The sequence below is a fragment of the Amblyomma maculatum genome, chromosome 9, assembly GCF_055883805.1.
Source record: "Amblyomma maculatum isolate TAMU_Amacu chromosome 9, ASM5588380v1, whole genome shotgun sequence".
Lineage (NCBI taxonomy): Eukaryota > Metazoa > Arthropoda > Arachnida > Ixodida > Ixodidae > Amblyomma > Amblyomma maculatum.
This window is the reverse complement of record NC_139352.1, coordinates 110,238,040-110,306,789: the sequence shown is the minus strand read 5'-3', so window position 1 is coordinate 110,306,789 and position 68,750 is coordinate 110,238,040. Positions and strand designations below refer to the sequence as shown.

Here is a 68,750-nt window from a genome sequence, read left to right as displayed (position 1 = left end):
ACGTGACGCCAGGTATACTTCTCATTAGACCTCAAAAGCGGAGCCCCGTTTCGCTTCGTCGTCTTCTCCGAGTCACCCGTTCAAATCTTCGTCGTCTATGAAAGACATGTGTCATTATATTCCCCAAGTAGGGTAACTTTAATCTATAATAAGCTGTTTACTTTTAGCACAACTGTTATTAATCGTACTGCTGGGTCCCTGAGTAATTTGGCGATCCTTTCAAACCACTTTTGCGTATATGACACTGTTCAAAGAATTATCTACACCAAACACTGGTGTCCTTTTACAAATTCACTGAAATGAAATGTATAATTAGTTTCTGTGGATTCACTGACGCTGATTTATAATTATTTCTGCACACATTGTTACACAATTCCGCTAAAGCATGCGACGAAGGAAATAACCTGGCATCGTTATCCCAAAATTGCGTCAGGGAGCTCTTTCAGTGCGAATTATTTTTATCTTTTAGTTTATTTTCATTAACAGCGTTATATGGAAAAATTCTACCGTACCATCTTCCAGGGCTAGACCTTGCACTAAAGGAACTACACCCCTAGGTGCTTAAATTAGTCGCTATGCAAAATCAAGTAAATGTGGCAGAATCGAAGCACACGTTTTTTAGTTTCAGTGACGTTAACAATCAAACACTGTCTGTCCAGTTCTTGACTTCTTATACTAACGTGGACGGCTTGCAAGGTGGAGCCTCCGTCTCCAAGAATGCGAGATAACGGTTGTATACAAGTGCGGCCGTAAGCACAACGACTCCGTTTCCTTGTCGCGTGCACTAGTTTATGCTGCCCCTTCCGACAGCGAAAACGACGAATTCCCTTTCTTGATGTAGTCGCGACCGCCGCCATGGCCCAGCGTCAACGAGCTGACCCCGGTTTACTCCCGCTTATTGAGGGCATACTGGCAGAGACTGCGTTTACTGTGATGCCTGCCTGGTGCTACTCAAGAGTATACCTCTCGCGGGGGGGGGGGGGGGGGGTGCGGAGAGGCTGACAGACAGCAGGGCCACATCGATAATGCCATATACGTCGAGGACCAAAGAGCAAGTGCAGGAATCATGCTCGTCATTGTGGTGTCTTAGCCGCCGCCACTTGCTTTCCTGCTAATGAGGGATATAATTCATGCACACTGCTAAAATCGGGGGAAAAAAAGGGAGATAAAGATGAAGGAAACAAAGGCTACGGCCATTTAAAAGTCTACTGAGAAGGAATCAAGAAAAAAGTAATACAGAGTAAGAGACAAAAATGTAGGAAGCAGTAATTTAATCATCTCACTGACGATTTGAAAAAGAAAAGTTGAAAGAAAGCACGAAAGGTACTCACGTAGAGATGGGTCTGCAAGCGTTGAAATGATTATTCTTTTTCTCTGTACTACAGAGGGTGTCCCCGCGGAAGGTATCCTTTCTACACCTGGATGAGATATGAAATGCGATTTAATTTTTGCATTTCCACTGTACGCGCATCTCCCCACAGGAGAATTAAGAGGGGTTCCAATAAGTTAAAAAAGCAAAGTAGGTACAAATAAAGGGAATCGCATGACAAAGACTCCATTCCTTGAAATTTGTTTTGGCACCAAACAGAGAATTGCGCTTTAATCGCGAAAGGCTTAATGAGGACGAAATGTTCTCGCACTATGTGCAGGAGAAATCTGGTGTTCAGTTTGTCCGCTCGTTGAGCACACCTATAAATCAACGCTGGGCTGGTTTTACCCCTTAATTACAGGGAAAATATTTACGCCATTGCCCATGGCGGCCGTTGTAATCTAGAGGAGCTAGCATTGTGCTTGATCATATTTAAACAGAGAAAGCTTTTGTGCTAATCTCTGAACGAAGAAACGGTAATCCCGAAATATTTATGCATTGCCGCGTGCAGAGGCGTTTGAAACATGGCGATATATAGTTTTAACCACTTTGAATCGGACGCTCTATCGAACAACGTGCAGCACTGAAACTCTGTTGAAATGTTTTATATTTACAGAGTTATAGCCTCCGCTACCAGCCAATTTCGCCCAATTACTTATCCCTGTTTACTGTTTGTTCTCTCTGCTGTCTGGTCGAATGACCTCCAAAAGTGAAATTCGCCCTCTTGCCGCGCTCTAAAAATCAGGGGCGGACAGACTGCCTCATCGCTGTCAGCCGTTTTTTTCAAAAAAAAAAAAAAAAGCCTTTGATATTCAGGCTGTTAAACATTGCAAGCAAAACAAATAAATGAAAACTCGCCAGTGCATTGCTAGAGGTGTTACCTAAAGTAAATGGATAAATTTGATATCGGTAAAATCACGAAAAAGCAACAAAAAAAAAAAAAAAACTGAGCAGCAATATAAGGTGAAACGAAATTCACTTTTGAACATCTATGTACCTCTTTTCTTCGCCGTACATGTAAAAATAAGAGATCACTCTTTTGCACGCGAGATTAACATCAAATAAGCAACAACTTATTTACTGCAAAATTTACGATAAAAGACAGGAAGCACGCGTTTTATGCAAGCAAAAAAAAAAAACGGTTGATTTGGTTGAGTGTCTTACCAATGGATAACCAAGGATTAAAAAACGACGGTTTATGCAAAGTATTGAATTCTTTTTTTATTGCTCCGTTTGCGAAGCTTATTACCCGATAATGGCCAACTTTCAAATATGCTGTAAATGCTCAGGTGTGAACAGGAGCGTTTTCTAGTGTCGAAACGTTGGTCATACCCGGCTTCTTCTAAGGGAAAAGGCTGAGCGAAACCATTTTTTTTTTTGGCAAAGCTAAGAGCCAGCAGATTTTATAAAATGCCACGCGTACGGGCTGCGTACTTTCAAATGTACAACGATTACAGTCCTCTAAGTCGCAATTTGGTAAAAGCTGCCAATTCACGACAGAATATGTCTTTCCTGCTTGTTTCGCCATAAGCAACAGCAGCTGCTGACGGCATGTTTTCTGCCGCGTCCGCGGCAGGCATTGCTGCATTTCAAGATATCATGTATGTGACATTAGTTTTGAATAAATGGAAGAGAAGCGGGAACGATTTAGACTAAATGCTTTTGCTTTTTATTAATACATCCGTTTCGATATCCGCGCATAACGGCACTAAGGCGCAATTTAAACCTGAGCTGCTTTCACTGGCGCTTAGCATAAAGGAACACCTGACTGCCGAAACTTCATTTCGTTAATAGGGGTTGAATGCTTGTTTCATTTTTGTGCACGCAGGCCACACTGTGCTCTTTATGAACACATGAGCCTACGAGGGGTATTTATTCTAGATATTTTTGTTATTTTTGTTTTCGTTTCCGGCTAGCTCAGCAAATTTTAATCCAAGCCCAACTTTAAAAAATGCCGGTGTAATCCTCCTAACTCTGTGGCAAAAAATAATTGATCTTCTAAAAGCTTTTTTTTGTCTGTGCATTCTCGATTACATGAGATTATCCAGACAAGTGAATCAGAAAATTTTATTAACGCGAAGCCACACTCTGCCTTAGGGGACCAAGCAGAATTTGATAGGAATACGTTATACTCTGCAAGTGTCATCCTTCTCGCGGCACCTTTTAATATGAGCTGGCGTTTGACGCGTTTAGAGACATTTCTCGTGGTGGAGAAGGAGGGGGCCTGCGTAGTTCAGGCAGGAATTGAACCCGTGTGCTCGGGCTTAGCAGTGTAGTGTCCCAGACGGTGAGCACCTGTGCTCAAGGGAATTGCCGAGCAATGAGCGACTGCCCAGTTCACTCGCCATATACTATATGCCAGGGGAATGGCTTCGATTGTTTGAAGCTGCAAGCTTTCAAACGGGGTCGAAAAGGTCCCAGCGTTTTATTGCGAAAGCAATACTACGCCAGGTTTCCTCCCGTCGCGTAGTCCGTGGCCACAGTCACGAATGACCTTGAACAGCCGCGAAGAAGACAAAGACGAATAACAAGAAGACGAAGAAGATGACGAAAAAGAAGAGGACGAAGAATGCTTGGTCACCCGCAGCTAATGCTTTCGCTCAATATTCGGTTCAGCAGCGTTGAACACTTCTCATTTTTTCGCTTGCCAACTACCACCGGCTACAGGCATGCTCGTGTTTTCTCACATGATGGTACTAACGACCAAGAGTTAGTACCAATATCTTTAGTAATACTCTACTAGCCCGGAAATGGTATCATTGATAAAATCGCGGATATGATCGTTCAAACGGTCGGCCCTGGGATCGCAGACCCTAATGGCGCTAGACAGCTTTTTCCTGAAATTGGGTTATTAGCATAGTCGCATTATGAAATGTATTATTCCTTGCGCAATCCATTCAGAAGAAAGCATTTCGCGAACTTTAGCTTCTCTACTTGCTTTTTTAAACGCGAAAATAATGTAAATATTTAGATTTTACAGTACTCTGCACTGGAACCATTCCTAATATTCACTTCAGCGGAGGCGGTTTTCAGCGCACGCTGAAAACCGCCTCCAGACGTGCACATAAGGAACGTTGCGCAGTGTACCAGGTGGATGCTCCTGATGCTTGAGAGGAGATTTGGCTCACGGCTACAGTGTATTTTAGGACACTGCGAGGGGTGTGCTGATCTGAAGTTTTTTTTACAATTCACTCACTGCGGTCGCAGAATACAATATTGGTCGAGCACGTACAATTAAACTAGATGTGTTTAGACACCCGCCCTTTTTAAAGCCGTCCTGTACGTTTACAATATTTTCATTTCTATTACACCCTTGTTTTGCCTAGCCGTTCGCATTTCACCTCTCAAATGGCCCTGAACACTGGCTGCTGCTGCTGCCCAGCACCTTTTTCCCCAGACGATGGGAAAAATGCTCCGCCCGATGGCCTGTAGTCAGTCCTGCTACGCCCCATCACTCAAAACCCCACTTCAGTCTCTTTGGTTTTGGTCAAACGCATATATGCATAAATATAAGGCTGCCAAAGCATGACAATAACTTTATTTATTTATTCAATAATGCCGACCGTCTTTTGGTAGCCAAGGCAGGAGTTGGTACATCACGTTGGTTAAAAAATTATGGTCTACCAAAGTGAACAACAAAGCAAGGAAAAAGAAAACACACACACATTGCCACACAATTAGGTTACTGCGGAATCAATGTCGGCAACACAGCAGTCTGTGGGAATATGGCCAAACACTGCAGAAAAAAAATGAATTCTTGCACTCCCATATTAGGTGAATGTTCAATAACTGTTAAAGTACGAGAGCGTACGCCTATGGAGATAATCGAGGCCATTCATAACCTACTTGCCAAGGACCATGACATTAGTACACCGTCAATCCTTCTATCGAATAAATAAGTGAAATTCTTAAGAGCAGCTTGGCATGCGTTCTGAATGGTTCAGTAGTCTCTTCTTTGCGTTTTATCGTTCATTGCTTTAAACCCTTTATTGGTTTTAACTTTTTTTTCCCCGCTGGCCCTCCACACTTCATAACTTTACGTTTTTTGTAAGTATTTTATACCCTCTTTTGGGCACATTCATTTTAATCAGCCATTCAAATTTAATGTGTTTTATGCTCATCAATACACTCTAAATCACACTTTATTGGCTTTATAAATTGTATCCTTTTGGGCTTACATCTCCACTTTCCATATTTTTTATCTGCTGTTCGCTCGGTCGCCATTTACACCTCTTTGCAGCGCATCTTCTTTCATATACGCATCTTTTAAACACGGACGTGACTATCTTCTGACTACCGGTGACTGAGCATTACAGCTATCGCTGTATCACCCCTTGTTTCCATCGCTATATAATATCTTTTTTTCTCGACATAAATTTCAATTGATAGCCCCTATGTGTGTCCTCATCGTTCCTCTTTATTGTGTCCCGTCAATTGCGCTTTTAATGCGCAATGCAGAACCAACTAACCCACCAACTCGCTTTCACAAACTCCAGTTTCTATTCCGGCATTGCCAGACCAAGCGGAAGACAGCTGAGTGCAGTTCACGTGGTGGAAGGCAGCTTAGTCCTGACACGGTCCGAGCAAAAAGCTCCAACTTCATTCCACACTCCAGCGGCGGTTTAAGGATCGTGAATTATGTGGTCATCGATCCGTGTGTCATCATTACATCAAGCAGCATATTTATGCTCTGAACAGGCGCCCACAACCTCATTTTTTTCTTTTATAATTATGTGGATCAGCAGAAAACTCGATTCTCGTAGCTTCCAGAACACAGATCCAGCGCACCATAAAATTCGGGGAGTGCAAACGCTGCTTATGGTGCATCTACAGCTGGGGGCAATCACAGGACAATGCTGTGGTAAACCGTGGGTGGTTTGCTTGCAAAGCATTGCGCTTTAGAAGGGAAGCTGACACTGTTTTCAAATTCCTAATATTCGGTAGTTGGAAAGAACGGGCTTTATTATTCATGTGTGTCAATTTTTTTTTTTAAATCTGTTGATACGAAAATACGAAATCGCTTGTTAAAACTGCGCCGCGGGCACGCTTTCTTCGCTGCTGGGAGCAACGGGGGCGGGCGTCAAAACTGGGGAACAGGCAGATGGGACGTCGCTCGCAGAATGCAGGCCGACCGGCTAGGCCGGCCGCTCGTTTTGCACGCTTACTTCGCTCCATTCCGCGCTTTAATTATCGACGGATAAGCGTAATCTGCTGATGGTGCCGCTTCATTTCTCCTGTTCGATAATTCTTTGCTGAAGGTTCCGCATGTTAAAAGACTGCACGAGGTCAACCAGCAGATACAGAGCTGTTGCGGATTGACGCACCGTGCCCTCTGACGTCCTCCGACTGTAAGATTTTGCTCAGTTGAAAATAAAGGTCGTTCGATGCTCGAAAAATATTTTACTGGTGTCATTAAAAACAAACGGTCTTGTGAGTGCGTGAAGCAACTAGTGGCTATCAGCATGGATTTTCCTTGTGCGAACATTAGTGGTCAACGCGACATGGTGCTTTATAGTTTCCTAGAAGGTAAGAAACTTTCAGCTGAGTGGGTCTCTGTCGTGAAAACGAATCAGTTGGTGCTTTGGAATCAGCTGTGTTTTGCCGTGATAATTTTCGAACCAATGACGATAATCGAATCTTGGCAGCGATTGCGGCCTCTTAGGATCCCAATTAAATCAGCGCACCTGAAGCACGGTGCGTTCTCTCATCGTTCCCGCACCTAATTAGGTTAATACAGTTGTTGCACGGCTGGCTTCACCGTCTTTACGCTTTACCGAGGATAGTGGGTCACATATTACACAATTCGAAGCTCTCGACTACGTCAACAATTACAAATTAGGTATAGGAAACAAAATGCAAGATCTGTAAAATGAAACTGCATTTTCAATAGTCATTTATAACACAATGTCTGCAGTGTCGTGCTTCTCACGCGTCAACAGCGCCTTGAAGCATCGTCCGAAGGCAGCACTGCCTCCATATGCCGCGCTGGCCACGCCGTCCGCAAGCTTTACGTGGATCCCTTGCGCTAGCGCCAAGACAGTGTGCTCAAATTCATTGTTATCTTAAATAATGAGTCCAGTGATAATGGAATGTCCAAAATTAACCTCTATTGATGACCCCTGACCGGTTCCGAAATGTTGGCAGGTGTGATAACTGTGATACAATTGAGTTTCTCATCACAGCTGTGTAGCGGCAGTCGCCGAGGTGCGTTGCGTTTTATCCAATCTTGTATAGATTAGTTCTTCTGCTAAGGCAGTGCCGTAAATAATGATATTATGGAATAAAGTGATATACTGTAGGCAATACTATGAGTAGCCCGTTTACTACAACGCTCCTAAATCCTCAAGCGTCGTGTTCTGTTGCGCCGATGCGAAATAATATAGGTCTATAGCGACGACCAGAGAGCGCGCGCGGTCAGAGCGCCCGTCCGCCGCGCTTTCTGCCCGGAACCGTTCCGATAAGCTCGCTTCATCTGGTGGTGCAGGTGCTCCGAACCAGACTGATATCCCAATGCGGCTGAAGGCGGATGATTTTCGACGTTGCGTTAAACAGAATACCACACATAATAACCTCCAAAAATGGCACGGGCAGCAGCTGCAGTACGCGTGCGTTTGTCGTTGCGCCGTTTGTCGTTGCGCGCTGTGGCCTAAGACTGCGTCATATACAATGCCTATTCCTTTTGTTGCTACTGAAATGAGCTCTAGTCTGTAAAGGGCAGTTGTTAAAGCTGGCCAGCTTTTGCGCTTTTCGACTCGCGCAAATGTGCTGACTTTGATTTCACTGTCAACGTTCACGATAGCGTCTTTCGTAGTACAGTTTTTTTTTTCTTTTTTGAAAGGGAGGGGGAGAGGGGGCTGCTGTTTGCTTGAACACGTACAGTAAGTGACCAAGGAGTTCTGCATTGTTCGAATAATCAATAACATTTTAAATCGCGCTGTCAAGTCACCTGAAGCAACGCGCACGCAGCAACGCCGCCGGCGCTGGCCTGGCATATCGCGAATGACGTCATGATGGACCCGGCCCAGTCGCCTTTGCTTGGAGGGCGGATTCGCTGGTGGTCGTTCACGTGTAAAACAAATGTTTTTTACGTTCATTTTTGTAATTCGTAAATATGATCGTCTTGTTCAGTGGACAAAAACTATAAAATGCCGCACAGAAATCGTTTTTTTTTTGCGAAAAACGTTTCACTTCTCTTTAAGGGCCTCGTGTCCTAACAATGTCGGCGCAGTTTATAATACGCAAAAATTTCATATTGGTCAGTATTGTCATGACGTCTGCTAAACTTGACCTCACAAGGGAATTTCGATTACCCCAGACGATTACTTTGACCGTTAAGTCAGCGTTTAACAAAAGTGAATAAAAGATGACTTAGGAACCTCTAATATTGATCCAATATAGCCGCATGTCTCAAATCTACATTTTCAAAGCATTTGATATCATTTGAAGAGAATTCACACATTTACGGTGCGATTCAAAAACTTTATTTCTTATTTGCAAGTCTGACTAGCTCATACAAGGTACGCGCGTAGGCTCGTGAATTAGAAGGGTCTCATATGTATGCCATATGTATGCCGAGGTGCCCTTCTAGTAATGTGGAGTGCTATGAGTGTAAGCCACTGAAAGTAGAGACGGCTACTGGCTGATATTATGTCACGTCCTGAAGGTGAAGTTTATTGGTGCACTAGTTTGTTCTCGAATAGGACATAACATGTAGCGAATATACCTCCAAAACTACACGTGATTGAACTGTAGTGTTCAGTGTAACACTTCTAATATACTTAACATAAAACACGAAACTATTTTTTTCCACAATGAATCGGGCTATGAGGAACGCCGTATTAAGAACTACGGTAACTTTCACTATTGAGGGCTATTATATCTGTACTGGCAGCGCTCTATACATGGCTTCCTCGCGTTCCTTCACTACTGCAATGGCACTGTCGTGGCCGGAAGTGAACCCTCCTTCTCGAGTTCAGAAGCCGCAACCTCTAAGCGTTAAGCCGTCGCGGCAGGGCTTACTATGCGTCACAGCTGGCTGTGCTCAAAGAGCAGCTTTTCACGGTAACAAATGAGCGCAAAATCCCTCCGCTTCTCTGGGATCGTATCATTTTGCGCGAACTTGTTACCGATGATTATGCGCCAAATAGCCAAGCACTTAGTTCCGCTTATGAGATACGATTTTTTCCTTCAAATTTGAAATTTATTTTGTACTTGGCAGGTATTTGATGAAACATTCTTTTCCGCTTTTTTGGTTCGTAGAAAAAGATTCAAAGATAGGTGCGCCCAGCACTGCCGGAGAATAAATGTTTGAACAAAATCCATATCTTCGCAGTTTTGTACCCCTCCGTATTTTTGATGTGAAGAAGGGCTACCAAGATATATTTGATATTGTTCTGCAAAAACACTCAATGTTCTCTACTTGCCCTAAATGATATACGTGTCAAGTAACGCTAACGTCGTATGGGATCGTCCACGGTTCTGAACGGACCGCCAAGGCATCGGTCAGCGCGTTGGACCTAACGATGAGATTTTTCATCTACACACTTACCGTGTTAATGTATCGCTCTTCAGTGTTTCGCATGTACGTTCGAGGCCGGTTTTACAATTTGCGAGATGCGTACGTTCTTTTAAAACGACGTCCCGTCTTTGGGCGCAAGGATCTGATGGTTTCTGCTTCGCTGGTGGTAGCCAGTCGCTTGTTGGATGAGGAGCGTCATAGAAAAATAGTCGTCGATATAATCATTTACTTTTTGCATATGACTTGTTAGATTACATTTTTCAATCACTCGATAACTTAGGATGACTCCCACAGCATGGAAAATTTGAGTCATAACAAGCAAGCTGCCATAATATTTATAATACTGAGATAATGACTATTACTTTTAAAAGAAATCTCAGATTATCAAGCGTGTAGTCTGGGTCAGTTGGGTTGGCATGACGCATATAGTGTTTGATAAAAACATAGTTTATTTGCATCAATCATCGTTTCTGCTACGTGGCAGGCATCGAACATTTACTGACTATATACAATCCATTCGTAACGCCAGCTCTGCATATTCAGTCCCTGAGTTCCTAGAATGTCTCGGCTAAGCAGCACATTTCTAACAACACTCTGCGTGCTCACAATTCCTCCGTACACTTCCCCTCTCAGTGAATTCGCATCGTCAGAGAACAATTTGTTCAGTGCCTCTTCTAACGATACGGACAGAGCTCTGCGAAAGCAATTAGCGTCCTCGAAGCGTTTGAAGGAATTGGTCGTTAGTTGTAAGAATCGATACCGCTCGCTTTCGTTCCCAGCTGCAGCTTCAGCTCAAAATGCAAATAGTGCTGTACGCGGCGGCTGCTAACAGTTTCAGGACAAACGAAGCGAAGAGAGGGTGTGTGTGTGTGTGGTTGGGAGGGGGGAGGGCGTGGCAAATTTAGGCGAAATAGTTTCCATATTTTGAAAAACGAAAATTTAGCATATCATGCATAGGGGTAGTCTATGAGGCTCTTCTTACTGATTACGGTTTATCTTGGCTGAGCGACATATTCGTTATGCGAAGAACATTTAGTTAGCTATTAAAATGCTCAGTGGCGAAAGCGCTGTTGATCAACGCGTTTAGAACAGGTTTTAAAAACAGCCCGTGGTCTGTCAGAGGAACATGAGAAGTTGTCATTTGGTAATGGACTCGGCTGGAGCTCCGAAGAAAACGTGGATTCCTGCACTGTGTCATAGCTGCTACGCAATGCCCTCTACTACTTTCGGAACAAGTTGATTTAATAAGCCAGTATTGAATTCGCCATGAGTTCAACAGAAATTAATGTTAATGCATCATTTGCACGCAAATCAACAACTCCTTAATTTTAAGTTCAGTTTTAGAAAAGTCGCAATCTCATTATCCCATCCATGTTTTGAGCAAATACATGCGAGAAGAAAGAGTGGGAATTTCCTGGCGTTTCCTCGCAGAATTGAGGTCCCAGCATTTGCTTCTCCTCTTCGATTAGCTTATTGCGAACCCTGCTGCCTATAGTTTGGTACCTTGAGCTGACTGAGTCTATGACTGCTCTGTCGTGCCTGTCAGCGGATATTTTCTAGAGTGTCATGCAACGCGTCTATATGTGAAGAAGTGGACCTTATTTCGTTCCGAAGATTCGTATATTACACCGTCTCGCGTTGCTACAAATCTACCTGGGCGAATCCCATGACCTCTTCACCCATTTTCGAACGCTTTACAGCTAGTTTGATATATTTTCTTTGCTTTGACAGTAGGCTATTGCTTAACCTTTTGATGTTTCAGCTCCATTACGGCTGGCTAGATTCCGGCCTCAACATCTCCAACTTGTTATTGCTTTCATGGCTATATAACTGCCCCTGTTGCAGCACCTGGCCCTACAGCTGAAGGGCCACGTATATCCACGTAAAATCAGGCACGAAAAACTGAACGCAATGTCGGCACTTTTCGTCCATTTTCGGCTAATATGACAGTGTTAAAGGCCTGATCCTCAAGCAAAGTGAAAGCCGCTAGTCTGTAAGTAGTGCTCTTATGGTGTTCTTGAATACGAAGGTATATTTCAAGTATGTATTGTCGAAAACATCTTTAATATTTTGTCTCCCCTATTTCAGCGGCAAAAGATGGTGCCCGAAGGGAATTTTGATTCTTTCGTCATACCTATCTTTTTTTACTTTTCTTGCATTATATTGCGCTGCCAGGGTAGCGCCGTAATCAAGGCGCTAGGCTACAGCGTCTAACAATAAGGGGATCGAGTACCGGCCGCGGCGGCCACTTTTCTATGGAGGTTAAAAACAAGGCGCACGTGTGTTGTGCGGTGTAATTTGCACGTTAAAAAGCCCAGGTGCATGAAATTTCAAGACCTCTGCGCTACGGAACCTCTCATAGCCTGAGTGCTTTGGAATTTTAAACGCAATAAACGAATATAAACAAACCAAACTTTTCTCCGTAGGCGTGAAGGAAGGGGTGACTAATTGGGTAGAAAAATGAAAAGAGTAGATTAGGATTGCGTGCAAAATAGCACCTAAGCGTAGTTTGGCTCTGCATTGCAGCTGCAAAAATGACAACTTTTACGACAAGAAAATATGTGAGTAACATGCGAGCATCCGCCGCCTCGAGGCTGTGGTCTTTTGCTGGCTGACATTGGTGGGTTCTCGACATTCGGTGCGTTTTATACCTCTTGTTTGCTTCGATTTCGTTTACAAAACGAAGCGTCTACCAGACACAAATACCTTGCATGCTGCGCCTGCCAGCTCTGTATACTTCTCCGTTATATCTGGTTTGCAAATCCAATAATTGCTCAGTCTGTATCCCTCTAGTCTTCGTACCAAAGCGCAGGCAAAGGTGCAGCAATTTCTTTTCATATTGTACTGGGCAGGCACAAATATCAGACATTGGTTCGGAGTGAGGCCAGTCAAGACGCATTAAAATAAACTCGCCTCCAGGAAAAAAGTCTTATGATAATTACATGTTGGAAAAATGCACGCCAGTCAGGTCTGATGGGCGGGTGTACTGTGGAATGGTGAGAAAGCAAAATATCGCTACCTGCTGAGAGTACAGAAGCGAATTTATCAGAACGTCTCATTTTGGTGCGCCTTATTTTTTCTTTTCGGTTTCCCTTATACATGCAATTCCCCATAGAATCCATCCTTTCGTACAACCTGCTGATGGCGTCTGCACCAAACCGTAACGCGCTGCCATGGAGAGACAAAATGTTTTCGCTGAAACACATCCATACAAATGTGAGCATAAAATTCTCCGGAGTATAGCTCAAGGCATGAGGCAAATTATTTTTTAGGCGCCCGACTAGGACAATCAGAAAATGTGCGAGGCTAAGAGTTTGTTCTTTTACAGCTTGCCAGCGCCTAGGAAGCGCAACATGGCTGACACTATTTGTCGCAGTACCTAAAATTTCAGTGAGTTTTTAGCCATCAGGCCTATTGCATTCTTCAGATGGCAGGTGACTTGTAATAAAAGAAAAATTGGCCAAGTTAGAAAACGTTACAATAAACCGTTGGAGTGTGTCGGTGGGTTGCCTGTGCGTGGTGCTTTTCGCTGACATTTCCTACGCTTCCTTTGTGCTTTCTCTTCGTACTTATGCAGAGGCCGCAGTTAACAAAATTAAGCATACCCCTTCTATGCGTTGTAGACAGCACTGATTTCGTCACTAGCTGCAATTAAGTCTCCGCTTGACTACTTTTCGCGATCCATCTTGTTTGTGGAGCACAGAATATCCTTGTAAAGGGTACTCACCTCCCTATCGGTATTCTCACATGAGGCCAGCTGCACAACCATAATTCCGTCAAGTGTGATGACTCACTCACTCTTTCAGTGACGATGAGTTGGGTTGGTGTCACTGCCGACGCCGAGGCTTCTGATCATGAAGCGTTAGTTTCCTCTACCTAAGGCGTAGCACTGTGGGAAGGCAATTCATACTCGCTTGATTTTGGGATTTTCCCTTAGTCAGCATGGGTGCCTACAAACAGACCCTTGAAAGGGTCCGATCTCAACCGAGCACTTTTGCATCAGATATCAGCAGCCCGTCTCAGTGAAGACGAAATTAGGAGACGCCTAGCAGCCTCATACCGCAGCCACAGGGAGATAAACGTTTGCGGTGCTTGTGTCAGCGCAAGGTTCCGATAGGTATGGCCAAGAGTGATAAAAGCCAAACCCAATGCGACCTTGTTGTTGAAGCGAAAGCTTCAATACCCCATTACGGGCTGAGGCCGGCGGCTAGCTGCTCCAGTTTGACCTTTAAAGAGCCGGAGGACAAAGCGTGTGTTTACAAGCAAAGACAATGCACCCCACGTATGATGTTGCACCACACTGGATTTTTAACTGGAAGTGTGGCTTTAAGCAAATACCGTACTGAAACTTGGAAAAGGTTCAAAGAAATGAATATGTTATCTTTGGCTCGAGCGAAAAATAGGGATTTGTATCTGCACATACATACATACATACATACATACATACATACATACATACATACATACATACATACATACATACATACATACATACATACATACATACATACATACATACATACATACATACATACATACATACATACATACATACATACATACATACATACATACATACATACATACATACATACACACACACACACATACATACATACATACATACATACATACATACATACATACATACATACATACATACATACATACATACATACATACATACATACATACATACATACATACATACATACATACATACATACGGACAAAAATAAACGGAGCACGCGATTTGCTTCTAAAAATGTTCACGCCTTGCATGATTGAAACTAGCAGTTATCTTATGTGCGAACCGGTTGCAGGCGCCTTTTTACTTGGGCAAATATTGTATTCTTATCTCCAGTGCAGAGAGCGCGATTTTAATTTGAACCGAAAAGCGTACTCCGTTTACTCATGTCCGCATCTCTACATACTTACTGCCGCGAACCTTTCAAATCTTTACTTTTTGTTCTTTCTCATGAGCCGCTGGCATGCGGCCTTATCACTGTAGTTGTAGTGCACGGATCTATTCTTTACTCTTTGTTCATGCTCGCTATCGCGAGACGCAGCTTTATCATTTACTTCATCGTGCAAGATGCGCCGAGATGTACCTCGAAGGATTCCAGCCAGTGGCGTGTGTTTCTAGTATGTTCCAGGTTATTTTAGTCAGCGTTTGTGGCTTTATATGTTTATGGCCTTCGGCGGAGTAGTCTTGCAAGCTCCATGGAGTAACCTTGGCTTGGCGTTAGCTCTCCTTCTCTGTTCAGAATAACGTTGCTCCGAAAAGAGCAGAAAACAGTGCTCTGTAAGTGCTCCTGCTCTGCGTTGGGCACTCACCATTAGAGAGTATTCACTATGACGACCTAAAAGAAGTACCGAGATTTTTGAGAAAGGACAAGCAGCGTTGAGTTCTTTGATAGTGGTCCGTTTTGCTTGACCTGGCAAAATGTTCTGTTAGCTCATCGTGGCCACTAGTGTGGCTATTTGTTATAACGTGCTCATTGCCTCCGGACTCACAACATCAATTTTGTATGCAGTGCAGGCAAGTTTCCTCCACTCAATTGTCAGGCTCCGAGTGCACTTCCAAAGCCATGTTTTTGTGAATTTATATTTTACGAAACAAACGCAGAGTCTGATGCAGAAATATAAAGTAGAACAGGCGGGAAACGGTCATTAGAAGAAGCCCGCTGTTATGTCTAGTTGCTAACGAGTGCAGAAGAAAATTGATCTTTACAAAGCAGGGCTTGAAATGAAACGTGACCTGCAAAAAATTGCAGCTAGCACTGAGAAGAAACAAAGGAATGAAGGCAAAGCACTTTGGAAGAGCTTCTTTTTTATCGAGAAAACGCAAACTTCCACTGCCGCCGCGCAATGTTTCCTAGAAGACCCATTTGTCTTGTCGTTTTTCCTGTGTATGAAACGTTTCTTTGAGTTAGTGTGCCTCCCAATAATAGCTTGGCGTTTGTGCAAAAGTAAGAAAAAAGAGTCGGCTGCTTATGTCTGTGCTGCAGATGGAAGCTTCCAGTGTTCGAGTTTGCTGACCGCCCTGAGGAAACGACGTAGTGTGGTCTGCGCAGCAAATTTCAACAGCGACTGCCTGGCAACACTGGATTCCCCATCTGTGTGGCGCAATGCGGTGGGCGTTCTCCTCTTGGGATTGGCTGTCTGTGTACGGTGAGTTATTGTCGTATTGTCTGTGCAAAGCGTGTGCGAGTTAAATGCAAATAGATTGTATGTAAGCCACATGTTATCTTTATGCGTAACCCTTCACTTTATTTTTCTTCACCCAAGATGCTTTCAGGTTTTACACAGAAATATCCTAATTACGCTTTTAAACTGCCGCAATTTTGTTATTTGTGCGCACATAAGATGAAAGATGCTACCAAGAAAGAAATTTCTTATCAAAGTGATATTTATTGACCTATAGGAGAACATTTAAGGCTGTTGACCACTGTGCGACGGACAGAATTGCTAGTTCTAAACATAGGGATTAGAGCATCAGTCTCCGCGAGATTATTAGCTTCTTGCCGTCGAAATTTGTGGAGTGGAAGTATGCTATAGAACTTCCCCGTGAGCGCACATGGCAGGCTTTGCTCTCTATTCTTCGTTCTTTCCACAGCAACAACGTAGAAGGGTGAGAAAAGTGTTTAGCGCCTGCGATGCGCAGGCTGCCGGAGCTTTTGAGGCCACGCGTTTTGATTTTGACTTGCTTGTGAAAGTGCCTGCGTGGTGTTGCTTTGGGACTGACTCATGCTCACAAAAGTAGTTGCAGATGAAGGCGACGCAGACCCTCAGAACTAGTGTCTGTTAACACGTCCGTTTTCAGAGTGTGGCTTTAGGTTAGTAGTTGCCTAATGCAGCGATCAGAGAAGGAAACATGAGCTCATCGCAATATGCTGCAATCGTATTCGCAAGCCCACGTTATACTAAGGCTTCTCTTTACAGCGGGGCATTAATCTAGAGCTTATAAAGCTCGTTCTTTCGAAAAGCTATCAGCAACATAGACACAGCGTGTCGGAAATAATGAGGGCTGCTTATAATAAACCGTTTCATGATAAGTTGTTTCTTGTGATTGATGATTTAAAGGTGTGTGATAGGCTATGGCGTATTCATGAAATTATTGTAATTAACTGGATATTGATGATAGAAATAAATGACAAAAATGGAAAACTGAGGTTCAAGGGTATCAGTGATGGAAAAAAAAAAGAGCAATGATTGATGAAGCTAAGAAACTTTAAAGCGTTTAAATTAAGGTTGGTTGGTTGGTTTGTGGGGTTTAACGTCCCAAAGCAACTCAGGCTATGAGAGACGCCGTAGTGGAGGACTCCGGAAATTTCGACCACCTGGGGTTCTTTAACGTGTACACAATAAATATTATAAGTAATTCAAAAATAAAAAAAAATGTGTTCAAATGTGTCAAACTGCTCACAGGGAAAAGCGATTATTTGGTGATGCTAAGTACCGGTGTTTAGAAAACAGAAATTAAAATAAAGAAAATAAAGAACCAAACACGAAATAAAAACAAAGAAGGGAAAAAATGTTCCTTTCGTGGGAAGAGCTGCCACTTCTTACCATAACGGCGGAGCTTAAGAGTACCCCTAATTTTTTTTATTTTATATGTTTCTTTGTTGCGCACCACCACGTGCTGCTAGAAGTCTCACTGTGGCGATTGCAGAGTGGCCTCAGTACTTCGGAGGTTCAGTGCCTCCGACTATGTAGACGAAGAGCGACCTTATCTTCGGCGCATGCAAGAAATCATGAGATGTTGGTTCTCAGCGCGCTAGGACACACTAACAGATGAAAAGAAAAAAAAAACGCGAAAACACACAGGAAAGGCGATTGTATCCTAGCGCGCTAGAAACCAACATGCAGAACCAACTGCTTGAAATTATGAGACGATGCGATCGGGTGAGAGCACAACAAAACCTGCCGTTTCCGTTTCCCCGCTTCAGGTGTAATTCGGTGATTCTGCGAGTTGCTCTTATGGACGAGCCTCGAGGAAAAAACCCTAAGGTGATGCAGTCTGCTGTCGCGCATGCATGGAAGAGATTCTTTTCTAGGGGCTGCATTGCTTGCCGTAGTGTTTCACTGATATTGCAAGATACGTCCCCTTGTACCTTAAGAGGTGCAGATTAGGCTGTAATGAAATGTCTGTTCGAAAGCCATTATGTGTATCACGGAAAGTTATTGCAAAAAAATAAAAATAAAAAGGAATGCCGGCGTTTAGAAAGATGAGAAATTGAATTTCACCTCCGTTGTTGCTTTTGATATCGGGCACCATGAAGTACATCGCATCCTTATTTAAGAGCTTGAGTTGAATAAAGGGTTAATAACACCAACAGCGTCCACGGGGCCAGTATCACCGTACGTTGTCTAGTGAGATTGGAATTGGGGGATCCGGAGCTTAGCAAAACCTTCAAGACTAGGGTCCAGTAGTATGGGTAGAGGGCTATAAAAAATGCTATTACGATGCGGCTGACTGCATGCGGCCTTTGTAATGATCCCTTTCACCAGGCTAAATAAACGTTTCTGCAAAACAATGTGTGTATGCGTGCGTGCGTGTGTGTGTGTGTGTGTGTGCGCGTGTGTGTGTGTGTGTGTGTGTGTGTGTGTGTGTGTGTGTGTGTGTGTGTGTGTGTGTGTGTGTGTGTGTGTGTGTGTGTGTGTGTGTGTGTGTGTGTGTGTGTGTGTGTGTGTGTGTGTGTGTGTGTGTGTGTGTGTGTGTGTGTGTGTGTGTGTGTGTGTGTGTGTGTGCGTGCGTGTGAGCGCACGAGATCGAGACTGTACTGACCGCAGTGCTATTATTATTTATGGAGTACCAACTGCTGAGCTGGCTCTGTTGCACTCTGCCTAAACATTATTCATAATGCGAAAAGGTCACAGGTGCTTCAGTACTAGACCGCAAGAACTAAAAATGCGAATTTGGATTGAATGTGTTTTGCATTTATAACTAGTTTAGAACTTGAGCGAAAAATATACAATAGTGTTTCAGCTTTAGTGGGCACACGAACACTCTCTAGCGTTGTGTGCCGGTGTTTAATTTACTGACTTGAATTTTTTTGACAGGAGCTGCTGCTGTAACCTGACGTTGCAAGATATCCTACCGGATGACCCCGCCCAGTACGACAAATCTTCTCCGCCCAAAAAAGAAGGTATGTGTTAAGGCAACGGAAGCTATATATTCGTAATTAAGGTACTCAGAAGATATACCGGAAGTGCTGGCGTACTTTTGGTCCTACTGAAAGCTAAAAGAGTCTGTTACTTTTTCGAAAAAATGTTACTTGCTGATTGTGAAACGCTTCCAGACAATGATAGGTTTTACTCTCAGTGGACTTCATATGTATGGAATGAAAAACACATTCAGTGCAGAAAATGTTTCAACATTCCGATTCATTTGAGTCCGAATGTAGAGACACATAAGCAGTCTCACAACTGCTTCTAGGAAACCTTTGTCAGAGGTGAAATTCACTGTGATGGTGGTAAAGGGTTCAGTTTAATTGCTAGCCTTATACAAAAGATCTATATATTTGCTTCATTTATGCGTATTCTAAAAAGTGATTTCTGTCCCTCATTGGGATTTATCCAACTGGCGGCATAAAACATGCCATGCATATACAAGCCTGAATCGAACACCATCCAATGGGATTTAACTGCCACCTCGCAGATTCCAGTTATGGCACTTTCTCATCAATGGTAGAGAATACTTTTCGAATATACAACTTTTTGACGCTACGATGAGATTGTTCTGCATACGTGCAAGGCCTACTGAAATGTGGATGGCAAGTATAACCGGTTTTCCCAATAAGAACACTGTTGCCATCAGCTCAAATTTACAGACACGTTTGATATTCAAATATGTTGGTTTGGCGCTGTTTTGCGCTTGCATGCTACATCTTCTGGGTGCCAGATTGTTCGACTGTGATGAGCGTGCTGATGCGCTCGCCTGCGAATAATAGAACTTGGTTGCTTCTGCGGAAGTAAGATCCGGCTGGAAATCTAGCATGCACGGCAAATTCCAAACGCGCACTTCTGATCACCCCCTCCCCCCCCCCCCCCCCCCGATGTAGACTACTATCGAGCGGGGTATGCTGTAAACTACCAAAACCTCTTGGACATGCAGCTTTTGTACAGCCTCACAGACGCGATAACCCGTGGTGGGAAGTATTTGTGCATTTTCAGACGGAGCCATCCTTAAAGGCAAGCTGAAGCGGTTTTCGAATTGCATTAAATTTAGTGGTTGGAAGGGGTGTTGTCAATCATGTGTGTCAATTGTTTTTCAATTCTGGTGATAAGAAAAACAGAAATTGCTTGCTTGTTAAAAACGTGCGGCAGTCACGCCCTCGTCGCTGCCAGCGGTGGAGGCGGGGCGTCGAAACTGGGGAACAGGCGGCTGTTACGTCAATTTGGGAATGCAGGCCAGCCGACTAGGCCGGCCAGGCGTTTTACACGGTTGCTCCGCTCCATCCCGCGCTTTAGGGATCTACCGATCAGCGCAGTCTGCTGCTGGTGCCGTTTAGTTTCTCCAGTTCTATTATTCTGTGCTGAAGGTTCCGCGTGTTCAAAGATCCCATGAAGTCAACCAGTAGATACGCAGTTGTTGCGGAGTGACGCTCCGCGCTGTTCGACGCTCTCCGACTAGTGAGCCTCTTTTGCTCAGTTTTACAATAAATGTCATTCAATGTTCGAAAATTGTTTTCTTGTGTCATTAGAAAATAACCATTCCTGTGAGTGCGTGAAGCAACTAGGTGGCTATCAGGCCGGGCTTTTCGTTGTGCGAACTTTGATTGTCCAGGCCAAATGGTGCATTATAGTCTCCCAGAGGATAAAACTTTTCGGTGCTTTGGGTCTCTCTCATGAAAAGGAAAAACAAACCTTGCCTTAAGAATCAGCTGTGTTTTGCACTGATGATTTGCATGCAGATGACTATAATCGAATCTTGGCAGCGATTGCGGTCATTTGGGATTTCAGTTCAATCAGCACAACTGAAGTCCACGGTCGTTCTCTCATTGTTCCCGCACCAAATTAGATTAATACTACTGCTGCACGGCCGGCTTCATCGTCGTTAAACATAACCGAGAATACCGAATTAAAACGCGATTCGCGGGTTACTGTTGTTACACAGATCGTCACCCTTCTCGGCTACGGCAACAATTACCAATTAGGAACCGCATACGAAATGAATATGATCGGTACAATGGAGCTGCATTTGCATTGCTCATTTATAACGCAAGTCTGGATTGCCGTGCTGCTCGAGCGGTAACAGCGCGCTCAAGCATCGTCCGAATGGAGTACTGCCTCCACATGCCGCGCCGGCTGCGCCTTTAGCAATCTGCCCCTGGATCCCTTGCGCTGGCGTCAAGAAAACGTGCTCAAATTTATTGCTGTCTTAAATAATAAGCGCAGGGATAACGGAATGTCAAAAATTAACCATTATTGAGGCTCGCTGACCAAGCAAGATACAAGCAAGTTTCTCTTCACAGCTGTGTAGCGGCAGTCGCCGGTGCTGTCCCTGCTCATCCGATCTTCTTGTATATATACATTACCTCATCTTCTGAGGTGGCGTCGTGGTAGAGGATATCTTCGTTTCATTGTGAGACGGTGATTTGCAGTAGGCAGTTCCTCGAGTAGCCTGTTGACTACAGCGCTGCTCAATTCCCATGCGTCGTCTACTGTGGCGACGATACAAACAGAAAATAAAACAGACCCACGGAATGAGAAAAGAGTGACCGGTGAGCGTTCTAGCAATGTTGACTCAGTAAAGCGAGCATGTGATGGACTTCCAACAGCTTCCTCGATCCAGTACGGCTTGCTTCAAACGTCGCCTAAGGTAAACATTAATTCGGGTAAACTAGAAAGAGGACGACAAGGATAGCTTTAAAGCCATGGCGTCCACGACATACAAAAAAATCTGTCAAGTATACGGTTTTGGATTACAAATTATACATTCAGGGCTTTCGGTTAAATTGAAGTAACCAGATGGAGCGCGCAGCAGAAGCTGTCTTGTACTTAATTTCTCCTTTTATGCGCAGGTCGCCCGACAGTGGTACTTTTCCATGTCACAGTCATGAGCCTGGATTCCATCGACGAAGAATCAATGGTGAGTAAGTAATTGCGTCTAAGATGAGGCACAGGCTTGCACTGGCATTGTTTAATGTTTAACTTTATTTTTTGCTAACTTAAAAAAACACCAAAGCAGAACCATAGAAACGATGAAATTGAACAACCATTGTGTCAGTAAATATCAGACATTAGAAAACGGGCTTTTTATAGTGCGCATGTTATAATTAAATTGTGAAATTGTTGTAAATTATTCATTATCTGGACATTTCGGTGTACCATATTAACTTGCCTCAGTGCGCTATGGAATCTCTATTATATTTGGCATCTCAGATCATTTTTCATTTAATATCGTCAGACGTGAGGTTGGCGGCAGCATCAGATGGAAGAACACAACGACAGAAAATTAACGTCGACTTTCGGCTCACAAGGATTGTTGAAAGGAGCCCCTCCGTCGCAAAAAAGGGAAGGCTAAGGCGACTGAAGAAAAATTTTCAAAATAAAAAAAATAGATTTTTGTGGAATACTCTACGACATTTGCAATGTGTTTATTGTACGGAAAGCGATTGCGCGTTGATTCCTTCGTTAATGCCTTCATATCCTTAACCTTAGCTAACCACAAACTATAAAAATGTCGCATACTTACCTGTGAAGCGAACATGTCACCAGAGTTTCTTCAGTTAGTTGCTGATGGGACTCTAGATGAGGACATTTAGAACATGGAAGACGATTAATCGTAGAGTGACCCATTTCAAACATTTTTCGCTGGCGCGCTCAATATAGAAACAGAATTTGAACCACAAAGGCTATAAACTTTCATGAATGACATCACACACAAAACAAATCTCTGAGAGGCGTAACCAGACTCAGCTTGCTATCACACCTGGACTAAGCATGTCTTGCAGAGGTCGACTGCGCAATTCCCCTTTGAAGCGTAGAGAGTGTTCGCCCAGTGCGCATCCAGGGAGCTCTAGATAATCGATTTCCCGCGGAAAGCGTGGGAGCGAAGAGCAGGAGAGAGTAAGAGCCTAAAACATTGCCTCTCTTTCTTTCTTTCTCTCTTTTGCTGCAAATATCAGGAGAATTTTCGTGAGCTCCAAGATACGATGAAGGCTCCACCTGTATTGCCGTTTTTACTTTTTTACGAGACCCACCGACATAAAACACTGGCGAATGAGAACTGAGGATGTCAGCTACCTTCTCCTTCTTCATTGTTTCACATTGCCATTCCTGTGAAACAATGAAGAATGAGAAGAAGAAGTGTACTCCAATGTTTGACCAGTTTAGGATTTTGTATCTCAACAAAGAAAAGTTTAAATTCAATACCCTGCGTTTTAAGACTTTCTTTGAGCCAGTGCGTTGTATAGGTTGAGCAAGAAGCGTGCAATGTGCCGACAGATGCAGTCGCAAATGGAGCTGCGCTGGGCTGACATCTCAGGGTCACGGGGCCACGCGCCCGATGAAAAAAGCGCACTGTGTGGCTTTACCGCGTACAAGGTATGGCTGATTTGTTCGGAAATGCTACGCGATTTTGCTCAACGTTGGCGTGTCAGAGTGAACACTCGGCAGATATACGTTTTTTTTTTCTCACACAGTCTGCGTAATCAACACAGCCTAGATCCAACCTAGCTTTAAAAGCCAGCAATGACATGTATCCCAGAGAACGCAAGCAGGGAATGGATTTTGAATGTCCAGACAGAAGCCAGTGTTTTGAGGCCACCCGCTCACGTTACCAGCATGCGATTCTTTGGCAGCGTCTCTACCCTACATCAGTCGTGACTATGAGTAAAAAGCTTAACCTGTAGCATGCCCCGAATATTCTCAATATAGGTCAGACAGGTCTCCGATATTCCGTACGCTATGCACTGCTCGGAAAGCTTTAAAACAATAGGCATTTGTGCACGCAACCAATTTTGCCAAAGCAAACATCGGTTCATGGTAGATACATGCAGTCTTCAGCACTACACTATGCTCTACGCATTTTTGAAGAAACGCGCTGATTTCAATCTTCCGCATCTTCTGAAGACCCGTTTCCATGGCGAATGTGCTTCGCATGCAGTTGTACTTAATTTCTTGACCCTGTCTTCAGAACAGGACTGCAAAAATATAGCATTCTACATAAAGCGACATGAAACTGCAAGAGTGGCAGTGACCAGGAATAAATCTTGATATTTGGAAGAATATATAGAACCTCTAATCTGCGTGTAAATTTTTCTGACACTAAATAATTTCGGTAACCAGACCCAACTCCCCTGGAAGCGACAAGCGCGTGGTTGAACAACGTTAAGACTGAAAGCGCAAGGTAGGCTAAAATTATGAACAGAAACATTTTTATTTCTACGGACCTCCAACACAAAAACCTTTCCATACATTATCCAGAGACTCTTTAGACATTTGCTTTCAAATCCATCTAAAAAATGGCTGCTCGCAATTTCTTTCACGACTATACTTATTCGCAATCCAGGAATAAAAATGGTCTAGAAAGCAAGGCCCGAAGTTTTTCTAAGCTCTACTGATTCATCAGCGCAGCGGTGGCGTAGCGGTAGAACATCCGCCTCGCATTCAAGAGGACCGGGGTTCAAACCCCGGTGCCGCGCAATTCTCCACCGAATGAAAAAAAAACATCCCCGTGTCGATGTAATTGCATAAACAGGTTTGGGGTGCGACCTGATGCCGGTGAACACCTCCTGCAATGCACTCCCTCACCAGAACAGGAGTTGGCCACCCTGGTGCAGTAATTGGCCGCAACCTCCTATGATAAGCTCCATAAAACCCCGGCCCTCAGTCACCAGCGGCTGCGGAACACCCCTGCACCCCCTGCTGCGGCTGTGACGCAGCAGGGGGTGCTAAGAAAGCCTGGCTCCGCTGGACAGGCCGCCATTGGAAACTGACCCTGGCAACGTTTAATGCTAGAACCCTAGCTAGTAAAGCTAGCTTAGCAGTGCTGTTAGAGAAACTAGAGGGTATAAAATGGGATGTCATAGGGCTTAGTGAGGTTAGGAGGCCGAATGAGGCATATACTGTACTGAAGGATGGGCATGTACTGTGTTATCGAGGCTTACCAGAGAGGCGAGAACTAGGAGTAGGTTGCCTTGTCAATAAGTATATAGCGGGCAGTATAGATGAATTCTCTAGTATTAATGAGAGGGCTGCAGGCGTCGTAATTAGGCTTAATAAGCGGTATAAACTGAAGGTTTTACAGGCCTATGCACCTATATATAGTTATGATGACCAGGCAGTTGTAAGCTTCTATGAAGATGTAGAATCGGCAATGCGAAAAGTAAAGACGCAGTATACTGTACTAATGGGCGATTTCAATGCCAAGGTAGGGAAAAAACAGGCAGGAGACAAGGCAGTAGGTGACTATGGCATTGGTTCTAGGAATAGAAGGGGGGAGTTACTAGTTGAGTTTGCAGAGCGCAATAACTTACGAATCATGAATACCTTCTTCAGCAAACGGAAGAACCGGAAATGGACATGGAAACGTCCTAACGGAAAGACTAAAAATGAAATCGACTTCATAATGTGTTCAACCCCCCGCAATTATGCAACATGTAGAGGTAATCGGGAAAGTGCGATGCAGTGACCACAGGATGGTGAGGTCCCGAATTAGCCTAAATCTGAAGAAGGAACGCAACAGATTAGTAAGAAAGAAACCCATCAACGAATTAGTTTTGAGGAGGAGGGCAGAAGAGTCCAGGATTTCGCTACAGAATAGGTATTCAGCTCTAACTGAGGATGGCGACATTACCCCAGAGGCAAGGAACAATAATTTCAGAGATATCATTACTGAATGCGCCGTAGAAATAGGCGGTAGGATAGTTAGAGAGGATACCGGCAAGCGGTCTAAGGAGACGAAAGATGTGATTAAGAAACGGCAGAATATGAAAGCTTCCAATCCAACAGACCAGGTCGAATTATCTGAGATACCAAAGCTAATCAATAAGCTCAAGGTGGCCGATATAAGGAAGAAAATTGAGCATGCTGTAAAGAACGGGGGAAGCCTTAAAGCGGTAAAGAAGAAATTGGGCATAGGCAAAAACCAGATGTATGCGATAAGGGACAAGGCGGGTAACATCATCACTAATATGGAAAAGATAGTCAAAGTAGCCGAGGAGCTCTATACAGATCTCTACAGTAGCCAAAGTACTCAGGACCGTAATGAGATTGGCGGTAGGGAAAAACAGTCAGACGTTCCACCAGTGACGAAGGACGAGGTCAAGAAAGCACTAGAAACTATGAAAAGGGGGAAATCAGCTGGAGAGGATCAGATAACTACAGATTTGCTGAAGGACGGGGGGGATATCGTGCTGGAAAAATTGACCACACTGTATACGCAGTGCCTGGTGTCATCGACGGTACAGGAACCATGGAAGAATGCAAACATTATCCTCATTCACAAGAAAGGGGACTCTAAGGACCTTAAAAGTTAGAGATCGATCAGCTTACTGTCTGTTACGTATAAGCTATTTACTAAGGTAATCGCTAATAGAATCAGGACAACCTTAGACTGCAATCAAGCAAAGGATCAAGCAGGGTTTCGGAAACGGTACACTGCTATCGATCATATTCATACCATCAATGAGGTGATAGAAAAATGCTCGGAATTTAACCAGCCCTTATACATAGGATTCATTGATTACGAAAAAGCATTTCACTGAGTTGAAACCTCGGCGGTGATGCAGGCATTGCGAAATCAGGTGGTAGACGAGCCGTACGTGAAAGTGCTGGAAGATATATATGAGGCTGCACAGCAACCATAGTTCTGCATAAAGAAAGTAACCAAATTCCCATAAAGAAAGGTGTTAGACAAGGAGACACAATCTCCCCAGGACGATTCACAGCTTGTTTAGAGGGAGTATTCAGAGACTTGCAATGGGAGCAATTAGGGATAAGGGTAAATGGAGAATACCTCAGTAATCTGCGATTTGCTGATGACATTGCCTTGCTAAGCAACTCGGGGGATGAACTGCAAATAATGATTGATGACCTCGACAGGAAAAGTAGAAAGGTAGGCTTGAAAATGAATATGCATAAGTCTAAGGTAATGTTCAACAGCCTCGGGAAGGAACAGCAGTTTACATTAGGTAGCGACATACTGGAAGTAGTAGGCGAATATGTCTACTTAGGACAGGTAGTAACCGCAGATCCGGACCACGAAAAGGAAATAACAAGAAGAATACGATTGGGATGGAGCGCATTTGGCAAGCACTCGCTGATTATGACTAGCAGCTTACCGGTATCGCTCAAGAGGAAAGTATACAACGGTTGCATCTTACCTGTACTCACCTATGGGGCTGAAACGTGGAGGCTAACCAAGAAAGTTCTACTTAAGTTGAGGACAGCCCAGAGGGCTATGGAACGCAAAATGGAAGGGGTAACATTAAGAGATAGGAAGCGTGCAGATTGGGTCAGGGAAATAACTCGTTACCGACATTCTAGTGGAAATTAAGAATAAGAAATGGGCGGGACATGTAGTGCGAAGAGAGGATAACCGATGGTCGCTGAGGGTAACAAACTGGATTCCAAGGGAAGGAAAGCGTAGCAGGGGGCGGCAGAAAGTTAGGTGGGTGGATGAGATTAAGAAGTTCGCATGGGTCAAGTGGATGCAGCAAGCTCAGAACCGGGTTAAGTGGAGAAATATGGGAGAGGCCTTCGCCCTGCAGTGGGTATAATAAGACTGATGATGATGATGATTAAAGAAAAGTTGACGAGAGAGATAGTTGAAGCATACTTTATTTCAATGGACAATAAATGTGTCAGCAAGACTTCTCTTGCTCTTTCAAGCAGAGATTTCTTTTTTGAGTGACTTTTTGTGTAGCTAGAAAACCCAGGGGTTGTTTCACGTGATTGCTACGTTTTCGTCATATTTTTTTTATTTGGGCCTTGGAGTGAAGGCTTAGACTGAGTTGTGAGTCAGCGCTTGCACTGCGGCTTCCTTTTGTCTTGTCCTGTGTCTTTCTGTTCGCGCTGTTTCAATTAACATTGTATGTTTACCAACTCGCCCAACAGAATATCTTGGTATTGCTTGGGACCTTCTAAAACTAATTCCCCTAACGTTTCTTAGACAAGAACAGTGGCCTTGCTTTTGCGTATTACTCAAAAAGCTTGGTGGCTGTAAAGTACCCTGGCGTGTTGCTAGATATTATGTCAGAGCGTAGTCTCTGCAAGTAAGCATTGCATTGCATTGCTAGGGCTTTGGCAGAGATCGCCATGTGGGTTTCCTTGTGCGTCACTATGTTATTTCGTGACATTTCCACCCGTTGCAGTAGCAGTCGCCGTGCTTCGGTAGCGGTGTCCCATTCGTTCGTTTTAAGCATTGTTGAAAAACGTCCGCCGCAAGGTCATGTTTAGTGCACTACAGATGGCGACGTAACGAACTAATCTGCGTACACGTCGGTATCTTCTCCGCGGAATACAATATAATTCTCGCTTCCTCTTCCCTGCGATACTCTTGTTTTCAGCGAGGGTGCTGAAGCGCCTTGCAGTGTTGCTGGGTTATATGTGGAGAATGCTGTCAGAGATGCACATTCATGAGAAGGAACAACATCAGCGAAACTAGAGGTGGGATCAACTCACGGGGATACTGTTTGGGGAGGGCAATATGTTGGGAAAGCAATTCGGCTGGTAAGAGAAGGGCAATTTTTGTAATAGAAAATGGTGTCTACTCTACGTTTGAAACATTATAAGTTGAAGTAGAAAAATACCGCTAAGGGTACATCAATTTTAGTGCCCACGGCCAATATCGGATTGAAAATGAGTTGCTTAACGGTGGTAGTGAGGCACCGTCCTCGTGCAATACGGCTGGGATAATATACAAACTTTGACTAGAATGAAAGGCACCGCAATTCAGCGTATTGAATACGGTACTCTTCTCTGGTGCCTTATTGTCTCTCCCGTCCGATGGCGAACGGTCAGCAAAAATAATATTACGTCGCCCTGCTCCTTCCATGCTAGCCAATGACGCGCGTGTTACTTCAGAAGCGTATGCCATAGTCGTGCCTTGTCCCGTAATTGCTCGTTGTTTTTGCTGCCCGCGGGACTTCGAATAGAATTCTTGGCAGCGCTTCCGCCTTCTGGAAGCTTTATTTGCTTTGTAGCTCAAAATAGTCGAAGTAAAAGGGGTTCGTCCTTCGTATTGGGAGTTTGTGATCCTTTTCGCATTGAAATTGACGCTCAGCTGTCGTCTAGACTGGAAAAACCGTCTTTCCAATAGAAGGGACGTGAGAGACATTGGACGTATCCCATTACGTTTCAACCCTCTTCGATATCCGCAGTGTAGGGAGGATGACATCGAGCGAGGACTGCGGTTTCGAAAACAGTATATATATATATATATATATATATATATATATATATATATATATATATATATATATGATTTCGCTCTCAGCGTGAGCTTTTTAATCATGACTAAAAATTTCGTAATCATAAAAGAATGAATATATGGGTGTAAAATTCATATCGAACGCACTCTGGGATACATCGACGCGGAGTCATAACTGAAAATTGTGGTCTTGTGTGTGAGTGAGTATGTGCGTGGAAAAACGCAACGCATAGGGAAAGTGAACAATCAAGGAGCAGGCAACACGATGAAATAGCAAATATTTTTTGCTTTGTGCTAGCCAGCAGGTCATCAAGGCGCTGGCCCGGCAGGGAACCAGCGAGCCGGCAACGGCAAGCGGGGACCCAGGCCTCGCAGTTGGTGCCCAGAGGAGGGCGCGCGCGTTTTACTGCAGGCCCCAAATAAACATTTTAGCAATCCAATTGCTCTGTGCATCGCTAAAACGTAGGAAGCGCCCATCTTTAGGCCTTAAATCCTAAATAGGCTGCAATGCAATGCCATCTATCGAGATGTCACGGTGAACATGCGAATGTAGTCATATAAGGATACGGAGTTTAGAGCTGTACAAATTAAGCGCAACGTGACTTTGATTTCTTTCTTCCGTTTTCGGAAAGGACATTGATCTATTTTTCTACAGATGCTACAATGAATTCTCTGCCTCTGGATTTGCGGTGGTCTGTTTCAAATGCCGAAACGTAGTCAGAAACCAGTTATATATTTAGGCCATAGATAATTGCGGTCTGTACCATATGTAGTTTTTTAATTATTTTGGTCGTTGTCTGATAATGCGCGTACGCTTTTTCTATATTTGCTCCATGCAGTATCGCATGTGTAGCTATCTGTCGCCTCTCCCCGTAGCATTCAATTCCAACTGCTTTTAAAACACGTGTTCGCAAATTGAACAAAACATTCTATAAATGATAATATATCTGCAAGCAACAAAAAGGAAAATAACACAGAAACATAAACCCAGGTATATTTTCGTGTGCATATAGGAGAAATATGTTTGATAAAGTTTTAGAGTAATCGGTTAAAGGTAAGATGATATGAAAGATATGATAATTCACAAGATGTTCGAAAACTCTTCTTGATGTCTTTTCCAATTGTCTTCCTTGCTGTGATAAACATAAGTTTTCTTAGTTGCCGTTTCTGCGATGAAACAAGGGGCTTTTTGTGCCACAATATGAAAGTGTAAAACTACTTCAACTTTCAGTTTTTTATTTACCCTTTCAAAGTGATAGGATGATGCATCAGGTTTCTCGCATGATTCATAAACCTCCAGACATTTGCAAATACGAGTAATAATAATCCTCTAGCCGCGCCACACAGCACGACGAAGCAATTCAGATGGAGCGAAACACGTCTGTTCAAGCCAAGCCGTCCTCATCCGGTTCCCTGTCTAATTTTGCACTCGGTCAAAGCTACAATTTGAGTAGAGTGTAGGGCGGGAAGGAGGTTTTGGATGATGAGGGGCGTACTGAGATACGGCTCTGTGATAAGACAGACATCCGTATAACACGCAACGTGTGTCTTCGTTTAAAACTCCGAAATGTCTGTACGTCTTTCTGTGCTTATTCTTTTAATCCCTCCTTAATAAGACCTTCAATATCTATATAAGTCGTACAACGCGAACTGTGGTACCTATTTTGCCTTTATTGTTCTGCGCAAAACCAACGATACACTTGTGTGGTAAGCTCTCCAGTGGGTTTTGTTTCGTTTTTGTTTATTTGAGTGTCTACTGTTCAGGGCTCCAATTACGCCCCTTCTGTGTTCTCTTTCCTTTCTGCAGACGTATGCCGCTGACATCTTCTTTTCTCAGTCATGGAAGGACCACCTCCTTCGTCTGCCGGAAAACATGACGGCAGATTACAGAGTGCTACAGACAGACTGGCTTGAACGTGTGTGGCGCCCTGACTGCGTCTTCAAGAACGCCAAACAGGTTACCTTCCAGACCATGACGGTGCCCAACCACTACATATGGCTGTACCGGGACAAAACCATCCTTTACATGGTCAAGTGAGAAAGTGACTTCCTTTATTTCGCCACGCTTGCGTAGAACGTCAGCAACTGAAAATATTACAGGCACACACTTGCGCCATTTTACGGGTTCTGAAAAAAACTCGATATTGATTTCAGAGTCCCTATCTATGCGCATTTCAAATGACATGTAATATTTATGTGAATATATCTTTACCGAATATCTAGACATTAGGAAAATGTGCTAAGATATATGTAAAGGGACGGGGAAGTGTTTATGTAATGCAGCTTCGGTCGAGAAGAAATATTAAAAAAAAAAGGTGTTTTATGGAAAATAGATGCAGTACTCGACATGCGCGCACTGTATATTCTGGAATATTTTCGAATAGACGGTTGTTAAAAGAACAAAAATCATTTTTAACGATTCGCATCTCTGTAACTTTTTTTAGTTGTGTGCGTTCGCTTAATCTTATTTTTTAGGCAAAGGAAAATAATAACAGTTTTTGTATCTTCAAGCAAAACCTACTGTAAAGACATGTTATACAAAATCATTAAAGGGACATCAAAATTGTTTGCCTTGGGGTTGTAAAGTTCGAGGCACGCAACAATGACGCTAATAAATCAGACTACATCCGGGACATCTCCACACCAATGGATTTCTAGATTCCACTTCAGCAATAATTAGAGAACACGCAGTTTCTTTTTTTTCGAATGAGACCATTTCAGCCGTAACGAACTGAGTGTAGTACTTCTAGGCTCGGCTCGAGCGTGATTTTTCACCTTAGGTGGTATAGTCGGACTGCACGAGAAAACGTTGGCAATATTTCAAAGCACTATCTCAAGCTATATGCAGTCAAAAGCGTAGACCTTCGAACCTGTAGCTTGAATATGGATATGGCACATTTCTGAATACAATGTTTGTGGAAGTAATCAAAACAAAAATAGCTAGAAATATTAAAACATCAAATATGCTCTTCACTTTACCCTATAGCGCGGTCTAGTTTCTTGTAAAGGCCGCGAGAAAATTTACTCAGATTAGGTGAAATAATACACAGCATTTACTTGCTGTCACAAAACGGCAAACTGCTTCTACCTCCTTTTGTGGGCACCCATTCGGAATAATCGGGTCTTACCTTTACCGCAGGCTGACCTTGACACTGTCGTGTGCAATGAACTTCGCATCGTATCCACACGACACCCAGACCTGTTCTATGCAGATGGAAAGCTGTAAGTAACAGTTTATCTCCGATGCAAAATACTTTTTCCACTTCTAAGCAGTTTACTTGTGTTTCCGAAAATAGCGAAGCTCTCCTAGAAGGCTTTGCCTCGTTGCGGTGAATCAGTGGAACATCTTGAAAAGAAAAACAGCGCACTTCAAAACACAGACACAGAAAGGAAACGACAACACAGCGCAGTAAGATGGGTCTGAAGAGAAACACATAAAAGGGTCCGAGGAACTGAAATGCAACTTCCAAGGGTGAAGGAACCGGCTAGTTGGAAAAACATCTTGGAAAGCAAAACAGCGCACTTCTCTGTGTTTTGAAGTGCGCTGTTTTGCTTTCCAAGATGTTTTTCCAACTAGCCCGTTCCTTCACCCTTTCAAGTGAATCAGCTGTTTGGCCGCTCTACTGCTGAACCCATGGACGAGGGTTGGCTGTGGCTGCCACTTTCCAATGACATTCAAAAGCAGGAGAAAAAAATTCAAGAATACATTTGCACGGGCAGGAAACCTTGTGCAAAGAGTATGGGGCAACAAATAAGCATGAAGTTAACAAATTGAATTACCAAATAACGAAATCGTAGTAAGAGACAGCCGAACGTTAGGGAGGTGGATGATGATCGGAAGTTTTCAGGGGTCAAACAGACGCAGATAGCACATGACTGGATTGATAAAAGAAATAAGGGAGAGGTCCTTCCCCTGCAGTGGGTATAGTCCTTCGGACGATGATGATAAAAAGCACGCGCCCGCGTTATGTTCAGTGTCAGAAAACACCCGAGATCTTTATGTGGTCAAGATTTCGGAAGCCCTCTACTAGGACCTCTCTTCCTTACAAATCCCAAAACTTGTAAGCAGTTAAATTTTGTACTTTCGGGAAGTTTCGTCAAATTAAGATGAAGCGTCAGACCTTGATGTACCTTTTAACTAATGGCCGCTTTCGGTGTTCGGTTAGTCCAACATTTGCTGGCTCTAATAACAGCAAACATGGGCCCAAATTATTTATCAGAATGACTTTTTTTTTTCTAAAAACGTGCTAAACACATTTCTCAATAAAACAGCAGTCATCATTGTGCCGATTGTTCACTGTTTTTATGGGCCACATGGTGGGTATATCCCAAACAACGGACATGCACCCCACGTTATTCGCAGCAATATCCCCCACACGCATTGAACACGCATAAACAAGCCATACTACATTACGTTTGCCTGTATCAATTAAAGCGTTGCACATTTGCTTCGTTTGTGCATTACTTTCAATAGTATGGCCATTGTAGGCATTAGAAAAAGAAACTGACGCTTTACATCTGTTTGCCGGTTACAGCGTATTGCGTTCCTTATCTTTTCCCATTAGCCCTTTTCTTCTTGATAAGAATAATGGCCACAAGATCACATTATATCATTATAGCCGCAGTATGCATGGTACGTTCTCTTTTCTCTACAACATGTTGTGTATGATACTTAGTATTCACTGTCTATCATATTTCCCGCAAAAGCATCCTCGACATATTGTTTTGTCTGGAAAGAAATGAGTACGCAGGTTAAGAGATTCTTTTATTTCACTTTATCAGAACCAAGAGAAAAACACTAAAATTCAAAATCCACCGAGAGTTAAAAAAAAAAAAAACAAAAAAAACTTTAGACTACTTGGTAAGTGGTGTAATTAATATTATGCTAGGTCCAGCACCTACTTCCTAGGCTGCTTGGAGAAACAAGCCAAAATTTTCTCAAGTATCCTTACCATCGTAAAAGGTAAGGAAAAATGTAAAAGTATGTTGCAGACGCAAAAATATTTCAGTTGTTACGCGTACACCACTCTCCTTCAGTGGGTACTGTGCAATATGCCACGCATGTGCCATTTTTCTAAAATTACCTAGTTGACAGGCGGGGCAACGATCGCCGGCGATGGCCGCTGCTCTTCGACTTTAAACTCTCGTGGTTTCGAGACAGGGATAGCTGGCGGTCGTAAGCATGCTGCTTGGTTTTATTTCAAGTAATGAGAAATTGTAAGCAAGTCCACCCTATTCGGCAATCGATGTGGCGCGCTGTGCTACTCGGGCAGGGCGTTGCGCATTGCATGTACCACTGAGAGCTCCTTTTTGCTGGCACTGTGAAGCTGCGTTCTTCCTTAGTATGTAGAGCAGTGCATAGCTCTCTTATCTGCAGCTACGCGTGAACACTTTTTCTTCAGTTCGTTTGTAATGTCGGGAAAGTAAGATGAAGAAGAACTCAATGCTCTTTTTCCCGCAGTTCCTACCCTTCTGCTGGGACCAATACGGGCTTTGTTTGTAACACTTTGTTGACCTTAAGGTGATAGAAACTGAGAAAAGATTTATAATTGCTTCCATTGCGCCTCCCGCTACATACCTTATCTGCCTTATCTGGCGCGCCGTTGGTATCCTACATAGTTATTCAGTACTTTTCGAGTTGGTAATTATCTTTTTACCATGCCTTGCGGGCAATCAGCTCGTTTATTGTGCACTCTTTCTGAAACAACATCATAGAAACGTCGCAAACATGCGTCCCTCATCTTGACGTCAAGGCCGGCCGGTTCTTTACGAGAACAGCACGATCTGATCTTAATAGCAATATGTTCTTGAAATAAGCACACAAATGGATGCGCGGCATTAGTAGTAAGCACTATTTTTGCGTCAGTCGGTGTTGCCTAATCATTTTAGTGGCAGTTGAATATCGGCTGGACGAATGGGGAAATCAGTAGTAAGTAGTTAAATAAACTACTCAATGCAACGTTCAAAGCGGATGGCAAGACCAAGCTCAGAACACGAGACTTTCCCACCGTTGCTAACTTTTACAGCCCGTAACAATTAAGGTCAGGGTTCAGCGCTAGATTCAGTGCAACGGGAACTATTCGAAATAAGCAGATAGCTTTGGGGGATCATATGTTAGGGAACGCCATCAGCATGCATTTGAAATATTCTTACGCAGTTGTAATTACTCAAATTTTGCGCACTGTGTGGTAAAACAACGAAAGCAGTTAGCACTTCTGCGTTACCAACCGACTGCAAATGTAATCTTGGTAAATGCGCTTCTATTTACATGCAGAAAAAGCTGCAGTTGAAGGTGGGCAAATGTTTCCCCGCTCTCTTCCCTTTACCCCAGCTGAGTGAAGCATCAGAACTCACGACTCAGAATTGGGAAAGAAATCGCATACTGGGTTCGATATCCATATCATTACGTACACCTCGTTTACCGTTTAGTCAATCTTTGCATCTACGAGAGCGGTGTAATAACTTTAAAAGCGCAAGGTATTCCGAGAAAGAGCCAAGCCTCAAGCTGCTCCCCCCCCCATTAGGGGCCTAGTAGCACATCACTTTGAAGGCAAGAAATCGAATGCCGCGCCAGCTACCCGTCTTCGTTAGTTTTCCTCCAGATGAGGGAGTAGCCTCACGTCAGCAGCAATTATACTCTCGCAGCCGGAGAACATGCGACCACCGATAGCCAGCGGTGGGGCTGCACGGCTACTTCAGCAAATATTACACGTACAGTGCGAGTGGCGAGAAATAATTTCCATCACGCTCGTCATGTCACCGGTGGTAATTCGCTGCCTCGTCTACACTCTGAGCTCACACGGTGTTGATGACAAAATGCCTGGAGGGTAAGGGGTCTCTTAAATACATACATTGCTCAGACTATGTAGCCGCACCTCATTTTTGTGATCTTTAATCTATGTAATTTGATATTAGATCGCATCGAACAGGAGGAGCACACATGGTGCAGCGGTGGCGTAGCGGTAGAACATCCGCCTCGAAAGCAAAAAGACCGGGGCTCAAATCGCGGTGCCGCGTAATTCTCCACCAGATAAAAAAAAAAAAAAAATCCGCGTGTCGATGTAATGCGTAAACAGGTTTGGGGTGCGACCTGATGCCTGTGAACACCTCCGACAACGCACTCCCTCATTAGAACAGGAGTTGGCCACCCTGGTGCAGTATTGGTCGCAACCTCTCATGATTAGCTCCATAAAACTCCGGCCCTCAGTCAGCAGCAGCCGCGGAACAACTGACCACGGCGGCGGTCAGACCTGTGACGCCGCAGGGGGTGCTAAGAATTCGTGGCTCCGCTGGACAGGGCGCTGAAACTGAACCAGGCAACGCTTAACGCCAGAACTCTAGCTTAGTGAAGCTAGTTTAGCAGTGCTGTTAGAGGGTATGAAATCGGATGTCATAGGGCTTAGTGAGGTTAGGAGGCCAAATGAGGAATATAATGTACTGAAGGATGGGCATGTACTGTATTGTCGAGGTTTACCGGAGAGGTGAGAACCAGGAGTAGGCTTCCTTGTCAATAAGTATATAGCGGGTAATATAGATGAATTCTATAGTATTAATGAGAGGGTGGCAGGCATCGCAATTAGGCTTAATAAGCGGTATAAGAAGCCACATTTCTGGGTATTATGCAGCACCAACTAGCCCCTCAAGCCGTTGTTTTAATAAGCGGTATGAACTGAAGGTTGTAAAGTCCTATGCACCTACATATAGGTATGATGACCAGGCAGTTGAAAACTTTTACGAAGATGTAGATTTGGCAATGCGAAAAGTAAAGTCGCAGTATACTTTACTAATGGGCGACTTCAAGGCCAAGGTAGGGAAAAAGCAGGTAGGAGACAGGCAGTACGTGACTATGGCATTGGTTCTAAGAATAACAGGGGGGAGTTACTAGTTGAGTTTGCAGAGCGCAATAACTTACGAATCATGAATACCTTCTTCAGCAAACGGAAGAACCGGAAATGGACATGGAAAAGTCCTAACGGGAAGACTAAAAATGAAATTGACTTCATAATGGATTCAACTCCTCCCATTATGTAAGATGTTGAGGCAATCGGGAAAGGGCGATGCAGTGACCAAAGAATGGTGAGGTCCCGAAATAACCTAAATCTGAAGAAGGAACGCAACAGATTAGTGAGATGGAAACCCATCAACGAATTATTGGTGAAGAGGAGGGCAGAAGAGTTCAGGATCTCGCTACGGAATAGATATTCAGCTCTAACCAAGGATGGCAACATTACCCTAGAAGAAATGAACAATAATTTCAGATATATCATTACTGAGTGAGCTGTAGAAGTAGGCGGCAGGATGGTTAGAGACGATACGGATAAGCTGTCTAAAGAGAAGAAAGATTTGATTAAGAAACGCCAGAGTATGAAAGCTTCCTATCCAACAGACAAGATAGAATTGGCCGAGATATCAAAGCTAATCAATAAGCACAAAGTGGCCGATATAAAGAAGTATAAAATAGAGAAAAATGATCATGCTGTAAAGTACGGGGGAAGCCTAAAGCGGTAAAGAAGAAATTGGGCATAGGCAAAAACCAGATGTATCGAATAAGGGACAAGGCGGGCAACGTCATCACTTATATGGACAAGATAGTCAAAGTAGCCGAGTAGTTCTATACGGATCTCTCCAGCAGCCAAAGTAGTCTGGACCGTAATGAGATTGGCGGTAGGGAAAAAGTCAGACGTTCCACGAGTGACGAAAAACGAGGTCAAGAAAGCATTAGAAGCTATGAAACGGGGGAAATCAGCTGGAGAGGATCAGATAAGTACAGATTTGTTGAAGGACGGGAGGGATGTCGTGCTAGAAAAATTGGCCACCCTGTATACGCAGTGCCTGGTGTCATCAACGGTGCCGGAAAAATGGAAGAATGCAGACATTATCCTCATTCATAAGAAAGGGGACTCTAAGGTCCTTAAAAATTACAGACCAATCAGCTTACTGTCTGTTACGTATAATATATTTACTAAGGTAATCGCTAATAGAATCAGGACAACCATACACTGAAATCAAGCAAAGGATCGAGCAGATTTTCGGAAACGGTACACTACTCTCTATCATATCCATACCATCAACCAAGTGATAGAAAAATAATAGGAATATAATCAGCCCTTTTACATAGCATTCATTGATTACGAAAAGCCATTTGACTCAGTAGAAACCTAGGCGATGACACAGGCATTGTGAAATCAAGGGGTAGACGAGCCGTACATGAAAGTCCTGGAATATATATATACCCAGGTAGCACAAAGTGGGCTATGGAGGGTGGGCCCCGGTGGGCCCGATGTAGGCAATGCAGGACAGCCCCGGTGGGCTCAATGTGGGTGCTGCAAGAGGGGCCGACGTAGGACCGAAGGGGGCTGTCGACAAAGCCCCAATGGCCCCACTAGGGGCCGATGCAGGCAGCCTTGCGGGGCTGCCCACATTTTTCCGGAATTGTTAAAAGGGCACATCCCGCCAACTCCCCCCGATGGTCCTACTTTGGACCGATTTGGGCAGCCGCTTTGGAGGAACATTTTTTTGTAATTTCAGTTAGCCCCTCAGATAATGACATAGGACCAATGCGGGTTCTATAGCGCTAGCCGCACTTGAACTTGCCCACATTATTCTCATAGGGGTCCGACGCAGGAATTTGATCGAAAGCCTAGTCCAAGTTTTCCCAATCAATATTTATGCACATAATTAAGTAATTATTTTATACATGTCGGCACTTTCTAATGAGCCACAATATTAAATTTTACAAAAATTCATAACATTCATCTAGCCGAAATGACTTCATGTACATCTTGTTCAGGTTATGGAGATGTGTGCTCTGAACAGTAATATTGGGCTGGGAGTTGCAGACTGTCCAAAGCGACCACATAAGAGGCAATAGTTGGCAATCAGTTTGTTTGAGTATTTGTAGCGCAATTTGCATGAGGGCGAGAACTAAAGCCATGTAAATTTCTAATCGACTAAACATGGCAACAACTGTTATACAAATTTATTTATTTATTTATTTATTTATATACCCTAAAGGCCCTTTCAGGCATTACATAGGGGGGGAGGAGTCACATGAACAAAGTTGGTTATAACAGGCACATAAGTAACAATTGCACTATAATAATTATTATAAATCATCTATAATAGTAATTTAGGGCAACATCTAATGCAAATAAAGGTTGGAAACAATGATTACGCAAGTGCACGCACGCCTTATAGCCCCATTACGGCCGATGTGGGACCTACAGCGGTTTTGTGTGGGCAGCCCCAATTGGGCTGGGTGTTGATTTTGAACCTAAAGCCCACTTGCTGTTGCACGTGCCTTCAAATTCCCCACAAGAGACAATTTTGGTATCATGCGGGCCCTCCCGCCTTCCAGACCCATTACGGCCCATGTGGGATATAAAGCAGTTTTATGTGGGCAGCCCCATGGGCTGGACGTTGGTTTTGAACCTAGAGCCCACCTGCTGTTGCACGGGCCTTCAAAGTCCCCACAAAGGACCGCTTTTGGTACCATGCGGGCACGCCCGCCTTCCAGCCCCATTACAGCCTATGTGGGACCTAAAGCGGTTTAGCTAAGGCTGCCTAATTTGGGCTTAACGAGGGCTTGCCTAAATTGAGCCCCTATTCATATTTCACCTGCCCTCAAGTAACCTGCAAGGGGCCGATTGGGGCAGCATGTGGGCATGTCCGTTTTCTTGCCCCACTACGGCCGATGTTGGTCCCACAAAGATTTAATGGGGGCGGCCTCATTTCGGATCTATGAGGGCTTTCCCATAAAAAGCCCGCATTTAGGTTGGATTGCCCTCAAATATCCGGCAAGGGACCCTTGTGGTCTGGATGCAGGAATGTGCTCTGCATTAGCCCAAGAAACGCCGCTATGGGACCCATGCTGGAGGAGCAGGGGCAAGCCCAAACGGGGCTTGCCCACTTTTGCCCCATCGGGGACCGATGCAGGTTTTATGATGGTTGCCTCAGCCCCACTTGCCTACATCGGACCTACTGGGGCCCCACATTCTGTGCTACCTGGGTATATGTAGTGGCTACAAAGCAACCTAGTGCTGCATAAAGAAAGTAATGAAATTCCCATAAAGAAAGGTGTTAGACAAGGAGACACGGTCGCCCCAGTACTATTCACAGCTTGCTCAGAGGAAGTATCTGAGACTTGGAATGGGAGCAGTTAGAGATGAGGGCAGATGGAGAATACCTCAGTAATCTATCACTTGCTGATGACATTGCCTTGCTAAGTAACTCGGGGGATGAACTGCAAATAATGATTGATGACTTAGACAGGAAAAGTAGTAAAGTAGGCTTGAAAATCAATGTGCAGAAGACTAAGGTAATGTTTAAAAGCTTAGGGAAGGAACAGCAATTTACGTTAGCTAGCGAAGCTCTGGAACTAGTAGGCGAATAGGTCCAGTTAGGACAGGTAGTAACAGCAGATCCGGACCATGAAAAGGAAATAACAAGAAGAAAAAGACTTGGATGGAGCGCATTTGACAAGCATTCGCAGATTATAACTAGCAGCTTACCGGTATCGCTCAAGAGGAAAGTATACAGCAGTTGTATCTTACCTGTACTCACCTATGGGGCTGAAACGTGGAAGCTAACCAAGAGGGTTCTACTTAAGTTGAGGACAACTCGGAGGGCTATGGAACGAAAAATGGTAGGCCTAACATTAAGAGATAGGAAGCGTGCAGAGTGGGTCAGAGAAATAACTCAAGTTACCAACATTCTAGTAGAAATCAAGAAGAAGAAATGGGCATGGGCAGGACATGTATTGCGAAGAGAGGATAAACGACGGTTGCTTAGGGTAACAAACTGGATTCCAAGGGAAGGAATGCGTAGCAGGGGGCGGCAGAAAGTTAGGTGGGCGGATGAGTTTAAGAAGTTCGCAGGGGTCAAGTGGATGCAGCTATCACAGAACCGGGTTCACTGCAGAAATATGGGAGAGGCCGTTGCCCTGCAGTGGGTATAGTCAGGCTGATGATGATGACACATGAAGACTGAAGAAAGAAAGGCACATAACTAGTGATGGATCCTTACCTACTCGCCACTATCGCTTTACATTTTCGCTGTACTAATAATTGAAACCGGCGTCTGCAATAACTATCCACGAGAAAGAAAAGTTTCGGTTCACAATTATATTGCAGACTGCGAGGAACATGCAGCTATTTAAAGGCTGATATAAAGCCGAAATGAAGAAGGAGGCTTTAATCCTATCTGATGAAGAGAATGCGCACAACGTGAATTCGCACGGAACACAAAAATACCTAAGTTTGGAGGAATATTGCTTTAATTAACTTAGCCTTATAGCCATACCATTACCTATTATTGAATTTGGGTTTTAATGATTACTAGCCTTGAAGAAGGCAGGAAGGTAACAACTAGAGAAGAGTGCGACAATATTTCCAGGCCAAAATTGCCCCCACAGATGGCCGTGGCAGAAAATCTATTCGCTCCATGGCTTAACGCGTCTGACTAGACGAAAAAAGAGCGAAGCCAGTGATAAAAAGCGGAAGCGAGGAAAATGTTCTGAAACATAAAACACGTTAAGGGCTCTCAGCCTGTGCTATTACACATATCAGTAACAAAATAATTTTCTATTTTCTTTTCGACAATATTGAACAGGTTAGAACGGCTTTGTTAGAAGCAATTTTTGACCATTACGACGTCGTAACCCGCCTCTTATTCTCTTCTTCTGAACTGTTTAGCTTAAGTCTCCCAATAAAAGAAACACCGACAATCGCAGCTAAATGAGAGTAAGAAGAAATGCGGCACAAGAACAAATATGGCGGCACAGAGAACAAACCTATGCTGTCGCCACAAGAACATAAGAAACTAGTCAGAAATGAAGGCAGGCTGCAATGTCAGCATAATATCTCTTCGGCTAACTGTCACGGTTAAGAAGTTTTGAACTATTGTTTTCATTTATAAATTTTGTTTTCGCAGCTGGAATGCTAACCTCTTTACCACAGTTAATCCATCACCAAACACAGCGCATTTCCAGCAGCTGTCATTGTGGAGGCTGCAATAAACCCAATAAAAACCATCCCATATATCCAACTTCAGCTTTATTAGCCATTTTTCGTTGAGTAACCGAATATACCGGCTGATATTTAAAGCATTTGGCTTATAAAATTCGGAAGGATCAAGTCAAAATTAATATGCACTTTGGTAAGTCTTTCATACGGATGAACGCTAATGTTCCGGAAAGTATGGGTGAAATGAATTGTGCCGAAAATGGTTAGCAGGAGAACGTATAAAAAGCTTTAAGAAAAATAGTGCAAAACCTTGCCAAAAGAGATGACATGATTTGCCCCAAAATACGACAATGTTTTGCCTGCTTCTGTCGTTAAAACGCTTCAAGAGAAATAGTACAAAACCTTCCCAATAGAGACGACAAGGCTTGTCTTAAAGTACGACACATTTGGGCTGCTTCTTTCATAAGGAAGCTATAAGAGACATAGTGCAAAACCTACTCAAAAGAGACGAGAACAATTGCCTTAAAAATGATAAATTTCTGTCGGTTTCTTTCAATAAAAGCATATAAGAAAAATAGTAGAAAACATAGTCAAAGGAGACGACAAAGTTTGCCTTACAATACGACCAACTTTTGTCTCCTGCTGTCATTAAAAAGCTATACGAGAAATGGTGCAAGTTCCAAACAAAATAAACAACTAGGATTGCTTTAAAATACGAAAAATATTTGTCTGCTTAAATTATTAAAAAGCTTAAGAGAAATTGTGCATAAACTAGTCAAAAGCAATGACAAAGATTGCCTTAATTACGATAACTATTTGCCTGCATTTGCCATTAAAAAGCTATAAGAAAATAGTTCAAAACCTAGTTAAAAGAGACGACAAGGAAAATCTTAAAATAGGACGTGCCTGCTTCTGTCTAAAAAGCTATAAGAACAATAGTGCAAAACCTAGTAAAAAGCGACAAGGATATCTCTATAATACGACAAATTTTGCCTCATTCTCTCATTAAAAAAATATAAACGAAATAGTCAAAAATTCTAAACAAAAGAGACAACTAGGATTGTCTTAATATATGAAACATTTTTGTCTGCTTCTCTCAATAAAAAGCTTAAGAGAAATAGTGCAAAACCTAGTCAATAGAGACGACAAAGATTACCCTAAAATACGATACATTTTGCTTGCTTCTGTCACTGAAAAGCTATAAGAGAAATAGTTCCAAACCTAGTCAAAAGAGACGACAGGGATAGCCTTAAAATAGGACAGAGTTTTGCCTAATTCAGTCTAAAAAGCTATAAGAGAAATAGTGCAAAACCAAGTAAAAAGAGGCGACAAAGGTTGCCTTACAATACGACAAAATATTTCCTGGTTCTGTCATTATAAAGCTGTAAGCGAAATGATGCAAAACTTAGTCAATAGACGACGACAAGGTTTGCGTTAAAATACGACAAATATTTGCCTGCTTCTGTTATTAAAAAATTATAAGAGAAATAGTGCAAACATAGTTATTGAGACAACAAGGATTGCATTAAAATACGACACATTTTGCCTGCAACTGTCATTAAAAGGTTTTAAAAGAAATACTATAAAATTTAGTCAGAAGAACCGATAACGATTGCCTTATAATACAATATATTTTACTGTTTCTGCCAAATAAATGCTATAAAAGACCGAGTGCAAGAACTGGTCTAAGAGACGACAAGGTTTGCCTCAAAATACGACAAATATATTGTCTGCTTCTGTAATTATAAGAGAAATAAAACAAAACCTAGTCTAAAGAGACGACAAGGGTTGGCATAAAATACGGCATATATTTACCTGCTTCGTCATTAAAATGCTATAAGAGAAGTTGTGAAAAATCCAGTCAAAAAAAGACTATAAGGATTGCCTTAATATACGAAAAATATTTATCTGCTTCTGCCAAATAAAAGCTATAAAAGATATAGTGTAAAAACTAGTCAAAGAGAAGACAAGGTTTGGCTTAGAATACGACAAATTTTTGTCTGCTTCTGTCATTTCGGTAGTAGTCTTTATAGTATCTTGAGAATGCGATTTTCATGACCAATGGATTTGTTTGTGTCAAAAAGTTCGCTGCTGACAACAATAAAGAAGGTGAGCGTTTGAACGAAGCATAAGTCGTACGGGGGCAAACTTAGAGCAAATACACAGAAAGGTCTGTGTTGTCACAGCAGACATTTGTGGTTTGCCCCGTTGGCAAAGATAGAAAATGTTTCGTATTGCTTGGAACGATTAACGTCCCAAACTATCTCAGACGTTTTGGGTCGCGGTGGTAGAGAGTTGAAAACTTTTTAGGAACCCGAGGTTTCCTAAAGTGCACTGACATCCTATTGTGAGGCAAGAAAACTTATATCCGCTATTTCTGCGAAAATAAGTAAGGTCGCTTTGAAGTACTACACTGTTATTTCGGTATCATTTATTTCAGAAGAGAGTGCCTTTGTCTCCTTTATTATATTAGCATATATTTTTTGTGGTACGTACATTATATGCATTAATAGAAAGTTCACTTTGTCTTTCATGAAGGTGCAGTGTTCAGCGGTCTCTGCGCAGCTCAGATTGGGATCCCGTTTCAGGTCGTGCTTCAAAAAAAAAAAAAAGAGCAGTCACATAAAAAAGCATGCTTTGTGATTTCAGTGTCACACACTACCGATGACTTGGTGTTCGAGTGGAATGACCGGGACCCTCCCGTAGTGCACACGGACTTCGAGCTACCTCAGCTGGATCTGGAACAAACAGATCCACAGGACTGCACTGAGTCCTACTCAACAGGTAAAGCTAGCGCTATAATAAGCATGACTGATTCCCAAGGGCTTGCACAATATTTTAGAAGGACTGGCAAGTCCTTCGTGTTCTTAGTAAAGCAAACTGAGGTATACATCTATAGAGGTAACTACAATGAACAAAAATAAAAAACAGTTAACAAAAAAACGCATGCATATTAATTGTCTCATTGATATTCATATCTGCTCTTTTGATAGCATTGGTTGGCTCAGAAATCTGTATTTACTGACAAATTTGAGTCGATTGTCTATGATTACTCTGACCACCTTGTAGGCAGTAATGCTGCTGATAAAGCATTTGTTCTATGGTTATTCTGACCACCTGATTGTAGGCAGTAATGCTGCTAATAAAGGAGTAATTACTCACTGACATCCACCACGTACAGTCATACGGCTACAAAAGTAAGTAATACAGCTTTCTGAAATACTTCGTAGTTAAAAAAAAAAAAAAACAAACTTGTCTGGGTCCTGATACCAAACCCGGGACCACAGACTCAATCCAGAGAATAACCCGGTACTGACAGTCCTGGTTTGTTCAGTTCTTAGAGCGACCACCCGAAAAACTTACTGTTCGCGGGTTCGATCCCCGGACCAGAACGAACTTTTCTTGTACAGCGAACTTTCTGAGAAAGCTGTATAGCTTTCTTTTGTAGCTTTATGGCTGCGCTTGGGTAGATGATAATTAATAATTACTCCGTTATTACAATTCTGTTCCCTTTTGGGAGTTTCCTCTATATATTAGACCAGTAATGTTGCTGGTGATGTCTGAAGTACGGACGCCGTGAGCGCGGGTTGAACGTCCACAGCTTTGTCGCTTCATTATGCAATGCGCGCTAAATCGAAGATTGGTTACAGTATCACACTTCAGATCACCATAGATTGAGAATGATGCCTGTATTTTATTCTTGGGCCTTTTAATTTAAATAGCTTTAAGGTTAATAAATTTGCGTCATGTTAATCACAAGGCGATACATTTATACGGATATTTTGAACGATCATCACACTGAGGGTAATCTTTCAGACGTAAAATATTATAAATGCTTGCTCTTGAGTGACTCCTGTGGCTGTGTTTTTTTGCCTCGTTTAAATTTCTGTGTTTACTAATGCAATAACCTAAATAGATTACCCTCAAATGACGAGATATTTCAAAAGCTTTGCACTATTCGCAGGCGAGCTGAAAGGAAAGCTTTGCGCACAAAAATGTTGAAGACATTCGCGCCTGCCGACGGGCACAACGTCAAATTCGACGATACCTGGATAAGCTAAGTTGGCAGAGATGGCGTGAGTTTTGTTCTACTCTGGATGTGCGCCAACCAGTAGCCAAAATTTGGCGGATAGTTCGCGGTATGCGCTCGCCCCTCCAATAGCTTCATCCTTTCACAGCACTATCTCTGCATGAACAGAAATCCATGAAAAAAGTCTCAGAAGAATACTGCAGACTGCTATAAACGGTGTCAGGGCCTTCCATACACTCCACAGATGCTCTGTTAGATATCACCCAGGCGGCAGTGCCAGCGATAGATCTACCTTTCACATTTTTAGAGCTATCCTCATCTATCGCGCAATTGAACAGACGGACGTCTTCGGGTCATGATGAAGTGACCTCTGAAGCAATCGCAAAGATACTTCGCAATTCCCGCCTTAGACTTCTGGAATATTACGATTCTTCCTGGATGTCTGGTGAGGTTCCCATGGAATGGAAGTTAACAAAACTTGTACCCGTTTTGAAACCTTCTAAACAACCAACAAGTTACGCATCCTTCAGACCCATCGCCCTACTGAGCTGCGTAGGTAAGCTTATGGAGTGAATGATATCTTCAAACGCGTCACCTGGTTCCTCAAGAGCCGAAATGCGTATCCTCAAAAAATGAACGGGTTTCACCAACAGAGGTCTGCGACTGATGTTACCTGACTTGTCACATCACTTCAAGAATACCTTCACGCTGCGTACAACCCCACAGCTGTTTTCCTTGACATCAAGGCTGCTTTTGACTCTGTTTCATCAAGCTATTCTCACAGCCTTGGCCAGCATTGGCCTCGGTGGAAAGCTTTAGAACTGGATTGAACACTATTTACAAGACGGCAAATTTTTATTTCCACTCCACATCGTTCAGTTTTCTTTCAAGCAGTGAAGAGGGACGTACCTCAGGGACCTGTGCTCAGCCCTCTCCTGTTTAATATTGCCCTTATATATATATATAACAAGCAACCTTCCCCGAGGAGTATGCATAACATTTTTTGTAGATATTTGCATCTGGAGTGCATCACGTTCGCATTATACTAGGCAGCAACGAATTCAGAGAGCGTTGCTGCACATCTCAATGTATCTGGCCCGTCCTGGTCTTCGTCTCTCATCAGAAATGAGAAAAGAGTGTGGCTATGGCTTTCACAAGAAAACAAAAATGACTCGATACTCGCTCCTTCTGGGTGGATGGTCAGTGTCGTATGTACGATCACACCTATTCCTAGGTGTTATGACTGATAGCAATCTCTCTTAGGCACCTCAGATTAAAAACAAACAAAAAAAAACTCCTCGAGAGAATCACTGCAGCATAACAGGTTTTCAGATTCATGGCGGGCACATGACGAGGCAGAAACTGCCGGTCTATGGTTCTGCTTGAAAAGGCTTACGTTGAAGGAGTGTTGCGCTACTATTCACCGTTGCTTCAAAGATTACCTCCAGCAAGCCAGAAGATTCTTGAAGCCGCGCGGAACAACTGCTTGCGAACATGCCTTGGCCTCCCAAAGGGATCTTCTGCATCAGGAACGCTTGCAGAAGGAGGATGTTTCCCGCTAAATGTGATTGCCGCTCAAGACACTATGCGCACCCACCTCCGACATCTCCTTCAAGTGAAGAAGCACTTCTAAAACCGTGACCACCAAACTCAATGTAACTATGGCTTTGGTCAGGCTGTACACTTTCTGCCCCTCCCTACTATTGCTCAGCCAAGAAATCTACTACCATGCACCTTACCCCCATGGACACTATCGTCTCTAAAGGAGAATATGTATGTTCCAGGTGGGGATGCGAAGAGCCCCATGCCACAGGCAGCACTTCTGCAAGCCGCTCTCGCCTACGTAGCCGAAGAATATACACAGTACACCCACATATTCGCCGACGGTTCAACTATTCAAGACACTTCTTCCTGTGGCCTTTATGTGCCCTAAACAAACCATGTCCTGTGTTACCGGCTGCAGCGGAAGACATAATCTACGACAGCTGAACTCCATGGCATCAAAGAAGCTGTTTCGTATATCCTTTGCCAAAACCCTGGCCGATGGGTTATCCTCACGGATTCCTAAGCATCTCGGCAAATCCTGTATATCCTGCTGAAGAAAACCATTGTCACGAAATCGGCGCCCAATTTCATCAAGCCGGTACGGCGCGAGGCCCGCACGGCGTAGCGTGGAAGGCATGGAGAGAAAAGCCCCCTTCCCCGCGCGGGAGAGCGCGTAGCTTTGTACGCGTTGCCGTCACCCGCTTTCCCATTGCCCGGGGAGGACGGTGGTTCATCGGACTGGAATCAGCCAGAAATTTCCAGTATGTTCTATGGGACCTGGCTAATGGCGACGCGCGGCTCGACGGGAGGAAGAGAGAGCGCTATAACCAGCGAAGCTAAGTGTGTGTGCGCGCTAGCTTTGACGCGTGCTAACAAACAGACGCGGCGCGCCCTATTTAAAGAGACCGCGCCGTTTGATGAGTCAGTCAGTCTTTCAGTCTTTCAGTCATTCAGTGTTTGCGACGTGCTCGCCTGTGCTTCGGCTGGACTCCCGGGGATCACCCGCTGCTGGCAAGCCCACGGACTTTCAAGGGAGCGGCGCTCGTCTCGTATGGCGGCCACATCGTGACTCTTGAGGCGTCGGACTGCAACAGTGCCCGGTGAACAATTTGGTGTTTGTTTATGTACTCTCTAGTGTTTCATATGTTGTAAAGCCTCTATGTTATGGAATACCTGTGTAATTGCATGCTTAGCGTTTGTTATTCTGTGAACCTCTCGTCTGTGCATTTCAAGTGATCTTGTGTGTTCCTTTGTATCGTCTCTTGCTGGGTATAAATTGTGTTTTGTTTGTTACTTCTGACTCCGATCCTTTCTCTGGTTTGAACCGGCGACCGCTGGGCACCAAACGACCACCCCCTTCTGTCACTACAAGGTAGTTGGATTCCGGCTGAGCTTGCCACGCAGGTCGAGGGCATCTCCTTTGCGACCGGAACAGCTACCCCCACTCACTCAAAGGGTGTCTGGAAGTGTGCGCACCGTTAAGGGCGCATCGTTAATAACACCTCCTAATTATTAGCGGGTGACAATTATTCTGGCGTCCGCGACAGGACGTTTGGTGCACTCAAGCTCAGAGGACGGAGAAAGAGTTAGAAGAGCTTACGAAGAGCTCGTAAACTGTGTAGCAGCAGAGCGATAGCGAGAGGTTGTGCCGTGCGGAAGCGTTTAGGCGAGGTTCGCTAAGCAAACTTAAAGCTACACCCAAACAGTTCGCGCTTCAGAGATGAATCTGAAAGAGTTGATTGAGGCTGGCATCCAGCTGGGGTTGTCCGGTGCCGAACTGCGCAAATGGGTTAGCCAGAGAGAAAAAGAGGAAAGAGAGAGAGCAGAAAAAGAACGAGAGAGGGCTCGAAAGGAAGCCGTGGAAGAAAGAGAGAGAGCAGAAAAAGAACGAGAGAGGACTCGAAAGGAAGCCGAGGAGGAACGAGAGAGGGCTCGAAAGGAAGCCGAGAAAGAACGAGAGAGGGCTCGAAAAGAAGCCGAGGAAGAAAGAGAGAAGGCTCGAAAGGAGCGTGAAGAGGAATTTCAGCGAGAAAAGGATATACTTACTATGAAACTTCAGGTCCAAAACTCAGGGAACAGCAACGGTTTAGCTGAAGTGCATAGCGCCAGTGAAGGAAATAGCAGCTTGCGGATAGACGTAATTGATCCCGAAATACGGCGAGAGAAGAGACGATCTCGACGCGTTCCTCTAGCGTTTTGAAAGGATCGCCATAAATGGAAATTGGACAGACAGTGAATGTGCTACCATCTTGAGCACTTGCCTTAGCGGCGAAGCATTAAGTGTGTTTGGAAGACTTCCTCCTGAAGATGCAGGCGGCTATAACAAAGTGAAAGCTGCATTACTTAAAAGGTTTAGATTTACGACGGATGGGTTTCGAGAGAAGTTCAGGACTGGAAAACCTATGGACGGTGAAACGGCAACACAGTATGTTGCGCGACTCAGTCATTATTTCGACCGCTGGACTGAACTCTCAAAAATTAAACTAGAGTATGGCGCACTTCGCGAACTCCTAATTAAGGAGCAATTCCTGGGAAGCTGTCACCCTGGTCTGTCGCTTTATTTAAAAGAAAGAAAAGCGAATAACCTGGAAGAAATGATGGAACTTGCAGACCAGTATTTGGAAGCCCAGGGAGGCGAAAATTTGAGCAAAATTGTAAATTCTGAAACCCCTCAAAAGCCTGAATTTTGGCAGACAAGACCTAGCGTAAAGTCACCCCCGAGGTGCTATCTCTGCGGACAACTAGGCCATTATGCACCTAACTGCCGCAAACTCGCAACCAACAATCCATCCTCGTGTTGGAAATGCGGACAGAAGGGCCACAAAGCAATGTCGTGTCCCGACGCTGACAAGGCAGCTCCGCAGGCGGCATGCGCGAGGACTCTGTCAGAGTCGGAATGTCGCCTGGACGAAGAAGATGCCAATGGCTTTGTTGAGCTTAAGAACGGCAGGAAAGTCAGCGTGGTGCACGGCCAAGAGGAGGAGGAAGCAGAGAGAGGGGTTAATCGGAAGGACAAGAAAATCCGGGTGGTGAACGCCGTAGTACATGCACAACCTGGATCTGCGGTGAATCGGATGCCGGTTTCGAGGGGAAAGATAAAAGGAAAATCAGTTTCTGTGCTACGAGATACAGGTAGCAGTGCCGTAATCGTTAGACGCAGTTTGATTCAGGAGAATGATCTGACTGGCGAGAAATGCTCTGTGAGGCTAATTGACGGCTCAATTCAGCTGCTACCTGAAGCAAAATTGGAAGTGCAGACGCAATACTATTCTGGAAAACTGACAGCCCTGTGCGTGGAACGCCCTATCTACGATTTGGTGTTGGGAAATATCAAGGGCGCAACATTTCCCGAGGATCCTGATAAAAGTCCCGCGCCTGTGCGCTGCAGTGAATCTAAAAAGAAAAAGGCAAGGCGAGGAAAGCAAGGCCATGAGAAGCCGGAAGAAAATTCTCGAGACAAGAATAAACAAAAGGAAGCACCTCAGGAGGAAACCGAAAAGAAAGAGGCAACACAGGCAATTAAATCAGGAATGCCTAGGCTGTCGTTGATGCAGGTAGCACAAGTGTTTCTCCTGCTTATGGGGACATTACTTGGAATATTTCACCTTCAGCGGAAGGAATACCGGTGCCTAGGAAATAGCACTACTACAGTGATCCTTTTTGTTGGACTGTGCACGTTGGCACAGGTTCCCGTATATCCGTCGGCGCTAACTGGTTATAGGGGCAATTATTGGCACCCATTGGTTGTGTGATTTGAAAGAGGATAAGTCCTGCCTCAAGGAATTTTCAGTAGCCCGATCGGAGAACATAGAAGCGTCTCAAATGCGAGAGACTAGAGTGAAGGCAGAATCCCTGGCGGACAGAGGCGTGTCACGCACTGATCGCGGGTTAGCATTACGCTCGGAAATTTAGGTTTGTGCGCTCCGCATTTGAAGAGCTGTGTGTTGTTGATTCTTATGTGTATCTGACGACAGTGTGGTGCTATGTTTGTGAACATCATGGCATTGATGTGTGAATTTTGTAATGTGTTATGGCAGTTGTGAAATTTGTGCAATGTGTTAATATGGATATTTGCCCCATATATTTGTGAGCGCATGCATGTGCGCGCGATGTTCGTGGTTGTTGTGAATATTGTGGGACAATATTCTTTAAGGGAGGGGCAGTGTCACGAAATCGGCGCCCATTTTCATCAAGCCGGTACGGCGCGAGGCCCGCACGGCGTAGCGTGGAAGGGATGGAGAGAAAAGCCCCCTTCCCAGCGCGGGAGAGCGCGTAGCTTTGTACGCGTTGCCGTCACCCTCTTTCCCATTGCCCGGGGAGGACGGTGGTTCATCGGACTGGAATCAGCCAGAAATTTCCAGCATGTTCTATGGGACCTGGCCAATGGCGACGCGCGGCTCGACGAGAGGAAGAGAGAGCGCAATAACCAGCGAAGCTAAGTATGTGTGCGCGCTAGCTTTGACGCGTGCTTACAAACAGACGCGGCGCGCCCTATTTAAAGAGACCGCGCCGTTTGATGAGTCAGTCAGTCAGTCAGTCAGTCAGTGTTTGCGACGTGCTCGCCTGTGCTTCGGCTGGACTCCCGGGGATCACCCGCTGCTGGCAAGCCCACGGACTTTCAACGGAGCGGCGCTAGTCTCGTATGACGGCCACATCGTGACTCTTGAGGCGTCGGACTGCAACAGTGCCCGGTGAACAATTTGGTGTTTGTTTATGTACTCTCTCGTGTTTCATCTGTTGTAAAGCCTCTATGTTATGGAATACCTGTGTAATTGCATGCTTAGCGTTTGTTATTCTGTGAACCTCTCGTCTGTGCATTTCAAGTGATCTTGTGTGTTCCTTTGTATCGTCTCTTGCTGGGTATAAATTGTGTTTTGTTTGTGACTTCTGACTCCGATCCTTTCTCTGGTTTGAACCGGCGACCGCTGGGCACCAAACGACCACCCCCTTCTGTCACTACAAGGTATTTGGATTCCGGCTGAGCTTGCCACGCAGGTCGAGGGCATCTCCTTTGCGACCGGAACAGCTACCCCCCCTCGCTCAAAGGGTGTCTGGATGTGTGCGCAAGTTAAGGGCGCATCGTTAATAATACCTCCTAATTATTAACGGGTGACAACCATTCATCCGCTTGTTTCCCTTGACATCGGGCATTTGCATCATTTGGCTATTGCCGCAGGCCACTGCATCGCATTTCAGCGAATACCAGCCCACTGTGCCAATAAAGCCAATGAAAATGCCGATGAAGCGGCTCGTAAAGGCAACCGACATCAAGAATACATTCGGACCTCCTTCACAAAATAAGAGTCATCCCAACTGGCTACAAAATGGGCTGCTGAAGCAAATTGTCGATTTTGGAGCTTGCGACAAATCAATATCAATTTCTTTACTCGACTGACCGACATCTAAGATGTACGCTGACAAGCGTGCGTATACAAACATAGCATGGAAAGGATCTCCCCAGTGCCTTTAACAATGGACCTTGCTTTAGGTCCCTTAGCCTGCCCTAGGCAACAGAGACTCGCAATGAAGTTTTTATTTACGTATTTAAAAGCATTTAGACAAACTTTAAGTTCACCTTGAATGTTACTCTCAGGCATTATTCACGCAGTTAACTGTAAAAGCGCATTTATCTGACTATGCATTTCATCATTTCATTTTAGGCTATTATTCCCCGATGCACCTTACAACGCGTTTATTGGCCGTATTTTACCTCCCCCTTCATATCTTTTAATCTCCTCACAATTCTTTTTAAATCTTTTCCTCCCCAATTCCCCTTCCTAAAGAGTGTAGCATGTAAGCGAAATTTAATCGCACGCTAAAATCTCTGTTTTTCTTCAAAGAGTCTCTCTCTCTCTCTCTCTGCGAGGTCCTCTTCGATCAATCCTCATTTCTGAGATCGATTATTTTGTTATAAAGCAAACAAACCTCTATGCGTTGAGCAGTGCTGTGTACAACCGAATGCATTTCAGCCTTCCGAAATTTGGGAATTGACGTGGCTGCACCGTTTTGTTATTTTAAATTCGACAACGTCTATTGAGGGACATTTTGATAGCAGGTTAAAAGAATGCAGTTGTAAATATTAGCTCGTGGCTGCTGTATAGTAAAAGACCGGTTATTTTGTTTTGTTAACCACTTGCATCTTTGCTTCATTTTCTCAAAAACAATGCCGCAAGATATAATTTCTCTGACTACAACCTTTCTTTAAAATCTTAGCAGGTAAGGATTTAGCGTATTGAAGTTACAGGAACTGAACATTAATCTACAGAGGTAAAAACGAAGCGATATTTCTTCCTTTCTTACTTTGACGTAAGTCTTATTGTTTATCCTTCGCTTATAAAATTTTTAGCAATCGTGGCCTAAACACTACCTCACACTGAATGTGGCCACATGTAATCATGGCCCATGTGGTCCCCAAAGCTATAAGGGTAAATACACTGTTAATAATCATTTTTTTAGTCGATATTTATTGCCTCAGGGCATCAGTAAGAGTTAATGATCGTTTGAACGCATCAGAGTGGTTGGTGATATCATTGGACATAGTGAAAGCGTAGCCGGATGCGTGATTACACCTTATGTGTATCTCTCACGATTTAAAAGCGGTAGTGCGTTTCATAGCATCATTTCGCTAAACGCCGGTCCTTATGCTGTTTTTTTTTTCTAACCTCTTGAGACAAACGAGAATGGATAGCGGTTAGATCACCTAATTTATTTGCTAGTACATAAACTGAATGTAATGCTCGTTTCAAAGTGTTTAAGACTCAAGGTTTGCGAACAAGCATAAGATACTACACCAGGTGTGCCTAATTGATTGTTAGGCCGTAACATGCCCAATAAAATACTCTCATAAGAAGCTCCACGATGCCGTAGGTGGACGTTTATTGTCCGCAACTACAACTTGAAGTTAATGCCATATTTCGCCACGAAAGATGTTAGAGGATTCGTTTGGCCATTTAGCCTCCTATTAAACGATGAACATAACAGCGTCGGCGGCAAGAGGCTAAGTTATGTGGTTATTTATTCTAAGTGCAACCTGCCAAAATCATTAGACCGAACTGAATAAAACGCTAATCTGAATAAAAGGCTAAATTTGCAAAACTCGACTCAATTGCCAGCCGACAACCATGGCAGATTGTATGACGTCGACTGGTAAATTTCCTCTGGACAGTAAGGGCAGGAAAATTTGAATAGGCAAGAGAGAGAGAGAAAGTTGGAGACAACTGGTGTAGTAATGGCAGGGTTGGTTACGACGAAAACGAAACAGCGGTCTGGAAGTACCAGCCACATGAAAAAACAATCAGATGGCGGCCGTTGAAACAAAGTTAAAGACGAGACCTCAGTAATGCACACACTGGGCTCGATTCATGGCAGAATGCCGGGCTTCCACGAAAAAAAAAGCTTTAACAGTTCTCAGTGTATCATGTAAACTCAAAACCTGGTTTCACATATATGTCAAAAAGTTCCAGTAAGATGTGGAAGTTTCACTCGTGTAAATGAACGATCCACTTGTAACTGGAACTTTTTGAACGTGTATGTGAAGCCAGATTTGGTGTGTATACTATGTGGTTGTGAGAAGCTGTACTGTCAATTGAAAGACATTAAATTTTCAACGCAGGAAACTTCACCTGTCTCCAGCTCACGTTTAGGCTGAAGAGGCGACTGGGTTACTACATGTTCCATACATATATTCCGACCTGCCTGATCGTCATTATGTCCTGGATCTCCTTCTGGATCAAACCGGAAGCTGTGCCAGCGAGAGTGACGCTGGGCGTAACCAGTCTCCTCACACTGTGCACGCAGCACGCGAAGAGTCAGGCAGACCTGCCTCCCGTGTCCTACATCAAGGCCATCGACATCTTCATGTCCTCCTGCACCGTATTCGTATTCGCCTCGCTTATGGAGTATGCCGTGGTGAACATCATCCTCGAAGATGGTTACAAGCAGCTCGACGTTGTGCGTGCCCAGCTGGTGAGTATGCGAGGCACCACGCAGAAGCTAATTCAAAGTGCGCAATTGAAAATGTATCACACATTCCGAATTCAACGCCGTCTATCCGCAGCTAAAGCTACACTGTAAAAACAAATAGAAACAATTAGAAAGAGAGAATAAACTTGAGGTTCTATAGCGGACAATATGCAAGAAACCCAACACGAGTGCTATTGTTGTTGTGAGCTATGGAACCTCAGGCTGATTGCCCACAATATTGCACCCTAACCATTCGAGAGAGTAAAATGGGTGTAATTTGTCCTCAAGTCTTCTAATTTGTCCTTTAATGCTGTCCTATTTTGAACAAGGGGATATTCCCCCACCATATTTTTTTTCATGCAGTTAAAAATGCCAGAGGACTTAGAACAGCTGCGCCAGATGTGTTCAGCTTATCAATTATAGGACAGCAAAACATTGGTTAGAAGATTGGTATTTGTTAGAGATACTCATCTTTTGCATTGAAAATCAGCTTTTTTAGCAGATCATAGGCGTTCTGCTTTTCTGTATTCACTCGCCCCCTTCCACTAGTGCAGGGTAGCAAACGTGTTTCTTCCGGTTAATCTCCCAGTTTCCTTCTACCCCCCCCCCTCCATATATTTATAAACAATTGAACTGCATAACAAGGCGAAATCATATCAGGATCTTTATCGCGGTACAAGGAAACAAAATTTTATCGAAGTGACTTGAGGGCAGGAGTAGGAGCCTCTGGGGACGGAGAAGGAAGAGCGCTGCGCTTGTCTAAAAACTTGCTCAATCATCAGAAAATGAGGTCTGTCTCTTCAAATCTACCATCGCCGTGACAAAATGAAGTCACGGAAGAGAGCCGGAAGATATAGCTTACCAGGATCGCCACACTACCACAGGTAGCAACTGAGTTGAATGTTAGGAATGTTGCAGGTTCATGAGGCGAACGATGAACAAGCAAAAAGTAAATTAGTTTAGGCGTGTTGGTGCTCTTGGAGCTGAGTCACGCGACGGAGAAGTTATGACAGACGTGTTAGCAGTGTGTTGGACATCGCTGGAAGCAAGACGCTTTTTACGGATACAGAGTAGAAGGTGTGGCGAAAACAGAGAGGTTATCTTTAGCTCGGGCACTATGACGACGGCAGAGGACTCTGACCAAAAGTCCAATCCAGTGAAAACGTTTTTCATAATAGAAGATAGCAATGGGAGCCACTTTATGCTTCCAGTCAGGAAGACGTTTTTGGATTGAGATCATAAATTGAATAAATTATATTTTCGTCAAATAATATTCTATAATAGTGCAGTTAGCTCAACTGATTTCAAGAAAATTGTCATTTATTCAATTGTTTCCGTCGAGGGAATAGGAATTCGTGCAGACAGTTCTGCAGAAGGACTATCACTCACATCCTACCTAAACTGCAGGCTGCATGAAAGTAAACAAGAAATATTATTTTAGGAGTTGATTTTCTTATAGTTATTTCTCTAATTAGAGGCCAGCTCGCGTTTCACAGTGGCGAAATCTGAGATAGAAGAATTTTTCACAAGCATTTTCTTGCCAGGTAAATGAAACGAGTTGGTGAAGTTATATTTATTCGATTAAAAAAAAACGTAGTGATGGCATTATTATGTTGTGGTTAAAAATTGGGCCCTGAGATGGAGATGGTTACACTCAGCTTGAATACGTCATGCGTGGTCTTCAGATATCATTCGGCTAATATTCTTACTACCAGTACTTTTATCCTGCTTGAATGACAAATTGTTTAATTGATATGGATCACTTCTGACTATGACCTCTGCCCAGGAACCCGGAAGTCCGTCCCAGCCTAACCCGAGAGACCATGGGCGACTGCGGGCGCTGCTAATCGACAAGGTGTCGCGTGTCGTCTTTCCAACAAGCTTCGTGCTTCTCAACGCCTTCTACTGGATCTTTTACGTACTCTGCGCGTGATCCACAAAGAGACGAAACAATTCAGCACGCACTCATCATAGCACGCCGCTGCCTTGTGCACACGAAGGACACAATGCACATGCGACGGTTCATCAAGCCCGCTTTTCGATTTACCTGTGCTTTACGGAAGCACGCTACAAGTGGCAACACGACCTGCACTCAGCACATTGTCATCACCAGTCATGGGTGCTGTTCTTCGAAATGCCTGGATAACAAGTACTATCCAGTCCAGCAAGCTGAAACGAGCACACTCCGTCTTTCACAGTTATAGTGCACAGTGGTATCATACGATACTTTAGTCGTCTAATAAAATGTATGAAGTTCACTCGAAAAACAAGATTACGAGCTCTACACGAAAGACTAGGTGTTGTTCGTTCAGACCTATTCTTTCCCCTCATTTTACACCAGACATTGCCAGAGAACCAGACATTTCACCCTTACAGCTTCAAACCTTTCTTTATTGAGAATCAAAAGGGTTGCTTATGCTTTGAGGACGCATAAAATGCTATACTGTAGCGGACTCGGACTGTCATCCCGAGTTCTAGAAGGAATGACTTGATCATGTAAACGAGATCCACCGATAAATTATTTTCGATGAAAAAACCCTCAGCTAAGACTTTTTATCCTTAAAAAAAGAACATGGTAAAAGGATCCCCTTATATTTTCGAAACCTTAAGTAGCCTACATGAAAGAGGCCTAGAAAACGGCGTTGCCAGTTTGCATCAATAACACTAACGTCCAGAGGGAAGCGATCAAGTACAGTTCGTATAGGCGATGCTAGCTAATAAATAATAATAATAATAAATTGGTTCACAGGAAGGGAAAGGCACAGTAACTGTCACACTTGCTCTGTGGACACCCGAACCGCGCCGTAAGGGAAGGGAGGAAGGTGGTAATGAAAGTGGAAAGACAGAAAGAGGAGCCGTAGTGGAGGGCTACGAAGTAATTTCGACCACCTGGGGATCTTTAACGTGCGCTGACATCGCACAGCACACGGACGCCACTTCGTTTCGCCTCCATCGAAACGCAGCCGCCGCGGTCGGGTTCGAACCCGGGAACTCCGGCACAGTAGTCGGGCGTCTTACCACTGCACCACCCCGGCGTCAGTATTTCGGGCGGACATCAATAAAGAGCAAACTATGCCTTCTTGCGACATATGCGGCGAGCAGTATTACTTACGTCTATGTGATGGGATGACATTAACGTCAGACATATTGCAGCCGACGTCGCGTGGACAAAAAAGGGCTATGTGCTCAGTCCAAGTTGCAGCAAATTCGTCGCAAACAGGCGAGACGAAATCTACGACTATATGAAATTGGGATTGCATATAGGCCTTTAGCAAAGTTCTAAGCTTAGGTGCATTACATGTCTTGAAATAATCTTGTGTATAACGAAACTGGCAGTCAGAGATCGCGCGCATGAGACTTTAGTTAAAAAGCGCCGGCCATGTTACTTGCTCTCTTCGTGTTCCCTGAGTCGCTTTTGTCCTCCTAAAAATATTGTGCAATTACTAGCTCAGCTTTCATTTCTATTCGATCAGACAGAGGGAAAAAAGCAGAAATCGTACAGCTCGGTGAAAATGATATTTCGCTTCATGGCTGCTTGTTGAGGACAACAAAACGTGGAATTTTTCTCTGGGTTTCGTGCAACGTCTTTGCGCTGTTTTACATCCAAATTATAAATAACACACACATCGTTCGCAGTTTTGTCTTATTTTCAAGGAGCAAACTTCGAACCACGTCTGAGTTTTGTAAACAGAAAGTTAAAATCAGAGCCCTACTGTTGAGAAATGTAGCGGTTCGAAAATTTTGTTACCAGTTCTCACAAAGTTCGCGACCATTAGACGTGCTGGTGATATAACTCTTGCACTTTCGAATGTTGCAACTAAAATTCTCGTGTTTTCACCGGATATTTCGCTTAGCGAACAAAGCATGACAGCGACCTATATGGCAGCCAAAGAATGTCTGCGCACTTGAGTTTAGGCAAGCATCAAGTTTATAAAGCTTACTTGCGGTGTGTCTTTTGACGTCTATGTTACCCTGAGGCTACGGATTCAGATGTTGCGACTGGGAGTGGCCGGGCCCGCAGTTTAATTTTTGACCTATATAATGGAAAAAAATACGGGCGCACGGCTCTGAGCAACGAGATGTGAGCTGTGCAGTATTACGAAGCAATGAAGCTGAGGCCATGCCTGCGAGAAAAAAGATAGATTTTGTCGTTCGTCCTGACGCTTTGAACTGTATTTACATTCGCTAAACTACAACTTGACCAAGCAACTGTTATTATGACAGAATGGCTTCAGGAAGAACTGACTGATATCGTTTTTCTGTTTTTAGGTGTCAAACCTACATGGTCAAGAACACAAAGGGCTCGTCGGTTCATAATGCTTTAAAAGGTAGAACCAACGTATATATTCGCCCAGAATCAAAAGTTAAGCATGTGCTGCGTGAAGCGTTTTCAATCAAAAACAATAATCAAACATGCATAACATATGCCTCAGTGGCTATCACCAAAAAAGTGATTTGTTTTTGTCATAAACGCCTTCTATTTCTTCTCAGCACGTGCTTGCGCAGGGACAATGCGTGTTTGTTATTTGTTCTGCTCTGTCTTTGAAATAGATCGGTTGTGAGTCTAGCGGTGTCGCGTGTGCGCCTCATCTGTCTTGTCTTGGCTATGTATACGCGGTTCGACCTTTGTAAACCTGGCTGGTCCTTACAGCTCAATTTCTAGATGCCGAAGTAACTACGAAATATAAATAAGCTGCTTTTGAAGCTCCAGCGTTGGTACTTTTGGTGCTGGCTTTCGTGTAGTCTAGCAGCTGAGTATACAACGAATGAAAACAAACCAAACATTGCGAGTGCATGAAGCTACGATAACAAACAGAAAATTCAGAAATAAAAAATAGGAGCTTCGGGCTCCGCCTAATTTCCATTGCATGGCATTTTCTATGTACACTGTGGGACATCAGGGGTGCAATAAATATGTGTCTCATACTTTAACTCAGATAAACAGAAAATAAATTTTATGAGCATATCATAGGGACTCATTCTAGACTACGCTTACCTTACGTACACCATTGCTAATATTATTTGAACGGGCATCCACTGTGCACAAAAATACGCATATTTTGAAATATGCATATTCGCATTAATTCTTTTAAAATATTTCTCTGTTTGTTCCTATGAAACAACCTTTTGCCAAATTAAGGCGCGCACCACGAAATTCTAAAGTAGAGTGGCATATTTCCAATGCCACTGAATTTTAATCATCCTCCTCTAACAGGCAAAGACAGAAAGTAAAAACTAAACGTTTTATTGATTCTTCAATAACAGCTCTTGTCCCTTCTTTCGTCTTACCTATAGTTCGCTCTTTATTCATCTTCTGTAGTTACCTGTGCTTTTTGCTACGCTGACTCGTCCTCTCTGCTTGCGATATACAAATAAATTAAAACTCTGAAACATATCTTGTCCTCTGTCTGCAATTTCTGTGTTTACTCTGCCTCCTAGCAAACAACGGCACAGAACTGCATCTGGCAGCCGTGCTTCGCTTTTTACGAAGGGCGCAGAGTATGCTAGCTGAGTATGAACTATATAAGGTGTAGGGCCAAATCGGACAGCGCACTAAAGACAGACCGGTGAGCGGTCCGTTTTGGCGCCACACCCCTTCAAATGAACATACACCAACTAGCCTAGTAAATGCTAAGCACTCACAGGTAATCTGAGGTATTTCTCCTGCACAACAAAAAATATGGTAAAAACAGCTAAGCAGGCAGATATATGGCAAGCAACCTGCGTCAGCCATCTTTGAAAACCTTTTTTGTTCACACTCGGTTCAGTTCCATTAAAGGAGAGCTGTTTTTTTATCACACAGCATCAAAGAAACCAATACAGTCCCTAACACCGAATGCATTGGCGAAGCATAGCACAGTTCAGAAAGTAAGGGTAATTGTTTAGTTTGGTTTGCTTTATGATTGTTGATGAATGCACAACTACCATGAAAAATAAATTATATTTGAAGACTTTCACTAGCAAAAATTCTTAAACATAAAAGCGACTAGAATTAAGATCGAAAAGAAGAAAGAAAAAGTGTTTTCCGTGTCCTGCATAGATGCATACTAACAAAGGTCTGTCCGGTATTAGCTCGATTTAGGATATATACTGGAAGGGTCGGTCCTGAATAGCTTAATATCGGATCGGACCGCCCGGATTGAGATTCATACCGGACATAACCTGTCCGGTATAAACTTGTTTAGGCTTCATACAAGACTGGTCACACCGGTATGAAATTTATACGGGATAGTACACGACCGGTTAAAACCCGTTTGGCGCAATACGGGATTTTACACTAGGGAGCAATACATACAAATCACTTTTAAAAAAACAGCTTCCCCTCGGAAGCTTATAGGTTAAAGGGGGGAACGAACTCTACATATGCCCCTCATCGCTACGAAAGAAAACGGTTTACTTGTTGATAATAAAAAATTTAGTTCACAGTCTGCAATTGGCAAAGGAAGGTATTGGTAATAAGTGAGCCGCGACGTCGGAAAATTATGGCTTTAACTAACCTTTTTAAAAAAAGTTAAGTTCTGGAAATCACAGTACATATATGAAAAACAAGGAGCAATTAATCACTGTTATCCACGCAAAAGCGGCCATACGACTAAACGACATAGAGTATACAGCTTTCCTGGAAACTTCATAGTTTAAAAATTCTTCCTGGTCTGGGATATCATTTTTTACCTGCACATTTCTTGAGAATGCTAGCTGTATACATTTCCTCCAGAGCTGCATGCACAGCTGTGCTTGAGTCGATGCTCCGTTAATAACCTTTATTGTACACCTACTGCACCTAGAGGAATTCTAATAAAATTTTAAGCCGTACATATAGGCCATCATGAAGTGTTTAACAGCGTCAGAAAAATACAGAAAGCCATAGATGTTTCTATACAGGAGTCCATACTACAACACTTTTCCTGGGTAGGGAGTGGCACACCTCAGGTTCTTCAGTGTTCTGCTGCCTGCCATCAGTGGACGGCAGCACAAGGCAAAGTGGCGTCTGGCTGCCCAGTAGCAACTCCTGCCGCTCTCCTCACACATGCAAGAGGCAGTGGCAGAACCTGTGGTCCGGGTGCAATAGTGGCCTCTGGAATACAGGTACCTCCAAGTGGCTCTTCACACACAAGCAAAGAAGAGCTTGCCACTTCTCTGTATCCGAGAAGACCTTGTCGTAATCAGTGCACTGAAAGCAGTATCAAGAAAACCTTGCACACATTAAAAAGCAATTAATTCACAGTTGCCGTGCGGCATGGTGAAGATATGTAAGACACTTTAAATAATATTTTGGTAAACCTTCATGTTCCGGTCTGAAAGTTCCAAAGCATAATTTTTACCTTTTCGTAACATTAAGTTCTGCCTCTGAAAACAAGTTCATAAAAGACTAAAAGAGAGATAATTGATCAATAACATCTGGGATACATCCGGTACTTCGCTTGAAGCACCTTCAACTTTGCTCAACAGAAGCAACATTTTCTTGCTTCCCATTTTTATGAAACTGCCTTCTGGTTCACAAATGGCGGGAAAACAAGTTGTACTGGATGTAAAAGGCCCAACACAAGTGCTCCAATAGCCTTCATTACAAACTTATATCCACAACTATAAAATCAAACAAAATAAAACTACCTCGTAAGGCTGCCTTGCATCTCTGCTTTTTTTTAGGCAGTCCATGGTAACCTAAAGGTTTTAATCCAGTTGTCCTTCACAAGCCGCCATAACATCGACAATTCAGACACACCACAGTGAAAGCCTTTTGTACACGAACACAAGCTAAGCTAGCATTTTTATTTGTGATGTTATAAAGTGCATACAAGGTTCTCCGCACAGGTATAAACTAAGTATGGCTTGCAAAGTGCAATACATATGCAACTTTGAAACTGGTGCATTTTTTAATCAGGGAGACGCTTAAAGTAAGCCTCTAAGGGTATAATTCAACATCACTTATGACTCCTGCCAGTGGCTCACATTGCAAATCTTCAGTTGCCTATGAGCACATTGCTAGTCATTCATTCACAAACCCTGATTTTTAGCCTTGAATATCTCACACATGCTGTTTAACACATACTTGGAGCTACCACATGATATGCAAGACCACTCATTAGAGATATAAAGCCCCACTTAACCTAGCCTTACAAATGTGCCAGCATGCACATTACAAATGTGACTTCGCTGGGTAGTATTTCTGACTATAGATACGAGGGTACTAGAGGGTTCGACTCCTCACAACTCAAAGCAGAAGCTTGATTTGGTAACTCAGGCTAGTGCTGCCACATGTTGTCAACTAGGACGTCCTGATATAACCCAACAACCGACCAGCGCCTGCCGTGTCAGCTGCCAGCTGTCACCTGGGAAAGGCATGCCTGCGACTTTTGCTCCTTTAGGCGTTTTATGCTATCATGTTAATTGGCCAGTTCTTCAGAATTCACTATTGCTAACAGCCACAAACCCCACGCAACAAGAGCGTTGACAACTGCAATACAAGATGATACTTTAATTTCTCTCTGATGCACTTCTAGACAGAACTGAACAATTAAATATGCAATAAAACAGTACTGGAGACTAGGCCCGGCAGCCTCAAACCTTAATTAGGTAGTACACGTCCTTCTGCTACCACGCGTCTGGAGTCTTTTTCATGGCCTATCTAGATAATACAGCAATGTACGGTAACAACCACTTACTAAACGCCGTGCACAAAAGGTCCTTGAGGCGATGGTTAGGGCTCACTTCTTCAAGACGGCTCTTCTCTAATATTTCTAACCTCTCTTCAAGAGAAGCTATTTTTTTTCCACTCTGCGGAACAGCCTTTCGGGCACGAGCTCTTCATCACTGTCAGACTCAGCAGCTCGTGCCTGCTTTTTTGCAATGCGCTTCATCGTTCTTGTTTTTGGCGCACGCTATCCGTAGTGGTTTCTCCATCGCAGTGAGGTCCGCCTAGTAAAGGAAAACGAAGATGAAAACATAATTACAGTACCATAATGAATGCAAATACGACACACTTCACATGACTGATATATATATACATATACATATATATATATATATATATATATATATATATATATATATATATATATATATATATATATATATATATAGATCAGAAGGCTAAGGTAATGTTCAACAGCCTCGGGAAGGAACAGCAGTTTACATTACGTAGCGAAATACTGGAAGTAGTAGGCGAATATGTCTACTTAGGACAGGTAGTAACCGCAGATCCGGACCATGAAAAAGAAATAACAAGAAGAATAAGATTGGGATGAAGCGCATTTGGCAAGCACTCACAGATTATGACTAGCAGCTTAGCGGTATGGCTCAAGAGGAAAGTATACAACAGTTGTGTCTTGCCTGTACTCACCTATGGGGCTGAAGCGTGGAGGCTAACCAAGAGAGTTCTACTTAAGTTGAGGACAACCCAGACGGCTATGGAACGAAAAATGGTAGGGGTAACATTGAGAGATAGAAAGCGTGCAGAGTGAGTCAGAGAAATAACTCAAGTTACCGACATTGTAGTGGAAATTAAAAAGAAATGGACATGGGCAGGACATGTAGTGCGAAGAGAGGATGACCGATGGTCGCTGAGGGTAACAAACTGGATTCCAAGGGACGGAAAGCGTAGCAGGGGGCGGCTGAAAGTTAGGTGGGCGGATGAGATTAAGAAGTTCGCAGGGGTCAAGTGGATGCAGCTAGCACAGAACCGGGTTAAGTGGAGAAATATGGGAGAGGCCTTCGCCCTGCAGTGGGTGTAATCAGGCTGATTATGATGATGTTGATGATATATAAATGAAGGAGAAAAGAGGGTGCTCGTTATAACACATGAAGGAAAGAAGCCAACAGTCGGCGAGGCAAGGAGAGCGTGGCGATTGTAATCTATGTTTTTTGTTTTCATTTTACTTCCATAATCCCATAAATTAGTAATGTAATTTGTTCAGGGGAAAGATAAACGCAAAGTAGAAGAAAAAACAACGTGCCGATGGTGCGAACCAAACCCACGACCTACGAATATCACGTCCGGTGCCCTTCCAACTTTATTTTTTGCTAGTTTACGTTTATCTTTCCCCTGAACAGATTACATTACTAATCTATGTGATTATCGAAGTGAAGATAAAAAAAAAGACAAATGACAATCGCCAATGCTTTCCTTGGTCTCGCCCACTGTTGGCTTCTTTCCTTCATGTATTAGAAAAAGCACCCTCATTTCCCCTTCATTTATCTGCTTGTAGCTTACGCGGGTCTCGGTTCTGGCAGTCTTGAAGCCATAGATAACGTAAGAGGGTTCTAGCCCAGCTTTCGCCCTCGCTCTTGATCCCGTTCCACGTGACGCTGCCGGTAACACAGGACGTTCCACGTCCGCCGCTATGGTTCAGGGTGGCGCTGGTGAACACCCTCAAAATTTGTACACAGGCAACATTAGTACCCAAGAAAGTAGCAGGAGCGACAGCGGCCCACGTAGCTCAGTTGGAAGAGCACCGGACGCGATATACGGAGGTCGTGGCTTCGGTTCCCACCACCGGCACGTTGTTTTTTCTTACACTTTGTGTTTATCTTTCCCCTGAACAGATTACATTACTAATTTATGTGATTATCGAAGTAAAAATTAAAAACAGGACAGAAATTACAATCGCCAATGCTTTCCTTAGTCTCGCCGACTGTTGGCTTCTTCGTCGTCTTCTCGGAGTCTGTTGCACTTCTTCATCCTCATCTCGAACAGCGAATACAGCTAACAATATATATATATATATATATATATATATATATATATATATATATATATACATATATATATATATATTGTGGAAGAAGGCTAGGTCAAGACGGCGAGGTCGTGGCGGCAAGGACAGCGAAGCCTTGTCCAGCGTTTTAATCCGGTCACCAACCCAGGCACGCGCCAGAGCCGGCGCCGCGGGACGATGATGATGGTATGTACAAATGAAAGAAGATGATGATGGCATGTACAAATGAAAGAAGGTCCACAGAAGGCTCACACAATCTGCCCGGGGGGTCGGAAGCGGCCAGCCTGGCCGCTCCTAACTAACCGATGTACCGCGGCGCACAAACGGTTTCAAGCGAGAGACATGGACAATTTCAGTTCCACGGTGGCGTCGATCGGCTGGGGGATCAACAGGCGCGACTTTGTAGTTAACTGGAGAAGTTTGGCTGATGATCTTGTAGGGACCAAGGTAGCGGTGGTGGAATTTGTCACTAAGGCCAGGGGTGCGCAGTGGAGTATAAAGCAGTACTTCGTCACCGGGACGATAAGAGACCACGCGATGCGTAGAATCGTAGCGGCTCTTGCGGTCTTCCTGGCACGCTGCTGTGTTGAGGCGGGCAAGATGACGGCATCTGGCCACACGAGATAAGAACTAGGTAGGTACCGATGTGGAGTAGTCGGGCGTAGAGAAGAAGGAAGCGTCGAGAATTGTAGTGGGAGGACGGCCATAAACGAGGAAAAATGGAGAATAACCGGTAGTCCGTTGTACTGCTGTGTTATAGGCGAAAGTGACGAATGGTAGAATAGTGTCCCAATTTCGATGATCCGGTGTGATATACATGGAGATCATATCCGATAAGGTGCGGTGAAATCGCTCAGTCAGCCCGTTAGTCTGGGGATGGTAGCTCGAGGTTGTCTTGTGAAGGGTGGATGACGCGTAAAGAACTTCGGCAACGACTGTCGATAAGAAGGCCGTCCCGCGGTCACTTAGGAGCACCCGAGGAGCGCCATGACGCAATACAATTGATTGCAAAAAGAAATTTGCTACTTCTTGAGCGGAACCGGTCGGTACAGGTGCTGTCTCAGCATAGCGTGTAAGGTGGTCGACAGCTGTTATAATCCAATGGTTACCCCCCTCGGAGAGAGGTAGGGGACCATATAAATCGATGCCGACTACGTCGAATGGCGTGGCGGGACAGGGAACGGGTTGTAGAAGGCCAGCGGGTGAAGAAGTCGGCCGTTTGCGACGTTGGCATAGAGGGCAGGATGCGACGTATTTGGCAACGCTGGAAGATAGGCCAGGCCAAAAGAATCGTTTTTTCACGCGGTCGTAGGTTTTGTCAATACCAAGGTGACCTGCAGTAGCGTCATCGTGGAGAGCCGCCAGTATTCGTTGACGAAGCACATGCGGCACGACTGGTATCCAGCGAGTTCCATCAGTGCAATAGACGAAGCGGAGTAGGATGCCATCTTCGAGCTTGAAATTGCGAAGTTGTCGGCGAAGCCGAGCATTGGGTGGGTCCGAAGCGCCAATAAGGCGATCGATGATGGGACGGCAGTAGGCATCGGCTAATTGCTGTGAGCGGAGAGTGTGTTTGTTCTCTGCGTCGTCAAATGAAACTGTTGTGATATACGTCGGGGAAAGAGATGGTCGGCTGTGGTCATAGGTGGAAATGCATTGGGAAGAAAAACAGCAAGCCGATTCCGAAAGTGGACAGCGAGAAAGAGCGTCGGCGTCTTGGTGTTGGCGACCCGATTTATAAATGACGTCAAAATCGTATTCTTGCAGGCGTAGAATCCAAAGGCCAAGTCGGCCTGTCAAATTTTTGAGCGAAGACAACCAGCAAAGAGCATGGTGATCGGTCACAACTGTGAAGTGCCGACCGTATAGGTAAGGGCGAAACTTTTGGACAGCCGAGACGACGGCAAGGCACTCCTGTTCTGTAATAGTGTAGTTTTTCTCAGCTGGAGTCATAGTCCGACTGGCGAAGGCAATCACTTTCTCACGCGAAGTTGCATCGCGCTGCAGAAGTACAGCGCCAAGACCGATACCACTGGCATCAGTGTGCAGGATGGTTGGAGCGCTGTCACTGAAGTGGCCAAGAACAGGGTCTGATGTGAGGGCGTGCTTCAGGTTATTAAAAGCAGCTTCGCACTGTTCAGTCCACGCGAAAGGGCTGCGTGCTTTAAGTAGTTGATGGAGGGGAGCAGCAATACTTGCAAAATGCTTTATAAAACGCCGGAAATAAGACGCCAGGCCGAGAAAACTGCGCAATTCTGTAGTCCG

General features: G+C 43.9%; 1 protein-coding gene across 1 annotated transcript; it reads left to right on the top strand.

Moving 5' to 3' along the window:
* Positions 1 to 14,992: 14,992 nt before the first annotated feature.
* LOC146180150 (glycine receptor subunit alpha-3-like) lies at positions 14,993 to 57,745 on the top strand. Its single transcript, XM_084580333.1, has 9 exons — positions 14,993 to 15,032; positions 15,899 to 16,061; positions 18,954 to 19,039; positions 21,917 to 21,984; positions 31,079 to 31,305; positions 32,411 to 32,493; positions 44,883 to 45,017; positions 55,421 to 55,773; positions 57,557 to 57,745. Exons 1-9 carry the CDS (start codon positions 14,993 to 14,995, stop codon positions 57,701 to 57,703), a joined length of 1,302 nt encoding a protein of 433 aa, XP_084436459.1. The 3' UTR covers positions 57,704 to 57,745.
* The last annotated feature ends 11,005 nt before the right edge of the window (positions 57,746 to 68,750 follow it).

Bases quoted from the DNA above. Each gene is read 5' to 3' on its own strand.
- LOC146180150 (XM_084580333.1), top strand. From the start codon at position 14,993: ATGTACCTCGAAGGATTCCAGCCAGTGGCGTGTGTTTCTA. The intron at 15,033-15,898 runs GTATGTTCCAGG...TCTGTGCTGCAG, and splicing joins GCCAGTGGCGTGTGTTTCTA to ATGGAAGCTTCCAGTGTTCG. The intron at 31,306-32,410 runs GTGAGAAAGTGA...CCTTTACCGCAG, and splicing joins ACCATCCTTTACATGGTCAA to GCTGACCTTGACACTGTCGT.